Source organism: Brachycentrus maculatus, unplaced genomic scaffold (assembly GCF_059751285.1).
Source record: "Brachycentrus maculatus isolate JH-2025_06_01 unplaced genomic scaffold, ASM5975128v1 h1tg001333l, whole genome shotgun sequence".
Taxonomy (NCBI): domain Eukaryota; kingdom Metazoa; phylum Arthropoda; class Insecta; order Trichoptera; family Brachycentridae; genus Brachycentrus; species Brachycentrus maculatus.
In genome coordinates, this window is record NW_028281994.1 from 1,705 (window position 1) to 73,793 (window position 72,089).

General features: G+C 40.0%; 3 protein-coding genes across 3 annotated transcripts; all 3 read right to left on the reverse strand.

Annotated features, from left to right (window-relative positions):
• Positions 1–21,376: 21,376 nt before the first annotated feature.
• On the reverse strand, positions 21,377–22,241 carry LOC148299110 (protein adenylyltransferase SelO, mitochondrial-like). The gene is given in 1 exon segment (XM_088276369.1): positions 21,377–22,241. A coding segment is annotated over 1 exon segment (627 nt). The 5' UTR covers positions 22,004–22,241.
• A 14,346-nt stretch (positions 22,242–36,587) lies between these two features.
• LOC148299111 (dual specificity tyrosine-phosphorylation-regulated kinase 2-like) lies at positions 36,588–40,731 on the reverse strand. Its single transcript, XM_088276370.1, has 3 exons — positions 40,696–40,731; positions 38,428–39,149; positions 36,588–36,630 (listed from the first exon to the last, which is right to left on the reverse strand). The coding sequence occupies exons 1-3, from the start codon at positions 40,729–40,731 to the stop codon at positions 36,588–36,590; spliced, it is 801 nt and encodes a 266-aa protein (XP_088132496.1).
• A 12,121-nt stretch (positions 40,732–52,852) lies between these two features.
• Positions 52,853–54,462, reverse strand: LOC148299112 (uncharacterized). The gene is given in 1 exon segment (XM_088276371.1): positions 52,853–54,462. A coding segment is annotated over 1 exon segment (1,602 nt). The 3' UTR covers positions 52,853–52,860.
• Between the last annotated feature and the right edge of the window lie 17,627 nt (positions 54,463–72,089).

The following is a 72,089-nucleotide window of genomic DNA, read 5'->3' on the forward strand; positions in this document are numbered from 1 at the left end:
AACTGCAAGACTATGGCCGAAGAGAGGGCCTAGTACCAGAAAGAAATGGCTGTTATCCGAGAATCCTTCACCGTACCCCTTCATTAATGCAGAAAAATTAGGATAATTTGAGGCCCCGAAATGTCACCAAATTGCTCTTTATCAACATGTCAGGCCAGGAAACCAATTTCGGCCAAATGGAGTGCCTCAAATTAATTACAGGCAGCACTCTCATTTAGAAGAGGATAGGCTATCTGGGCCTGACCCAATTATTCCATGAAAAGTCTGAGCTGCTCATGATGGCCACCAACAGAATACGGGTCGATCTCAACCATACAAACAACAACCTAGTCGGCCTTGCCCTTTGCGTCTTAAGTGAGATCTGCACGCCGGAGCTGGCAACATAGCTCAATAAATAACTGCTCAAAGTAAATACCTTATCTAAGTTAGTGCCTCAGCAGCGGCAGCAAGTACGTAAAAAAGAAAGCGATCCTCACGTCGATAAAATTGCTGAAAAAAGCTCCATAATTTACGACTGAGTTCCTGCCAAAAGTCATTGAAGCATTGGATGATAAAAACCATGGAGTTTTGCTTGCTTCATTTGCTTTCTTAGAGAATTCCATAATAATTGATGAGACCGTGATCCCAACACTCGTCGGGCTCTCCGCCAAGTACTTGCAAATCTACAAGAATGTTGTGAACGAGTACAACTCGGAATATGAAACAAATGGAGTGCAGGACCCTTTCCTACAAGTGGCGATACTCCGATATTTGAGATGTCTGCGGAGATGCACAGAGGATGCCAGTTTTATGAAGGTTTTCGGAGAAATATTGGTAACTGCCCATGATAGCATCTGCTCGAGAATCGGCAACAACCCCAAGAATGGTCCGAATGCTGTCTTATTCTAGTGCTTTCAATGCATGATGACCATCCCCGCAAACATCAACCTCGCCCATTATACTGAAAATGTGTTGGCGAAGTTCGTTTCAGTCAAAGATGCGAACTCCAAATATTTATCCCTGTTCAATTTGGGTTTGATGGCCAACCATGACATCGCTTTCGCCAAAAAGTACAAATCCACCATCATTGAATGCTTATAATAAAACGATATCCTTATCAGAATTATGTCTCTGGACCTCCTCTACATGATCGCGGATAAGGAGAATTATAGCTTCATCATCAAGGAACTACTGAATGTGCTGCTATCTGCCAACGATGAGGAGTTCATTTCTGAGCTCTCCTTGAAGATATCCCTCATAGTGGAGAAGTATTCGGAGACAAGAAGATGGCACTTTGATACAATCCTCAAGGTACTGATTTTAGCTGATCGCTTCGTGAAGTAGGACTCTGCAAAATCTCTCGTGCATCTTATTACCAGCACACCTGAACTGCAGCAGTATTGCCTCGCTAAACTGTTTTTCTCTGCCTGCTAGAACCCTCAAAACGATTCCCTCTGCCAAGTCACAATGTACTTGCTTGGAGAGTTCGGGACACTGCTGTTCAACAATGCAAAGTTCGGAATTACAAAAGCAAACATTCTCGATTTGATAGAAATTGTGATCTTTAAAAATGGCATTGCCGATGAAACTTTAGAGTACGGCCTCAGTGCCTTATTCAAGCTGTACGACAAGTTTCGGGATTCCGGAGAACGGATCGGTAAAATGATCAAGAGCTTTGAAAGCAACTCCAACTTGGAGGTTCAAAAAAGGGCATGTGAGTACACAAGGCTGTTGGATAGTTCTTGGAACGGAGATAGGGAAAGGGAAGTTTCGATTCCGATTCCTGTGATGAGACTCTCCGCGGAGGCCTTTGCTGATATCCCCGTGGGTGACACCACAGTCGATATTGACCCTGCTACTATAAAATTCCCATAAAAGCTCAATATCAACTATGATGAGCATATCGCGAAGTAGAGCGAATTGGTCGAACAAAAGGAAATCAAAATCTCATATGGTCATGATCACACAAAGGATATCTATCAACAGCCTGAGAAGCCACAACAGTCTATAGTTCAGCCAATTCAGCCAGATCCAGTACAATTTAAAAAGAAGCCTACTGCATCTCTGCTCGACGATGATGAGGAAGAAGTCACCAAACCCCCCATTAGGCAGGAACCCAAGCCAGTTGTCACTGGCTCAAATGATATATTCGATATCTTGGGGTCAGACACTGGAAGCATCGGCAATAATATGGGAAACATAAGCAATAATATGGGAAACATGGGCAATATGGGCAATATGGGCAATATGGGAAACATGGGTAATATGGGTAATATGGGTAACATGGGTAATATGGGTAATATGGGTAACATGAGTAACATGGGTAACATGGGTAGCATGGGTTCAAATGGAGGTGACCTTCTCGGCGGATTCACTTTCGACCAGCCTCTTCAGAATCCAATCCAAACCCAAAACCAATATGGTGGTTCAATGGGAAACAATTTTATGAATAATGTTCAAGCACCCTTGAAAATGGAACCAAAGAAAGGTGGATTCGATTTGCTTGGAGATGCCGAGTAGGTCCAACCGAATCCAGTCCAGAGCCAGCCCCAGATTATCCAGGAGGCCTTCAAGCCAATGAGTCATAAATTTAAGGCTTTCGAAACTGAGCAGATGTAGATTTGGATGGATTGCCGCAAATAATCTCATGAAAACACTAAGGTAATCGCAAGCTTCATGAACAAAACCTCGAATTACATCGACGGAATCAGCATCCAAACTGCAGGGCTGAAATATCTCAAGATCGCCATCCAACAACTGAACAACACGGCAATGCCTGCAAATTCGAAAGGCGCAGTCCAACAAGTAATTTATCTCTGAACTTAGGTTATGACAGTCACCAACTCCCAAGTCGGCCAAAAGCAAATTGTGATGAAACTTAAATTGTCATACACAATGAATGGGCAAAAATTCAACCATTAAGGCAAAATCGAAGGTTTCCCTCTTGGGTATTGATAGTCGCATCTAATTAGTATTATCATAGTATAAGAAAGCATTGCTAATACTTAATATTTATACTACAATCTCTGCAATATACATCCTATCATTGTCTGATTATTACGATTTGACTCGCCTGGATAGCGCTGCTTGAAACAGCTCCCTTCGCGATTATGATGTCTCCTTATTTAGTTTGAATATTCTTATTATTGACCAGTAATTTTATGCAATCTGTCAGGCTCACTTTGTAGACGATGCCATAAGCCACATCAATGAGCTACAATTCGTTATCATTTGAACTGAGGACGTAGCCTGAAATCGACAACATATTTCGAGATGGACAAATATTTTTAGATTGGGCTCGCAAATTTCCAGAATTTATTATTATCTCTTATTCATATAAAGTTCGTATTTATCCAGCAAATACTGGATTGATTGGGCCGAAATTGTTCCGAACGAATTAATTCCAACTCGAAATTTAGTGGCTTCCAGATTATTTATTATTTTGTTTGCTCACAGCAGACGAGCCAATAATAACACTTCGAGTGAAAATATAAGTATTTGTTTGTGCAGGTGAGCTTTTTTGCTCATTCAAATTTGATAGGCTCGAGGAGACAGTTCGAGAGGGAAGGATAACCTATGAGTCATTCTGGCTGTTTATAAACTTTGACGCAATATTAGACACATTCGAGTTTTGTAGACCCGAAGAGACAGTACGAGCAGGAATGACAGCTTCCTGAACGACTTGACCATTTTGAAACCCTGAGGCGCTATTCTGCACATTCAAATTCGAAAGACCCGAAGAGACAGTGCGAGCAGGAATGACAGCTTCCTGAACGACTTGACCATTTTGAAACCCTGAGGCGCTATTCTGCACATTCAAATTCGAAAGACCTGAAGAGACAGTGCGAGCAGGAATGACAGCTTCCTGAACGACTTGACCATTTTGAAACCCTGAGGCGCTATTCTGCACATTCAAATTCGAAAGACCCGAAGAGACAGTTCGAGCATTATTTTGAATTTGTCCTGAGTTTATGAGTTGGTTTGATTGTATGCTTGTGCTTGATTGGTTAGCCTGAGAGGAAAATGGAAGCACATCAGCTTTTTGTTTTAACAAATTTTATATAATGAGGTCAGTCTCAATTTTTTCAGTCCTGGCTTTTTCAAGATTGATGGTCGCTTATTTGATAATTTTTGCTTAGTTGTTGAAACGGTTAACAGTGGCATCTAGGTTTTGCTTAGCAATTTTAAGAGTTTAGATCTGAGAGTTGCCTTAAAGATAGGCTTCTCTTAAGTTCTTTTCCGCAATGAAAGCTTAATTCCTCAAGTATCGAATGTCATCTGACAATTTTTTCAGTTACTGATTACCTGAGTCAGACAGAGTAGGAATTTCTCCAAGAGACTTGTCCAAAACAACAAGCTGGCTTTTCATTTCCTCCACATAGTCTTTAATCTCTCTCTATTGTTTTTCTAATGATGAAAGCACTGAGTTATTTTATTGACTGAACTTTCCGAAGAGATTTTCGAATTGTCTTTGACAATTATTCACTTTTACTGATAAGCTTTGTGTTTTCACGTTCAGATCGGCTGATTACTTTTCGAATCTGAAAATTTTGTTGTTTGCCTCAGTAGCTGCGTTTTTAGAGTTAACTAAAGAAGCTTCAGCGTCGGCTAATTTCTGTTTTAGTTAATAAACTAAGGAAGAGTCAGCTTTTACTCTTTCTTAGGCTGTAACTAACTATATTTGATGTTGAGTTTTTTCGGAAGGTCTTTCCTTTATTTTATTTTGAGTTATTATAAATTCCTGCCTCAATGTATCGCATTAAAGGCTTCTGTCGTCAATTGCAGCTTTTTCCGAGCGTACTCTAGTTTTTTCCATTTGGATACTGCTTTGGATTTTAGAGAGGGCATTGTTGGAGTTGAGAATTCCATTGTTAATGCTGGTTTTTTGGAGCTGTTTTTTTATCAGATCAGTTTTTAAGGCTGTAATATTCTATTCAAGATCTTTCCTAGACTTCTCAATTGCTTTGATGCCGTTGTTGATCCTGTTGAAATATTTATCCGCTTACTAAACTGCCAATTGGGATTGCTTTTGTTGAGTAAAGGCTGTACTATAAATTGAAGTCCTTTATTAGATTTGAGCCGAATACTCATTTCTGTTTGCTGTTGCTTGTTTGATAATTGACAATAAATTAGCGATAGCTTTAGCAGCATTAAACTGTCTTTAAAAGACTGCTTTTGTGAGCACATCTTCAGATGTAATTACATTTCTATTCGCTTGGGAAGGTGTGGCTTGGCTTGACATAATTTGTCTTGGGATTATATTGATGGGTTCTGGGTTGGGTGCTGATGGGTTTTGTGCTGTTGAAAAGGCATTGGAGGAAACACTAGTGCCTTAATTGTTTGTTTGTGCTGTGGAATAGGTGTCGGAGTACTAACTAGATACATAGTTGTTCGGAATTTGAAGACTGTTCAATAAATCTGTGACTCGGGAATCAACCTTCACATTGGCAGTGGAGGACGATTGAGAGCTTGAAGTGGCTGTCTGAGTGCTCGATATACTGAGTTGTGAATTTTAGGATGTTGCATAATTTGATGATGAGAACTGAGAATTTGATAAGACTTAAGAATTTGGAAAATTAATATTTTCGATGGAAGGATTTTTGATAATCACAACCACGATCTTTTCATCAAACTGGCCCAATGAGTCGGTAGCCCTGATTCTAACTGGATAATAGCCTTTCATCATTGCAGAGGAGTTGTCAAGGGAAAGAGAGTTCCCTGCGAGTTTCACACCATGAGGCAAATTCATGGCTTGGTAATTGACCTTTCCCGAAGATCCAGTATAGCCCAACTGGATACTCTTGCCCTGCTACAAATTCAGCTTAGAATTGACTTGTAGCTGGAGAGCTCCATATACAATCCCTATGAGGAGGCTCAAAATGACGATGGTTTTTCCTTCCATTAAATAATTTTAGTGATTCTAAATTTATTTAGCCTTCAAACTAATTAAAAATCGGCTGCGGGCACTCATTGCTGGCATTCTTTGAATAATGCAGCCGACCTTCTGATTTTTTACAAATAAAAAATATACGTATTTAGCTTATTCACATGAATACCATTATCATACTTAAAAGAAAAATTATAAATAAATAGTATCAGTATTGTACCATTGCCATTGAGAATTCGTAGTGATTAAATGTTTACTTTATTTAGTTTAAATAAAATTAATTAACAAAAAATACGAAATGAGTGAAGGCAATATATAAATCCATATGCATAAATATATAGTAAGCAATAATCATAAACAGTCAACAATAATCACAAATGGATGGATCAATCAGATTCAGCATCATCATCTTGGACATTTTTACGTGAAATTTTTGCTTGAGGCTCTTCAGTTCTCTAATATCTATCGTCCTAGACTGTAAACTGCATCATTTCCATGGTGGGGTTTTATTAATATTTCTTGCGGTGCATAGATTTTGCAATTTAGCTTGTCTTGTTTTCAAATTATTCGCTCATTTGTTTGTTACTGTCTGCCGTTATTTTGCGGGGTCTTCCCTCCCTCTCGTACCTTTTATTGTACTTCCTGAAGAACATTTTAATGAGGCACATGCCGAGAATGTACAAGCCAATAGGGCCGATGATCCAACCCAAGACTATCCCGACCAATGCTCCCTCCACGATGTATGGCCTTGACGAATCATAAGCGATGGTTTTAACTTCAAATCCATTGTCATTTATAAACATTTTCAAATTAAACTTTACAATGCAGTTACCCTGAAGGCAATCATAATTCTATTGTTATCATTATCTTTTCTAATTGCACAGATAGTTTGGGATATTCTGGCTTTTCAGTTTCTGGAGAGTGGCTTTAGTCTTATGGTTATGGCCTCTGGTTGAGTGAATTTCCCGATCGTTCCTCTGAGGAGGAGTGACCTGACAGCGAGGTGTTTCAATGTTTTTTTCTTTCGCAATCAGTTTCTTGAGGCTATTGACTGTTTCCTGTAGGGCTCTATTATTCTTTTCATATTCAAGCAGCTTCCTATCGCTTTTGATTTTAACCTCGGAGAGTTTCTTCATGTGTTCAGTCATGAATTTTGTCTACTTCTGGGCTGCCTCATACGATTTTAACAGCCTCAGGTTCTTATTCTCGAACTCTAAGCTGATGCTGTGGAGTCTATTGTACTTATACTCTGTGCAGATGAGGTTATCGATGAAGGTGCTCATCAAAGTCATGAGTTCTCCTTCGCTCTTTTCAAACTTGTTGAATATCTAGAGGGGTAAGCCATTTGCAGCCAGATTATTTGGGGGCGAGAGGGAGATGATGGCAAACTTGAGCTCCTTCATGTTGTCCTAAAAATTTCGAATGAGCAACTTGAACTGGGCTTGCAGGCCTTCAGATGGGATATATTAGTATAAGTTCTAATTGTGACCCAAACGTACTTTGATGGTGTCTGTGCTATCGTCGTGGTTCATATCTGGCCATTTCTACTTAACATGGGGAAGTATTTCCTCAACATTCTCGACATCAAAAGGACTCTCTAACGAAATCGACATATTATGGTTGGAAATAAGTTTGCAGTGACAACTACAATGCTTCTCCCTCTCAAACTATTGATGCAGTTCTCGCTCGTGTTCAAGTTACTTGCACTTTTCAATGAGCTCATTCTCTATGCAGGCATACATTTAGGAGTTCTTTTTTTACTTCTACCTAAACTGCTCCTACAATTGCTCAATTTCTTATTTGTAAAGATTTTAAACCTGTCTATCAGCATACCAAACTATGTACATCACCTGCATAAACGACTTATGAGTTTTTTATTTTAATTTAATCATCTACTCACATGAGCATTTACATATGCTCTGGTCTGTTTGGGTCTGCTCTTCGATTTTTTGCCGACTTTCTACGATAGAAACCGGCAAGAGTGGACTGTTGCTGATCTGAGCATGGCGATCGCATTAGGGGTCATCGTTGCTCCTGAGCTTATCGAGCATTATAAAATTATATATAATGAAAACTTAATTAAGTATTCAGCCTCGATTTGTTCTCTATTTCTGTTCACTGGCCGAGTTTATTCATGTGAATAGTACGATTACTTCGGGGAAATATCAGTGAAACGACAATAGTTTAAAAAATAGTCGAAAAATATTATAGGCAAATTATTGTGATTATCTTATATGTTCGAACAATGAAAAATCCGGCAATAAACAGTTGCTCACAGTTGCTGAAATGTGAGGATTGCAGAGTTTCATTTTAAAAAAGAAAAGTAAGGAAAGTATCAAATTTATTATATTTAACGGCCATATTGTGCTGAATTTTTATATCCTCCATAGACATAGACCAATGGAGTAATCCTATGAGATTGAAATTCGTTTTAATTATGGTAATTTACTTATGATTGATTAATACGATGCTTTTATTTAATGTGGATACTCAGGAGGTGGCAGCCTCTCCACGTACAGACTGAGCTGCCATCTTATTTCAATTTCTGCAATACTAACTAAACTGAGTGACCAAAATTGAAACTCAAACGCATAATGCCGAATCAAAGAGAGTCAAATAAATGAGATATTGCAGCTCAAAAAGGAGGGAGGTGCTGCAATGAGTGCAATGATGCTATGCGAAACTATTGATATAATATATCGATAGGCATATTTAAAATTCGCAAATGGCCGTTTCCGAGCAATTCGTAAAACTAGGATTAAGAGTATAATTCAGCACAGTCTTGGAACCTTATAAATAAGTGGGAGGCCTGTACATTTCGAACTATTTGGCTGCGATGTCTTCAGACGTCTTAAAAAGTACGCACGAGACTAATTAGAACATAAAATACAGGCCATCATTACAATAGGCAGGGGCTATTGTCTGCCCTACACCAAATAGCAAATCCCCAATTACTTCTATATCCCCATCGAGGACAAGACACACGAAAATATTTCATAGTATTTCGAGAAATGCTCGGAGTTCATCGACAAGGCCCGCAAAAAAACCAATGTGCTCGTCCATTGCAAAGCTGGCATCAGTCGTAGTGCTGCCATCGTAATAGCCTACCTCATAAAAAAGTATCGCTACAATCTCAAGTAATCCTACTCGTTTGTAAAAAGGGCGCATCCGAGGGTACACAATGATGTCATTTAGACCAAACCGAATCCGGGATTCATCGAGCAGCTCCGAGAGTACAATAGGACAATAAATGGTTACGATGAGCCCTTTATCACACGCCCTGAAAGTGTCAATAATTCTCCTCACAACCGCATCTGGTAATAGTAAAATTAGTAAGATCAGCCGCAGCGCGATAACCGGCGGGGCAGCAGCTTATACAAAATGATAAGCAACCTTAATTAAACCACTGCAATCATCGAATAGCGGTTAAAAAAGATCAAAGGGTTGATGGATGAAAATATGACTCGAACTCGGAGCAAGTCTGAATACCTCGTGCAGCGAATGGAGTCGGCACGTGCAAATTAGATTATAAAGCTGAAACAATCAGGGATTACTTCAAGCGAATCAACTCAAAGGCCGTTAAAGCAAAACAATTTCCTCCAAAGCTCCAACGCCTCTTTTACCAGCAACGATGCGCACTCCCAGAAGAAAAGCCTCTAATAAGCATTACTAAAGAGGCTACAGAAAAGCTGAATGTTGTACGCATCATGATCATATTAAATTCAATTATCGCTGCAATGGTGGAAGTTGGATATTGTATATAATATAAAAGCCACAGCAATTATGCCATCCATTCGAAGAGCAAGAATGTAAGATCTCCATGAAATCCAAAACTGCAATCTATGGTGTCTTCCTGAAAACTATATGTTTCAGTATTACCTTTACCACTATTTATCATGGCCTTCCATGATCTATGTCGCCGAGGAAAATGGATAGGTCTGTGGCTATGTATTGGCCAAAATGGATGACGAAGGGGATTCCACCTAGAAAGATGGAGAGTCTCATGGTCATATTACTTCCGTTTCGGTTCTACGTACTCACCGAAGGCTTGGGCTTGCAAAACAGCTTATGCTTAACTCCCATGAGTCGATGCATAAAGTCCAAGGCTGTAGATTTGTGTCACTGCATGTAAGAGTTGGCAATAGGGCGGCTTTAGGTCTCTATCGAGATCGACTGAATTACAAGATACACGATCGCTCTGTGGGATACTATGCGGATGGCGAGGACGCCTATTAAATGAGAAAAGATCTACAAATCGCCTCATGATTTAAATTGCAAACCTCACCAATTATAACTATCAATGGCAATGCTATTGACTTATGTGAAACTTTAAACAATTAATTTAAATGCAGTCTTTTTCCCATGATTGTATGGTCATTTTGCTGATGTTAACAAAATGTTACAATTTTGCAGCAAATAGAAGAGTATAATTGAGCCACATGCGTTTATAAAATCTGCATGAACGATCAATCGGAGTAGCAAACTGTCCAAAATTTGCCATTGAATATGAGCAGATTCCGCTTATCCTCTAAGCAATCATTCTCTTATTCTCCATCGACATTCTGTAGAGCATAAATCTTGCCATTATATACGACTGACTGCGGGTTCCAGAACCCTTCGGCGAGTGGCAGGTTCTTGGTGTTGATGTGTTTGATATAGAACTACTTTTCGTCCTTTTTGTCTACATTAAAGGGGGCTTACATTAGAAAATGAAACTCATTTTGGAGTTTTAGTTTCCAGCTTCTTCATTGTAACCTCCGAATATGAATATTTGCTCGTCGTTGAGGGGTGCCCATCCGCTACAGCTCAGCAGTCCAAACTCACCTCGAATGCTTTCTATGGTGGGGTCAATCTCCCCCCAGAAGTCGGCCTGAATATTATATATTTCGATATAGTCGCTGTTTCGGCCTTCGAAGTCCACTCCTCCGAGCTTGATTAGGTTTTCGGAATTCAGCAAGCACAAAGTGGAGTTGGTAGTGGGATATTTGCAAGAAGCAATGAGCTTAGTTTGTGAAGTCTGGCAGCTAAACACTTCACATTTTTTGGGGATTTCTTAGTTTTATGCCATTCCTCCTACAATGTATATCAACTTCCTATGACACAGCATTGAATGGCTGGATCTGCCGATGCTCAATGATGCCACTTCCTTCAATGTCTGGTTCAAGGCATCGTATTGATAGATGATCCTAGATTTGCGCTAAGTCTCTGTGATTGTGCCTCCCACCAGATAGATCGCCCCAGCTTCAGAGGCTACAGTTCGGTGAAAGGAAGGAATAGCGAAATCGATGTTAAGCTGAATAGTTTGCCACTTTATCTGCTCGGACTATTTGATCGATTTCAATTTCAGGAGATGCAGGTTCAGTTTCGACACCTAGAAGAAGTGCAGAAAAGGGTCAGATTCAAAGTAATTGCGAGTGTCGATTCTGAAGCCTGCTTGAGTCATCAGTCTGTCTGCACTCAAAGAAGGAGGATTTACTATGTATTATACTTTATCACTATAGTTCTGATCCTCGAGTCTGTACTCCCCCATCAGCTTTCTGCTCAGATTATGTTTGTTCTGAGTGAAATTGGGTTCGGGTTCATGGGAAAAAGGTATTTTGTTCCTTGCATTCTGGCTGCCCCTAATACCTATGAAATTGTTTAGAATTTTCCTGAAATCCTCCTTTTTCTTATCATCGACCTCAATCTTGACATCATAATACTTGATCTCGTCTTCAATGGCCCGAATCTTCTATTTGAAGTGCTTGGTGAGAAGCGGGTAGTCGATTTTATTTGATTTCTGCATCGCATTGACGGATGACTGGCTGACCAGCAAGTTTCTATCCAAGGTCTTCAACTCCTAAATCACTTTATTCAGCTCGTCTTGTGTTTCTTTAATTTTGAATGAAATCTGAGTGAACTTAGCGGCCTCTTCTTGGACTTATTTGGTCTTTTGGGCGAAGTAGTTGTTGATCTCTGTAATAATGTTCTGCCGATACTCTTCCAATTGGTGCAGCACTGTTCATTCTATTGAGCACACATAAATACATTTGTTTTAGTACTACTTCGGAGATTTCATTGCCAGGATCTGATGCATTTTCTTTTAGGATTCCAAATGCTCGATGGCAGTTTGCAATTTGTTTGAAGTCTTGCGAATCGAAGTTTTTATGGATTCTATCTGAGTGTATTAGAGAGAACTTACCGGGTGATTCGCATGAGTTTTGGAATGCGATTCCACACACTCTGGGCACATAAATTTGAGGCATATCCTTTCGGTGCAAAAATTTGTGATAGGCTCATGTGGGTGCAAGGAGCAGGGCAGGTAGTTTCTGAAATATGTTTCCATATTCTCGATTGTGAATGTTTTCTGCATGGAGGCCCGTTGAAAAACCAAAGCCTAATATATTTTATTAAGGCCTTATGGCTTTGGAATTTAAACATCCGAACAAACTAAATAGAGACTGCAATCAATAAGCCACATATGCAAATTTTTTACTTATTATAAGCGAGAATCCATGTTTGCGTTCATAACTTGCAGGCATTTTCACACCAATTTATATTTATTTATATTTCGTGTAACAAATAATACGGCACAACGAATTAGACTATAATTGCAAATTTCATTCAATAGGCATTCAAGCTTCGATGAAACTTTATTGAATTGAATGAAATTTCGTATTGGATTAACAATTTAAGGAGAAAGAAACAAACGCACTAGGGTATACTAAGCAAAGGTTAATTATATTAATAATGCAGAAGCTTAATAAATCGCACTCGAACCCCTCAAAGTTTTCAAAGCTGCAATTATACACTCTCCACAAAAGTGTCATTCAATCAAATACGAAATCAACGCATGAAATTTTGAATAGAGTCTTATCAGGAACAAAAGGATTTGGCATTCGCCATGTGAATGTTAGCCCTATTTCAAACTCCGGTAGAATGAAGACAAAACAAGAAACGAGCTCAACCAAGTTCACAGTGAACACAATAAATTTAAACCAGCTTATGAGTGACCACAAATTTAACGGGTCGCCCCCAAAAACATTGTCGACTCGCAATAAAGTTATCAATGTTAACTATTTCCGCTCGAATAACATGAGCAAGATACTGCTAAAAATGAATAAAGACAAAGCGAAGAGCAATCACATTTCCAACTTCAATCAGACCGCTCACTGTTTCAAGTTCCACCCGATTAAAAAATTAGCCAACGGCCAGTACGGACCGATATACTTAGCGATTTCAGAATAAACCAAATTTCTCGTTGTTTTGAAATGCTTCAACAAAAAAAAAGTGGTACCCTAGTTTCTCATTGACTAAATTAAAATCCAAATGTACTCAAGGCATCCCAATGTATTGCCTTCTTATGGCTTCTTTTTCGGGGAATCTTAGATCTACCTTATCATGGAGGCTGGCACGCATAATCTGTACGCGGAGATCAAGAGAGCAGGGTTCTTTACGGAAAAGAGAACAGCGACGTGCATCTACCAAATCATGAAAGGAATTAGTTATTTGCATTTAAATGGTATCATACATCGAGATCTAAAGCCATAAAACGTCATTGTGGTGGGAGGAGTTATGAAGATTTCTGATTTCGGCTGGTCTGTGATCACATCGACTGAAAGAAAGACCTTTTGTGGGACCATGTAATATGTATCTCCTGAGGTCGCCATGGGAAAAAATTATGACTCCAAAATTGATAGTTGGAGCGTTGGTGTGCTCGTTTACGAAATGCTTACGGGATATCCGCCGTTTTCCGCTGTCTTAAGCAAGCCCGAGAAAAGCGGACTTCCAAAACTGGATTACCGCAAAAAATTATAGTTTCCTCCCACAACCTCGCTCGAAGGCAAAAGATTTGTCTAAAAGATGCTATCTATTGACTCTAAGCGGAGGCCGTCAGTCACAGAGGCTCTCCGCGATGAGTGGCTCCAACTCTACAGCCACTAACTATCTAGCAAACTATCGAATTACGACGCATCATTATTCAATAAAATTAATGAATAAAACGAACAGATACGAACATGTGCTGAATCAGTCATTCCGTTTTAAAAATCTTTCAAGAAGTGATATTAATTTGATGTACATTATTTTAAACCCATGAGCAAACTGATTGCGCTGATGAAGGTCTCAAATCTGAAATGATTTGCTTTGAGATAAATATGTGATTTAAATCACTTTTCTGATATCATTTAAAATATATATAAATTAAAATATATATAAATATATAGGCATGAATGAAAGCTAACAAAGGTCTTCATTTTATTCCCAAAAGAGTGATGATCGCCCAAAAATATCCAGAATCTAATAAAATGTCATTATGGAAGAACAGTAGGAAAGCCATCAAAAGATTAAAATCGAATAGAAAGATTTATTGAACATGTCCATATAAGGATCAAACCCCATTGGTTCATCAGAGAAGCAATCATCAATTAATGTCAAATAAAGGAATTCAGCTATCATTTAAGATCAAAATCAAAACCCAGATAGCTAATTCGAACTACCGAAATTGTCGCATTCTCTCTCTTAATTTGCAAGTGCTTGGTAGTGCTAAAGCAAAATCCCTACACTAAAAACAGAGAAACTGGTTCAGATCATTACGAGTTACTTTAAGCTAATACCCGAGCTCAAGAAACGAAATTAGTAAATACAGATTTTGATCAGCTATAACACTCAACTGATCGAAATTCTCAACAAGTTTGAAGACAAAGAAAGGAAATTAATCCACAAACTAAAAACGATTGAGGAGCTGAGTAATAAATGCATGGTCTAAATTTGTGCGATGAAGAACAAGCCCTTCAAGCCTTCGCTGGTTAAATAAGAGCCGTCAATATTTCAGAATTTTTCTCTGGTTAACCTGAAACACTAAATCAAATAGGAACCCTATATGGCGTAGGACTACAATTATCAGATGAAACTTGAAAATATTTTACGGCACTTTTTAACTAAATAGAAATTCTCCGTTCAATTCCTTCAGAATGCAGACAAGAAGATAAGATAGTATGAGAAATCAAACCTGCCGAATAACCAGTAAAAAATGGAGCATTTAAAAGGCTTGCTCAAGAAAGCTGGAGACTTTAATAGAAGTGTGAAAGAATCGAGCTTCGATCAATTGTTCGATTTGTATTTCATTCGAGAATCGATTCGAGAGGAACTAAAGTTATAGCTCTAGTAAGACCATGAATAGACGCAAAAGAGGGTCGCCACCTAAGCCAGCTTCGTTTAGAGTGTGATTTCTCTTCATGCTCATATTGCGAAGTTAGAGGAAAAGTAAATTATCAACCTTCTGAAACACCAGAAATAAATCTAAGCGAGCAATCGAAAGCTGAGGATCAAGGAACAGCATAAGTTTATCTCGATTTGCGAAAAAACTGAGAATTAAAATAACTATTTGAAACAGGAAATCCTCTAATTCAAAATCAAAGGAGAAAAACTGAAGGAGCAATTGAGTAAGGCCCAAGCCGAGTTAGATTTCAAGTCGATGAAAATGCGCGTCAATAAGAACTCTTCGATGATGGTAGACCAATCGATTCTCGGGGACGAAGCGGATGGTCGGATGAGCAAAAGGCTAATGAAAGATAATATTAAAAATCTGTAAAAATAAGTCGTTGAATTAAGAAAGAGTAAAGCAGAATATGAAGCTGAAAAGTAGTAGCGTAAAAAAATACTGAAAAAGGCTGTTTAAAAACTGATGGAGCACAAAGTAATCATCACGTTAAATTTTGACAATGAATCATAAATTTTGACCAAGATCAGTGATAAGATAATCGAGGCTAAGAAATAATTCCTCGAAGTCCACAAATAAGAATCTTTGATTTCTCCTCAACTTGAAGGAGTTTATGGTTTTGGTACTGGGCAGAATCTCTTCTTAAAAACGATATCAGAGGAGAAGCATGATTAAATTGAAAGAATGGAGGCCAATTATCAAAAATAAATCGAAGAGCTACAAAATAAAGTGAAAGCCCTTGAGAAGAGGATAAAGTAGCTCGAAAAGAAAATCAAAACACAAGATCAGGAGCTCTCTGACAAATAAAACTTAATTAAGTCTCAAGTCGAGGAGTCCCTTGCACAGAAAGATAAAATAACCACTATGAATCAGCTCGTTGCTGAGTATGAAGCATTTCGCAAGTAAATTGCTCATTTGACGCTTGAGAAGAGCATTCTCGCCAAAAGGTAGTACTTGGCGCAAGTCCTTGGAAACAATGTTATATAAATTACCCAGCGATATGAAAACATTTGGGGTTCTGACTCAAATTATAAGGAGAATATGAAAAAACTATTGGAAGATTTGTTTTATCAGACTAAACGATATGAAACAGAGCGAAAGCCTCAAATAATTGAGTAGCAGATACTTTTAGGAGTGGAAGAGAATACAAGCTCCAAGAGACCTGATCCGAGTGATCATTCTGAAAGTTTTGCCAGCTACAAGAGCAAACGGGAAGATCTAATTCGAAACTCCGATCCTAAAAATTAATTTAAGAAAAAACAAATTGTAGACTATGCAGCTCATTCGGAAGAAAAAATTAATGAAAGAATGAAAGTACAAAAAAGACAAAAGTCAGTGAATGACAACGAGGAAAAAAGCAATAATTTTTAAATAGTAAAAAGCAACTCGCAAAATAAGCACCAAGCAGGAAACGATCAAAAGTTTGTTGAAACAAACTCCTAGAAGAAGAAATAGAAATTAAAAGCGAGCACATAGATAGGAATTTTAGAGAAGACTCCGCTGAGTAAGAGAATCGACGAAAAAATAAATGAAAAAAAGCAGGAAGAGAAGAGATAGAGGGTAGATGAATAAAAATTCAATATTTTGAACATAGTGAACGAAATCAGAAAGTAGATATAGCCTGTCCCCGAAAAAATAATAAAGACCAAGGTGATAATTTCTAAAAAGGATAGTGATATTCTCGGCATTCCTGAACTTATCAACCATTCATAAAATTAATAATTGGAAACGATTCAGATTCAAATTAGTTGCCTTAGTTTCATTTATTAAACTCTATGGAAAGAGACCTCATAACTGGAGATCATCCGCTGAAACAATAGGAAACCAGCAAAGCAGATTTGAAAGTGGAAAAATTTAATTAAAAGATAGCCTTGAAGAAAGCTCGACACTCCAAGGATAGCAAATAAAAAATGGAGAAGCCTGATTCAAGTTCAAGGCCGAGCATCAGAGTTCTCGGCCCGAAGGAGGAAATTGAGCCAAATAAAATGAAAAATAAGTAAGAGCATACATAGGGAAAGAAAAGAATAGAACCCGAATAGAATTAATTCTCCAGAAAATCGAATGAAAAAAGCAATAAAGCTCAAAACCACTTATTACATGGTTCTTAAAACAATTAAAACTCAGTGATGAGCTTTTCCTTATCAAACGACGGAAGCGTGAGCCGCTATGTCCGAAAGTCGAGAAACTTTAATGAGATGAATGCCGACAATGAAGCCAATTTATCAGATGATATTGTAAGTAAAACATTCATGGCACATAATTAGCTCGGCCTCGACGCTGAGCTACTGGAAAGAGTCAAGAATAAAATTCATACGAGTAATAATGACCCAGACACACTCGACTTTTATGAACTTTACCAGAGATATAAGCAAGCCCTGAAATGCCTCGATAGGTCATAAAAATTAAATAAGATACACCAATACAAATACCAAACATTTATCAAAAAACTCTATGAAGAAGAAGAGATGAATCCACAATAGTTCAAATTCGAATAGCAAATATTCCATTTGACTCGATTGGTGAACGATCAACGCGAGCAATTGCACGAACAGCGCTAGTAATTTGAATAAAACCTCGGGAAGCAAATCGTGTAATCAAAAAACATAATCGAATAGCATATCAAGATTCTGAGATCTCAAGAAATGTACAAGATAAAGAAGCCTGTATACTGACCAATATTCTCGACTCGTTGATGATGGTATAAGGAACAATGCGGAATGTTTAAATCTTGATGATTTATTCTGCCCATTTTTGACATATTCTTATTTAAAGCCATGCTGACATTGCATGAATTAAATTCTATAGCAATATTGTAGGGTTTTTATAATTTGAAATCGAGCATAATGATCAAGAATTATGAACAAAGAAGTTAGATTCATTTCTTTTCGAATAGAGGATGGGCCATTGCTGTTTTGATGTCCATCCGCTCCTCGGCGTTTGCTTTGAGGCAGGACTTTATAAACTACTTGCTTTCGGGCGAGAATGTGCAACGTGCGGTATTTGGGAAGTTCACGGTGTTGGCCTTGAGCATGATGCCTTCATTCAGTATTCTCATTTGGCTCATCTGATTTCCAAAGGGCTTTTACCCGTAGAGCATTTCGAAGTAAATGACGCCGATTGACCATATGTCGACTTTGGTGCTGATTTGGGGCTTATCCGAAACAAAGCATTCTGGGGGAAGATACCAGTAAGTGCCGACTCCTTGGGACGTCAGCTCAATTATTTACTCATTGGTCTTTTTGCAAAGACCGAAGTCAGTAATTTTAATGCGACCCTTATGAAACATGATGTTCTGTGGCTTGAGATCATAGTGTATCACCTTCTCTGGGAGATCATGCAAGTACTTAATTGCGTTGATGATCTGCTTGATGATCATTTTGGCCTACTTCTCCGGCAGCTTCTTGTGTTTTTTCAAGTAGTAAGATAAATCAGGGCCTTCACAGAATTCAAGGATTGTGCAGAATGCACTTTGATCAATTTCAACTGTCCCATACAACTTTACGATGTTTGGGTGGTTTAGCATTTTATGGACTTATTCTTCTCGGAGCGCGTGCTTCACGAAATTCTACCGAACTTATTTGCTCCACTGGGTATTCAGTTGATGAAGCTTGCATGCCACTTCTCTGAGTTATTCCGTGTCATAAGCTTTATAAACCTAACTAAAGCCACCTTTTCCGAGCAGACTTAAAAGCTGATACTGCCCTATTTTCGGCCAATTGCAGGTCCCAGTTTGCGGATCAACTTTTCCATACTTTGAATACTACTCGTCATAGAGCAGTTTTAATTATTTAACGTGCAATGTTTTTTATTCTTCTAACCTTTTGGAATGGTCGTGAAGGTGAGCTTCCTCCCTTGACAGAAAATGCATTTGAGAGACAATTGCGTTTTTCCATTCTTCAGGGTCTTCAGCATACTCCTTGTTGGTCCTTTTGGACTGGCAGCGCTTATACTTTTAGAGTTATTCTTTTTCCTTGACGATGGCTTATATTTTTTATTTAATGTCTCTAATTTCAGTACCATCAATCCAGAAATCCCCGCCTTTCTTTTGCACGTGATAATCCCCAAGCCTCACCTTGTTATTGCTCACTCTGAGCCGCATTTCGCTCCTCATCATCTTATGGTTCTTGACGACAACCTCGAGCATTTATTTCTTGATGACAGATTTGAAGTTGTTAAAGTTTTCCTCCTTCAGCTTGATCTTTTCCTTGAGTGATTTTATCTATTCGAGATAGGACTCCTCTTTGGGTGCGAACTATTTTGGCTCATCAGTGAAGACCGTGAGTTGCGCATATTTGTCCATTGGGTCTTCTTTGATTATATTCACTTCTATATTTTATTTTTTGGCGCTATTCTGAGGGCGTGTTCGACTCTGAAAGTAGTCTGTGATTTTTCGGTTGTTTTTGACCTCAGCCTCTATCTTAAAGTGTTCGGCACTTTCCTCTTCGCCACTCGCATCGCCCTTAATGCTCTGTAACCCAGAAGCCTTATTCATTTTGACAGGAAACATCTTCTTGGAGTCTGTGCTTTTGATGCTACGCAGAGATTCGTCAAGGGGGATAGATTTGCCCGGTTTGCGCATTCTGTTCTATAGCATTTTGATCCTCTCATACTCGTCAATATCTTGGTTGATAGATTTGTTCTATGCCTGCATTATATAATTAATATCAACATGCACAATCTAATTGCAGATTCAGTATACATTGCGAGTATAAGCTGTATATTTAGTATAAATTGCAGCTTATCAACACTCCACCTCAATCATATTTAATTGACGATTCCTCCATAGGGATCACTACAATTTAATTGTGAATATAACATATTATGTATGTTAAACTCGCAAGTGTTGCCAAACTGATTTCTTACTATCGCAAAGACATCATGAAGGTGCACCCGGAAGTAGTCTACAACATAATCTCACGCACAGATAAATATCATGATTTCATACCTTGGTGCGAATCTTCGAGAATTGTCTAGAGGATATCGGAAAAATAAAATCAAACATCGCTTGTGATTAGTTTCAACAAAAACATACACCAAATCGAGTACATTTCTCATGTTAAGCTGGTTCCATTTACTTGCAGTGAGGGGATCGGTGAGATAAGTTCTGTCTGCAAAGAGGAGCCACTCAGATTTCTGAATTCACATTGGAAAATCCATAAGACTGCTGGGCAAAATGGAAATTTACTGTCTCTGGTTTAGTATAAGCTGGATTTTGAGTTCAGCTCTTTTGTTTATCAGATGGCGAGCTCTGCAATGACTGAAATACTCGGCGCAAAGTTATGGAGCATCTTTGAAACTGAAGCCAACAAAGAAGCAAGCAAAAGAAGATCAACTAAAGCGCAATAAGCAACCAACTGTTAGTAATCTAGCATCCCTCATGGGCTTCCCAAATAGGCGATAAAATCATTGGCTTAATTCTTAAATAAGCATGCCTAATTCAGATAAATTTATTCCAAAGACCTTCGATTCAAAATCAAAGCGGATACTGCCCATGAAAAGCTCAAAGGGAGCCTCAACTACGAAGAAAAGATGCGATTCTAACTGAACAACTTCATTATTTATGGTTGATCTCCATTCGCACCATTATTATAGTCATGAATTTTAAAACAAATATTTACTAAATACAGGCAAATGCAATCAATACAATCAGCAGATGTATCTGATTGTCTCTACACTCATGATGAGCATGTAAGCCTGACAGGGATAGGCCTATGACTCCAGTACTTTTACTCGAACCACTAATTCGGAGTGTATGGGTTGTGAAAGACTTATATCAATTTACTTAATAAAGATTTCTGTTCGTTTGAGGACAACTGGTTGATTTATTATGTGATTTTTTTGGCTATTTCATTGAGCAAAACATATCGGACTGTATTTGTATTCCTGATCTACAAGTTGATGTCAGCTTTGAGATACTTTTAGAGCCATTTGGACCAAAGGTTTCGCTAAACTTGAGTTCTTTCCTCGCAAGTTTATTTCTGTAGTCTTTCTTTGAGTTAGAGTCTTTTACTTTGCTCAATAATGAAATCGATATTAAATCCTGGATCCGAAATCCTCATTTCTTCAATGTGAGCTTGTGGAACTTGTTTTAATTGTGAGAAAGCCCTCAGATTCTTAAGGTAGTATTCAGTCGGAAGGGATTAATTTAGTAGCAGCCGAACCAACTACTCAACGCTCAATTAATTCGATCGATTCAAAATTCGAAATATATTCGTAAAGTTTGATCCACACACGTGCATTATTTAGAACAATTCCTCGATTAAAGTATGACTCTATGGATTGTTGGGCAGTCCCAGCTTCCGTGAAATTAGCTAGTTGCATTTCCTCTGGTAGATTGTATCAAAGTTCTCGTGAAGGTACTTCTTGAGAATGGATTTCGGAGCAAGGTAATCAAAAGAGTCGGCTAACTTCTAGAGATTGAATTTTAAGGCTTTGGCCTGCTGCCGAAAGCTATACCTTTCGTATTAATCTGTTGCATTGCTGACATAATCGTTCGAAAAGTAGTCCATAAAACCAAAAGGACCATAGTCAATTGTTACTCCAATCATGCTGATATTATCCGTATTTAAAACCCCATGGATAAACCCGTTGGCTCTCCAATGTCCTACAAGTTCAGCATTTCTATTCACTACTTCTTTATAGATTTCTTAGTAAACTTCTGATTCCTCTGGGTCGATACTGGAATAGAAAACTTGGTGGAGGTATTGGGCTAAAGGCTAGAGTATCTTTCTGTTCTTCATTTGGTCTCCTGTATCCATTTGTGCGCCGGGATTGCAAACTTGAAAGCTGCCTATTCTTAAGAAACTTGAAGCAACTCGAAGGACTATCGCGGATTTCTATTCTTTAATCTGCCCATTATAGAATGGGTCTCTTTTTACCTTCTCATCTGCGATAATGAGGCTGGCAGCTCTAGTCGTCGGAACTTTCAGACCATACATCAATTAGGATGCTAAGTATTCTCTCAGGGCTGAACTGACAACACTATTTCCATCGGCAGTTCTCGAAAAAGGGTTCACCCCGCTTCCTTTGAGCTGAAGCTCATAGACTTAGTTCAAATGCTTGACAGTTCCGAGTGTGTGTGCCCTTCCATCCCCCAATTGCCCAGCCCAGACTCCAAATTGGTAGCCACAATAATTGTGGCATATAGGGATTGAACCAGGCATTTTTAGCGATCCTGAGAGATATAAAGGAGTATTTTAATCTTCAAGGACAGCATCATAGTCGTACCCTAGCATTTCTATAACATTCCTGGTGAGACCCACCAAATTGGGGCTTTTTCTGATTTTAGTTAGACTCTGGCAGTAGTGATACTCAGTAACTTTGCGAGGAGCGTCATATATCTTCTCCTCAACGACGATTCCTGGAAACTTCGCAATAATGTTATCGATTCCATTGCTGGTAAATGATTTCCCTAATGCCTTCATTTGCAATATGAATAAACCAATAATGTGATTTATAATCCGATGCCGTCATTATATGAGTATGACATAAATTGTATCGTGACTATTAGCAAACACAGTTCGAAATAAAAATGCCATGAAAGCAGCTGAGCAACTCTTTGACAATAAAAATATAAATGTATACATTTTAGCATTATCGCCTTTCAAGAATATGGAAAATTTAATTAGTCGAAGCTGAGCTTTGACTGACCTTTATGCACACAGCGGACACAGCGGACATCATGAGATAGACTGATTGATTGATTTTTAATGCAAATCTTGATAGCTGGTTCATCTTCTTCAGATTCGAACATCAAGAATTCGATATTTATTAAATAAGGCTCGTATATCACAAAATATCATCCGATATATAATACATAATATATATTATTAAATATATATCATTTATTATCTAACTTAATGCATTTAAAGATTTTAAATTCTTATGATTGCGATTATGAAGAAATCAAGCATCTAAAATAGCGTATGAGCCGAGGCAAGTAGATTAATTAATGAACTATACTTTTTCTAATAAATTCCTGATGTTATTTTGCCAGAGTGCTTTGAGGAAATCTTAGAATTTAACATATAAAAAATCTGACCAATATGTGTGGCTTCCTTATGACAACATCATGTAAATATCACAGAACACCTTTAGATGAAGATTTTTAGGAAAAGAATAGGCTCGCTAAGCTTTGAATTTTAAACTTCATTATAAATGCTCCAATATTTGGAATTATGTAGAAATTGATTTAAATGTTTGGGAAAAAAATTACAGCAATATGCTTACTAGGGTTCGGATTAGCATCAGCAAGCATTATGGGAAATGTTGACAGATAAAAGGATTACCAAGATGTGGCAAATCTCTTAAAAAGGCAACCAGGGAATTTATAAAATCCTGAAGACGAAAAAGGATAGGCATATCATAATGAGTCAGTTTAAGATAGGACGAATGATGAAATCTTCGGTGAGAATGAATTGGCTTAAATCAAAAGGAGCCCGATGTCCCCAGAAAAGATGCTGATAATGACGTAATTGGCAGTAGAAACTATGTTAAAGCCAGTCATAGAATAAATGAAAATACAAAGCCAAAATCGTGCCACTGAAAAATCTTCTTTAGAAACGAAAAAACAGATGCCTCCACCTGCTGCCTAGACTACAACTGAATCAGCTGAAAAGTCAACTCCTGAACTTAGAAGTGAGCCTACACCTTATATTTTTGGAAAGCCAATGCCGAAATAAATTATGGAGTCAATGCCTGAACTCATTGTGGAGCCAACATCTGAAAACATTGTTGAGTCTACGCCTGAACTCTTTGAGGAGCAAACACCTGAACTTATTGTCGAGCCAACGCCTGAACTAATTGTTGAGCCAACGCCTGAACTTATTGTCGAGTCTACGCCTGAACTCTTTGAGGAGCAAACACCTGAACTTATTGTCGAGCCAACGCCTGAACTAATTGTTGAGCCAACGCCTGAACTTATTGTCGAGTCTACGCCTGAACTCTTTGAGGAGCAAACACCTGAACTTATTGTCGAGCCAACGCCTGAACTAATTGTTGAGCCAACGCCTGAACTTATTGTCGAGTCTACGCCTGAACTCTTTGAGGAGCAAACACCTGAACTTATTGTCGAGCCAACGCCTGAACTAATTGTTGAGCCAACGCCTGAACTCGTAGAGGAGCCAACGCCTGAACTTATTGTTGAACCAACGCCTGAACTCGTAGAGGAGCCAACGCCTGAACTTATTGTTGAACCAACGCCTGAACTTATTGTTGAACCAACGCCTGAACTCGTAGAGGAGCCAACGCCTGAACTTATTGTTGAACCAACGCCTGAACTTATTGTTGAACCAACGCCTGAACTGATTGTTGAACCAGCGCCTGAACTCGTAGAGGAGCCAACGCCTGAACTTATTGTTGAACCAACGCCTGAACTCGTAGAGGAGCCAACGCCTGAACTTATTGTTGAACCAACGCCTGAACTTATTGTTGAACCAACGCCTGAACTTATTGTTGAACCAACGCCTGAACTTATTGTTGAACCAACGCCTGAACTTATTGTTGAACCAACGCCTGAACTTATTGTTGAACCAACGCCTGAACTTATTGTTGAACCAACGCCTGAACTTATTGTTGAACCAACGCCTGAACTTATTGTTGAACCAACGCCTGAACTTATTGTTGAACCAACGCCTGAACTTATTGTTGAACCAACGCCTGAACTTATTGTTGAACCAACGCCTGAACTTATTGTTGAACCAACGCCTGAACTCGTAGAGGAGCCAACGCCTGAACTTATTGTTGAACCAACGCCTGAACTTATTGTTGAACCAACGCCTGAACTTATTGTTGAACCAACGCCTGAACTTATTGTTGAACCAACGCCTGAACTTATTGTTGAACCAACGCCTGAACTTATTGTTGAACCAACGCCTGAACTTATTGTTGAACCAACGCCTGAACTTATTGTTGAACCAACGCCTGAACTTATTGTTGAACCAACGCCTGAACTTATTGTTGAACCAGCGCCTGAACTCGTAGAGGAGCCAACGCCTGAACTTATTGTTGAACCAACGCCTGAACTTATTGTTGAACCAACGCCTGAACTTATTGTTGAACCAACCCCTTAACCTACTGTTGAAATCAACCAACAATCTCCTTTTGAGTCGACATTCTCACCATTAGAAGGGTATGTTCCTTAAGAATGGAATTTTGAATAATCTTCTGACCATCCTAACAATGAGGAAATTCTCAATGACTTAAACCGTTTCCGTTGAGCTCGTCGTCACCTTGATAATCATATGGGATATCGTAGTTATTTATAGATGATTATGAATCCTCAGCCTGGCAATATATTTTTATATTGAGCTAAATAGATATAATCAATTATTTTCTGCTCATTTTATTTTTACTTTTTTAGCTGTTCCTCTTAGAAAAATTTCTTAACTCGAGCTTCGATCTGACATATTGACTGTTAACATAACAATTTTATCTTTCTGATTTCCCTCTCTATTATTTTAGAGTATTTTAGGCATATAAATTCTTACAAGAAGTAATGATTCGATATTTTCTCACGCAGACCTTAGTCGCCATTAAAGTTATTGAGGCCTATAAGTTTGTTTATTGGAGATTCATCGATGTTAATTTCTCTCTGGAAGCATAGTTTTTTTTATTTGGTGAGTTCCTCTCTATTCGCAAGTTTTAACTTTAACAGTTTATCGACCGTGTTACCTATTAGAGAGCCAATTATTATCCCAGGAGTCGTTTTATTCGCAAAGAACATCCCACCCCAACCCCAACCCCAACCCCAACCCCAACCCCAACCCCAACCCCACCCTTTGCAGATCATTAGATTGTTCTATCATTCACATTTATATTTCTCTAATACATAAAGACATTAATATCATAACATACAGTTATCCACCACATTTAATAATAATTCATCTGTGGCCTCCACTCTTTGTACAAGATGTCCTCAACTTCAAACACATACTCTTAAACATACTTTAATACTCTTGAGCATCTTTCCCAAAAATACAATAAGCTACGGAATCTATGGCAGCTTAAGCACCTTCGTGATAAAATTAAATGCTACCATACACTCCAGGAGATACTACAAGTGCAGGCTAGTAACAAAAAATAACGATGCGAATATCCCAGCAACAGGACAGATTCTTATTTCGATTGCTATCTCCTAGTCGAAAACAAACAAATTAACTCCACCCAAGAACTTATAGATAACAACAACATCATCGAAGTATGCATTGCTGTTTATGTAGGAAGAGTATAGAACTTGCCAGACTGACTGCAGGGATAACTATCAAGCTTAAAAAGCAGGGAAGGCCTTATGCGAGGAGAAATGTGGCAAGAAATTTAGCAATTCTGTTTCGTTTTTGTATGACAACTTCTACAGGATTTCATTGGAGAAGGAGCCCGAGTATGTGGCATGTACCAAAAATTGATGTCTTTATTTATATGAAAAATGTGCCAATTAATGAGAGTGAATAATTAATCACATATTATTCAATGGAAATAAAGTGTGCAATTTTCATTTTTTCACGAGAGCATTTTGTAAGCATATTCTTGCTCTGCTTTTGTTGCTCAAAGGACTTTGGCGCAATTCGCCTAAGGTAAAAAATGTATTCTTCATTCCTTCGCCAATAATATTCAAATTGGATTTCCAGTATCGTGAGGCCGAGTCTAACACATATATATATACCCAGGGATATAAACTTTAATGTAGGAAATATATTAAAATGCTATGGGCAAAATCCAGTAATTTGCATTAAGATTATATCTTCTCGATTATTATCTCCAAGTACACTGTTGTTCCTCTTATTTCTCCTGATTGCGCACGTTCTTACAAATCTATCACATTTATCGAGTGTCCCAGAGTTATTCCTGTCTAATTCTCATTAGACTTGCAGGATGTAGGTCTACAGCCGACTGAATAGTGGCTATTGTCAGCCGAAATCCCTGAATATATTTTTGTGTTTGGATTTGTAAGGCGTCTACAAATGACAGCCAGGTAACGTGAATTCATAATTTTTAAAAGCTTCCGTGCTAGAATTGGCACGCAACTTCGCCTGTTAGACGAAGAAATCCTGAATTGGGTGATCAGTCGTAGTCTTGTATAGATTTCTTATATTTTTTGAAGCAGCGCTAGATTGTGGTATTTCTCTTGCATTTTGTCGATTCCGGGCCGAATTGCTCAAGGGCATCAATAGAGAAGCTGGGATCTATCCTATTTTGGCGGGGGGAGACTCTAGTTTTCGATATGGCAGTACTGGATTTTACACATTTAATATATTTAAAGGACTTATAAAAAGCAATAACTAGCATAAATCGACTAAGAATAAAATTAAGGTATTGATAAAAAGTTAGGGTATTTTACCCTTAATCTAAATTACAGTGGAGCCTGCATTCAAGCGAACCTGATGAGAATACAGAAGGGCGCTGACAATTAATAGAATCATATTAATTCGTTGATCAATATACTTAGATCATCAATTGATTTAATCATGAAAAGCTCATTCTTTGTTGGATTTCTCGCCACCCTCGGAGCCACCTCAACTGTAGACTCCTATTACTCATCTTCCTCCTCTACAGGCGCTTCTGGTTTCTCAACACCCGGCCACGTCTCAACCAGCACAGTCAGCTCTTCCAGTGCAGTCACTTCAACAACTGGTTCGATCAAGTACCCCTCGGTCAACGTGAACACTCTATTCCCGTTCAGTGGAACATCATTCCAGAGCTATGATACTGCTTCAAGTGCAGCCATCAGCCGCGCCACTTCTCAGACTCCCATCACTGATCGATCAATTGACAGTTTGTTCTTGAGGTTGCCTTCCATCAAGGAATTGGACAGACTTATTTTGAATGCAGACTCCGTCGCCATCTTGAAAACCATCCAGGTTGTTGCCACCAATGATTCTCTGACATGTGACCAAAGAATCGCCTACCTTTTGGAGATCTTGGGCCGAATCAGAACCGCCGCTCAAGCCAAGCAATTCGCTGTTGATCAACTTAACACCATTATTGCCGGAGCGAAGGATTAAATTGCTAGACTTCAAGGATAAATTGAAAGACTCAATAAATCTATTGCCAACCTTTGGCTACCTGAACTCTATAAGAAACTTGCCGATTCAGTTTCTGCCCTTGAAACCCTTTACAAACAGTTCAACGCTCTCGAGTTTGAGATTGCCCCCAAAGAAGCAACTCTCAAAGGCCTGAACAATGAAGTTAGAATCATTAATGATGCCTCGGATGCTGAAAGGAACAGAATCAACAATGACAAACTCAAACTCACTGAAGCTCAAGCCCAAATCAGAGACTTAGAAAACAGACTAGCTGTAGCTCGGGACCAAAGAGCTGCCCTCCAAGACAGCATCAAGAGAAGCCAAGGTGTTATTGATAGCAATGACAAGAGGATCAATGACGCCAGAGATAAAATCGACGTCCTCGAAGCCGAAATTAGAAAGATCACAGGCCAGGTTGATTCCCTTAGGGGAAAATATAGTGACCTTGAAGTTTAAGTCGAGAGACTTAGAACCGAAAGTGCAATTGCCAAGGCCAAAGCCGATCAATATGCTGCCCAAATCTCCGTCCTCCAAGACAGAATCGTGGCCGAGCAGAAGAGACTCTTCCCTGAGGAATTCAACAACTTGAACGAAATGATCAACACCTTAAAGAGAATGATCCCCTCAGTTCAAGGAGAAATCGACAGGCATTATTACTACTGCTATGGTGCAGGAAGTGTGAAGCCATCTGAAGTTTCAGGAGTTGTCGTGTACGTTGTCCAAGGAGAAAGATTCAAGGACTACTTGGTCGAACAATATGGCACCAACATCAGAGCCCCAGCCCCTGGATCTGACGTGAGACTTCAACAAGTCAGCATTTTTGATGATCAATGGGTGAAGGAAGTCGGATATCCCTTCGACAGTGCTTCATTGGGAGGCAACGATGGATTTGACATTGCTGGCAGCTTCAACTGCTTGAACCCATCTCGATCAGTCAAGAATGGAGGAACCATCAATGAAATCGGAGCTGATTTCATTGGAATCAAAGGATACGATGGCAGCAGCCAGAGACTATCGTTGGCTTCATGCTCGAGAATCGAGTCAACAAGCAGTCTCCCCACGATCGGCCAAAACATCGCCTACGTTGCAGTGCCCTCAGCCGCTCAGGGATTCAATCTCTATCAGGCCACATGCTGGTGATTGGATTGATCATTTATTTGACAACAATTTAAAATATATACATGATGCATGACGATGATGATGGATCAATACATATTTGCATCATCAAATTGATGAGGAGTTGATGAATATAAGTGACAGATTTTGTAGCAGAATCAGCTTTGATATCAAAATTACGTCACATATTTAGAGAGAGTGCAAACATATATAAGCTTATATAAGATATATGATCTATTGATAGATGTTTGCTAATCTAATTAGTCGATGATGTGCAATTTGGAGTTATTATTCGATACAGATTAATATTTGCGCCAGTTAATCCTCATGAAATTCAACTCTAGTTCCACTCCTGAGTAGGCACTGCGACTCATTAACCATCATCGCCAATCCCTATAGCAACGCATTCTATGGCCTGACTACGAGCTGCTCCAATATTTCGAAGACCACTCTCATCAGAACAGCCTGGAACGCATCTACTCCTCCTGCAACATGACTAAACTCTTTATTATTACTCTCAAAAACACTCAATCTTCATGCTGTCTATCGGGGTCCGATTATGAGCAGATCATCGATGGTCGGTACACTCATGCCATATCCACGAAGATAAAGAACAAATCTCGTATCAGACTTACCCGAGCGCAAAAGTAGGCAAACCTACTGGAACAGCAGAGATAAATATACGACTATGATGGCCATCAAATCCATGTTGAGCAATAGCTCGACCAAGAGTCAAGGGAGTAGTAGGAAACGAGGAAGCTGATCAACTAAATTAGTATCACTCGGTCCGATAGCCCATCCGATAGTTAATGCACTATGCTTATTTATTTGACAGAGAGGCCCATCATCATCGATTAAATCAGGTAATTTGCGGATAGCTACCTAATGCGCCTATATTCCCTGACTAGCATCAGAAACAGTCTGTATGTATGGGGCCTTTCGCTGGCACCCTACAGAAGCATGGAAAGGCAGTAAGCATCAATAATCAGCGCCACGGAAATAGTCAAGCAAAAAAATTTGCATCTGATTGAAATCCCCAAAAATATGAATCATGTTCCAAAAATGGTCGCAGTGCTGGCTTCGAAATGGAGGCCCTGCTATAAATAGTCGTTCTCAAATTTCGCACGTAGGAGACACTCTAATGCTACGCGTGATAGCAGATAAGTGCCAGAAGGGATCTTCAAGATATTCTAAATGAAATTTAGGGTCTTTAACAGCCATCTCAACCAGACGTTGGAGTTAAATCGTTTCATTGGCGCACCTCGAGATTGTTCTAGTGCCGAGAGGGAATGGGAGAAGTAAGAGAAGTAAGAGAAGTAAGAGAAGTAAGAGAAGTAAGAGAAGTAAGAGAAGTAAGAGAAGTAAGAGAAGTAAGAGAAGTAAGAGAAGTAAGAGAAGTAAGAGAAAAAAAAGAAATGGGAGAAATATGGTGGCAGACTGAGCCATAAATTCCTACGGTTGAACACTGAATGTTTCCAAACCATTCAGTTTATGAAGAATCCAAATGTTGATATGAATCAACATAGTTTTGAACAAGACAACACTGAAAAGCAGAACATCACAAAACACAACACTCAATAACCTAGACAAAGTAATAATAAAAAGGTGGCAACTAAATCCAAAGTAGCTTCAAGGCAAAAATAATAGTAAAAGCAATAAATCAACCAGAACCCATCATTGTATTCGCTGATGGTTTCATCCCATAAATGCCAATATGAGCACAGCATAAGTGATGAGTACAACTATTTGTCTCTGTATCATTCGTCAATATACTCAGAGTTGCGGGTAGAGTTAGAAGCATAGTTGCAAGCAGAGATATCCCAATAGTCAGTATAGCAGTCACCACAGTTATAATTATCACAATAACCCTCAAATTAACGCTATCTTAACAAAATAGCTCATTAAATTAAAGTGTACTTGCCAATTTATGGAGCCAGCAAAAATCAGTAGTTTGTTGTTTTTTAACGCAAAGCTATGCGGATATGGACACACTCTTTAGACAATTAAAATGATGGCAGTGATGACAGTAAAGAGGATCAGGTACTGATTATCAATCGGAATGTGTTCAATCGCAAACTAACCATCAGTGCCTTGTTGATTGTCCGTCACCTGATTGAAACATTCTCGAAAGCAAGCCACCCAACAACTGCAGACATCGAGCAGCATATCAACGAGCATTATAAATACAGCCAAGGCGCACATTCTCGATAGATAGAACAATGCTAATTATGCTTGGATATTGTGTACATCATGGACGAGTTGCAAGTATGTGCCAAAATGAGGGCAATCAGAAATATCATTATGCTCGAATCTGTGCGCATTATGGTTGCTTTACCTTCGTCGAGATCGACTGCGGACAACTGTCATACAATTAAACACTTAATAGAGCAGGCCAACACTGTCAGGCTCTGGTACTAATGCTTTTACAACCTCACCTACGCATGCCACAAAGAAAGCGGGTGTATTGAGAAGAGTAGAGCAATTCTGGATAAGTATTTTATTGAGAATTCCTACGCTGTGCTGGCATGTGATTTGTCGTTTACCTTCCTGCCTTCCTTTTATGCCCGTGGTTGCGATGGCAGTGGATGGCTTGAAGAGGCTCTACTGCACGCCCTAAAATATCTGAACAATAGCCTTCATGAGGATGCTGGCCCGCAGATGCAATTAATCATGAAGTACTATCTTGAAGCCTCGTAACAGACCATGCAGAGTAGCCTTAACAAGAATTACCATGAATTACCAATTGAAAGAGTTTCAGGTGATGATGTGCACGCACATTCTATGAGCGTATCCGGCGTAAGACCATTCCGGTTTACATAAATGAGGGACCTCTCGAGTCATCATGTCCGTCCTACAATTCCATCTCAAAGCAGGAGTCATCCGAGTCACAATTTGATAACAGCCTTCAAAAGAAATGTCACCCATGACCAACTCAATGTAATACACGATACAACAAACAGCATATGTCAAAGCAAATACAAATATGAGTATACTTTTAGCATCCCTCGCGAAATGCTCATCGCTACACAATGCTGCAAAGGGATGAAAATGCCTGCTTTTCAATATAGGTGCTACAGCATTGAGCCTACTCTGATTATCTGCAATGCAAAATCCTTTATGGATGCCCTCTCTACTATTCCAGCAATTGACTTTTAAATGGACAGCTACAGTGTGGCTCTGCATCTGCTGATATCTACTGGCCACTGCTCAAGTGAAGACAATAAACAAAGTGCTCGATGGTCCACTGACAAGCCGTATGCCCTTCTCGAAGAGTTATAGAGCAATAGCAGTCGCATATTCTTCAACTGTTTTTCACTCACAGCATTGGCTAAATTCAACAATTAGGGGTGTGTCATGAAGTACATGGATCAAACTGACCTTATTCTGCCTACAGACTTAGCCACCAGCAATGCTTACCATTCAATTATGAGCACACCAGCAGCGCAACCACAATCGCAATCTTCAGAGTTGAATCCTAGTGTTTTGAAGATACAGCTACAATTAATAATTACTCCAGACGATGTGCATGCTGCTGAATTGCATTCCATTGCAGAGTTGATGAGCACTCGCATCAAGTATGTCAGCATTACAAAGAACAATTAACATGCCAGACGCCATCAGAATGAGGAAGTGAGCCTCATATCAGACACGTATGAGATTGAGGGAGCGAGGGCCACATTAAATAACATCAAAGATTAGAACTATATTGATGAGGAATACGTGTATAGTCCAGAATGTTTTAAACATTCAGTATGCGAGCATTGTAGATTGAATGAACGTGCAAAATCTCAGCACATGCCCGCAATAGACTTATATTAACTGCCATAATGCGTATTGATTCCAATACTGAAACGGGATTAGCTCTAAGTGCCTCATGAGTAGGCATTATTTTTATACTTGGTGGGCTACTATGAGCGCAGAATCCAATAGCAATAGCATAGGATTCATCAGCAGCAATCACCATAGTAATTGATTGATGCAACGCTCAGAAGAACCCCGGTTGTTCATGGATAGCTCTTCCGATATTTGCGATATGGCGAGATACACATAGAGAAACTGACCAGCATATTTGTTAATAAGCAACAGACTCTGGGAAAGCTCGAGATCTTCAAGTGTGTGTTAAAGGACCTGCTTATTGCTCAACTAGGAGTAGCTTCTCATGAACACATCAAGCTCAATTATTCGCCAAGAGCAGTTCGTCGCAGCAGAGTAAAAGCGAGGTATTCCGGCACTCATTATAGCAGCAGATCTGAGCCAGTTAGATGCGCTTAGCAATAACTACAAGTGGCGAGTGAGTTCGTGGAATCAGAGCTGGGCTTAAAGTTGTTCAGCAACGACAATAATTATCGAGGGAAACAAACTCCTTCTATGGTTCACAACGAATGAATGTGTGTTTATATGAATGATTGAATTAGGGTGATGAATTCATCTGATTGTTTATGGATAACCGAATATATGTGATAATTTCTCAACTTCAGAAGCACACCTCCATGAATGGCAATAACCCACACCTCCATGAATGGCAATAACCCATGACAGAGAAAGGTCAGAGGAGTCAGGATGACAGGTAGTAAATTGGAATCGATCAACCTGCCGAGCATCCACTAAGAAGCCCAAGCAGATATATAAGACACTCTATAATTAAATCAAGCATCTCAAGTTAGCTCACTCCACACAATTCCAGTTTGATCGAGTGCAACCCTGCAAAGTAGCACAATATTCTGAATCAGGTACACACATATAATCCCAAATATTTAATACATGCACATATACACATATACACACATTATAATGCATCACGCCAGAGAACATTTCTTCAACTTTTATTTTAATTAACTTATTTATTAAGCGAGTCTCTCAAGCAATAGTTCCAATAATGGCAATAAAATTAAATTGTGAATTTTATTGTAAATTAGATTTTCCCTTCTGAGGCTTAGATTTAACGCTGATTTAAAGTATTTTGGGTTTGCTACTTTGAGGGATTTTTTAATGGGTACATTCTTGGTTTGACTGACTTTATTCAGGCGACGATTTTGGCTGGAAGTGGCTTGAAAAGGAGCAGATTGGTCCCAAATTGGTCAATTGGAGTGCACTGGAAAACGGAAACAAGCTCAGCTGATTTTGATTAGAATAAATAGAGAAATCACGTATAGGCGGGTGGACCGCTGATATTAATTGTCAAGATTCAAATTTCATAATAAAATCGTAAATGTGTATCAACAAGGATTGGTCGAATAAGAAGATCCTCCTAATCTTCCTAATCGCAGCTTTGTTACTGCTTGTCCCCTTCATGATTGTAAGCTTCACTCTTGCCTTTGAAAAGTCAGATGATCATTGCCTTAGTTACGCGGGCATGAAGGATTCGGGGATCCACATCACCCTCCGAGATTGGCTCAAGGTGCACGCATTTGTCGCCTTGCTCTTTGTTATCCTTGCGCTCCTCATCTTCATAGCCTCCAAGTTCCTCAAGGACCACTACACCCTGACCACTATATTGGGTGCTTTGCTTCTAATTTATTTGTTATTTTTATTAGGATGGATAATCTTTGGTGCTGTATTATTTTGGGGAAATGTCCAAAGGACTCCAATCTTTGAAAAAATACCTACTCTCCGCAATATTCGTGACTTCGCTGACTACAACTCTACTAACTATAAATTGCCCAACTTCAACTCATCTAACTTCAACTCGCCTAATTTTAGGATTAACCAAATTGCCCTGACCCCTGGTGCTATCTTCTTTCCCAATGGAACCGTCAACCCTGCTTTTTTCAGTGACGGCACTCGCAACTTTGTCTATTACACCAATGGAACCCTAAACCCCGCATACTTCGCCAATGGGACTCGCAACACCGCATATGATGAAAATGGGAATTTAATCTCAGGCGTGCAGCCCATCTACGTCTTCACCAACGGAACTCGCAACCCTGCTTTTTTCAGTGACGGCACTCGCAACTTTGTCTATTACACCAATGGAACCCTAAACCCCGCATACTTCGCCAATGGGACTCGCAACACCGCATACGATGAAAATGGGAATTTAATCTCAGGCGTGCAGCCCATCTACGTCTTCCCCAACGGAACTCGCAACCCTGCTTTTTTCAGTGACGGCACTCGCAACTTTGTCTATTACACCAATGGAACCCTAAACCCCGCATACTTCGCCAATGGGACTCGCAACACCGCATACGATGAAAATGGGAATTTAATCTCAGGCGTGCAGCCCATCTACGTCTTCCCCAACGGAACTCGCAACCCTGCTTTTTTCAGTGACGGCACTCGCAACTTTGTCTATTACACCAATGGAACCCTAAACCCCGCATACTTCGCCAATGGGACTCGCAACACCGCATACTATTAAAATGGAACTTTGATAAATTTCGTCCCAATTGACAATCGTAGCACAATAATCCCAGCTGTCCCAATCAACCCAGTGACTCCGATTGTGGTCCCCAATACTCCAGTTGTGGTCCCCAATACTCCAGTTGTGGTCCCCAATACTCCAGTTGTGGTTCCTAATGCTACAGTCGTTTAGCCAGCTTTTGTGTCAGGCTGCCCGCAAATTGAAAAAGTAGCAGCTCGGAATACGTAGCAGTATAGCGAATACCACCGTTATGACAAAGTCGGATGGTTCCATCAAGAGCTGCTACCAGATTGGAGTGGAAATACAAACACAAACCAGAGTTCATGGGATTTATATAGTGAAAAATATGCTCCAAATAAAGAACCAATTCGAGGGTTCAGATATGGTTGCAAACCGAGAGTCAGCGCCTACATGTGGATTCTGCTTCTCCTCAGTCTATTGCTTATTCCCTGTTGTTGTGCATTGTTCACGCTCAGATCCAAAAAGACCACTTTTGCTCCTGATGTAGGAGTGAGAGGTGCTCAAAATGTGGCGGTGAGGGGTGCTCAGGATGTCCATCATACCACCCATACCAGCACCTATCATCCCCATGTTCCTGTAGACTACAGGACTAATGCGCAATAGGTTGTTGCATATGGTCCTTCAAGCTCTCAAAACCTCGTTAGGGAGCACAGCACACTCAACAAAATCAACACTGTCAACACAGGTGCATACAATGCAGATAGCACATCAATAAATGTTGTCAACTCACATGGAATTGTAGGATCACAGGGAGTGACCCATACCAACGCCTATCATCCTCATGTTCCTGCAGACTACAGGTCCAATACACAATAAATTGTTACATATGCTCCTTCAAGCTCTTAAAACCTCATTAGAGAACACAACACACTCAACAAAGTCAACACAATCAACAATGGTAACACAGGCAATTCAGGCGCATACAACCCATATAGCACATCAACAAATGTTGTCAACTCACATGGAATTGTCGGATCGCATGGAGTAAGCTCACACGGAGTCAGCTCACATGGAGTAAGCTCGCATGGCCCTCAAGTCGTGACCACAACTGAAACCACAAACATATTAAACAGGAGTGGGCACCAAAAAGGACAAGGGATCCACACTTTGCATGGTCCAGGGAATGTCAACTTCACTCACGAGCCAGTAAGCTCTTCAACTTTGAGAATTGATGGGCCCAGCTATAACACAATTCCAAGCAACACCAGGCTTAAATGATCAGATAATCCATTTATTTTCTAATTTATAATTTATAATCATAAACTCCCAACTTATTGCCGCCGGCTACTGCCAGAAACAACCCGATTGGAGCATAAATAAATAAATAAATCGAGGTATCAGCAATATTCAGATAGGCTCTGTAGATTTGATGTGCTTAGCAAGGGCATAATTTATGACTCTTTTATTGATTATAATCTTATTATGCGCTCTGCGATTGTGGATATTAAAATCCTATTTTATTTTCAAGTATGAATTCAGTACTTGCCCAAAACCCAAGCGTCGAGGTACAGACATTTGTATTTTTAGCTTATCGGGACTATTTCATTTCCCTCCTGCTTCAAATGGACGCGAATCATTGTTTGTGAGACCCTGGTCTCGCTGATCTTCACATATGGAGTTATGTGTAGCTACTTTATAAATGGTACGCAAATTGTGAATCCCGGCCATAGCGCCTTCATCTCCCTCACCCTCTACTTATGCTTCGTACTCACTGGGCAGCTCACAGGGGGCCATACCAATCCCATTATTACATTATCGGTTTTCATCTCAAAAGGAAGAAAGATGAGTGTAATTGACGCTGTGATGTATATCTGCTCTCAGTTTGCGGGAAGCTTCGCAGGCGCAGCCATTGGTAAACATTCATTTATTTTAAGCATATGGAGTCGTTCAGGATTTTGGGGTGGCTGAGCCTGCAGCCAGTTTCACTAGTGCCTAAGCCTTTGGAGGAGAACTCGTTGGATCTTTTCTCTGGTGCTTTTGGATGCTGGTTGTTATAAACGACTACACATCGGAAATAAAGTCCAACTATTGGAATTATTTGCTCCTCCCCGCGATTTTTTATATCACCCGATAGTAAGATTTCAGTTTATCAGTAGAGTCACTAGTTAGATCAATGGCTTGAATCCCGCATCAGTCTTAGCCAACCAGGTCTTCTACGGCATCAAATACGGACTATGGGGCCCTTTACAGAATTATTGGGCGTACATTGTGGGTCCCGTGATCGGAGCAGTCCTTGCAGGTTTATTCTATAATTACTTTTATCTGCCAATGCTCGTCAGGTGGAGAGCGAAAAAAAATATAGCATGATTCATGATTCTTAATTCCTAATTCATGATTCACAATTCTTTATGCACAATTTCTAATACACAATTCATCTTAATTCACAATTCATACACCATTTATTCACAATTAATGATTAATTACTTCGCTATCAGAATCAGCACGAGTGATACACGACTACATCGATACAAATGATCATTAATAGACCCATGGATGGTCCAAGGCCTGCTCGGCGGATAGTCTAAAATTAGGGTCGATGCTGAGCAACCCTCCGAGGAAGCTGATGAACTTTTCGTCTTCTGTCCTTATTCTTGCCTTCAGGCTGGTGGTTTTGGGGATGAGAATATGGAACTGTGAGTTTTACTCATAGAAAATGAGATTTTCCTTGCTGAAGTAATTCTCAACCAGATGCCCCTCATCCAGCATCCACTCAGGCCATGGGCCCACGATGCTCTGAATCCTGGCGAGCATGCCCTGAATGTGATTGTTATAAAACAATACATTTTTAGTCCACAATTCGGCCAGAATGCATCCGAAACTCCAGATATCAATCTTCTAGTCATACGGCACTCCTAAGACTACCTCGGGAGCACGATAACTGCGCGACTGCACATACTCACCTAAATGATCATGGAAAAAACAGGAGTTTCCCAAATCCACGACCTTGATCTTTATTGGATTATACAACTTGATGAGAATGTTTTCAGGCTTGAGGTCTGCATGCATGATGTGCAGCCCATGCAGGGCAGTCAATGCGATCAAGATCTGCTTGGCTATTTCCCTCAGCACGGGGATCGAGAAGAAGGCAGGGTTTTTCTGGTAGGCAGTGTACAGGTTATCTTTGAGCAAATCGGTTTCGATGAATAGATGTTCACGGTGGTAAAATGTGCCTTTGTACTTGAGGAGATTGTATTTGTCGGGGTCTATATTCGCGTTAATGTAACGCAACAACTTGATTTCGTCGAGTGCTTGATCGAAGAAGTCTTTGCCACTGTCCTTGCTGTCCTTTTTGTCCTTATTTTTTTTCCCGTCTTTGCTCTTTTTGGTCTCTTTGGGACTTTCGGAATTGTTTTCGATCATTTTGAGGCAAGTCAGCTCGTTTTTGATGAGATCAGTGGCTTTGATGACTTTCGCAAACACTCCACTACCCAGCACGCCTTCTATTCTATACCTGCCTGCCAGGATGTCGCCCTCGACTAACTGCAGCTCCTCGCATTCCTCGAAACCAGTTTTTTCCCGATTGGCCACAACTTTCAGTTTCAGCACATCATATATAACATTATTGAACTAAATCGGGTAGAGTGCATCGTTGGAAGCCGGGAATTAAACCCCTTCTGGGAATTTGTTGGATTTAGCTCCCGACTTCGGCTTTATTTTCTTGGTGCTGATTTTATTCTTGGAGTTCTTCTTGACTGCTCTTTCAGGATAACCGTACTTGAGTGTCAACTTCGAGCATCCCTGAATGAGTTCTTGCTCATGGAATGAATACTAAGAGTATCCTAAATCATTGTCATCAATGTATCCCTCGAAGTTGTGTTCTTGCCTAGAGAGCTACTCTAGTACGAAACTCGGCTGGCTGACAATGCTAAACTCGGAGTTATCGAGGTCTATTTTGCTAATCACGGCGTTTTATCTTACAAAACGCTGGCTATCCTCTTGGCCCTTTTTAGGGATACCTTCAATTTGGATTGGATCGCATATTAGCTCTAATTAATCGTGATAGAAATGGAATTCATTGTTCATCCCTTTTTCACCGGCCCATTCGTGAGTGGGTCCTTCCCTGATACAATTTGCATGGTTGGAGACTTTACTCTATGCAGAAATGGGAACTGCGTCACCTGCGTTTTGCAACAAGTTTTTCAACATCTTGCTTTCATAGAGTGGCTTTATTGTAGTTTAATCCTATGAGAACTCCATCAGGTGGGTCGAATACGCAATTTTGCTTAACAGAGCTTCGAATATCCTCTCCTCTTTTTTCTTGTCTTTACCGAGTCCTGTTGATTTCTACAAACTACGAGCACCTAACTCCATCGACTTGCTCAAAACCCTTTTGTGTGATTATTCTGTGGCAATGGACTATAATTGATGGGAAGCCTGTTGCGGATATTTACCAAGCAGTTACTGACGTAACGATGACAGCGTCTCCTCCATCTTATTAGCCCGGAGATACTCTTCTAACGCTCTAATATGCTCGATCATTCCCCCTGCAATTTTCAAATTCAAATTTATATATAAATGCCTCTCAATAATAATAATGTGTCGATTTAGTATCAAAGTAAAAATATTCCTCTTACTTTGCTTATTAAAAATTTCAATCATAAATTACTGCTGAGTGCCCTTATACGAAATTTACCAGTATGTCTGCCATGATCGCTATTGCTCTGCCAATACCTACTCAGTAACTCAACATATTTTGTTTGGCGAACCAAAGTATAGTGCATACGGCACAAAAGTAGACAACACAGACTCTACAGACAATACAGACTCTACAGACAATACAGACAATACAGACAATACAGACAGTATAGACAGTATAGATATAATAAAATTATTATTGAATTGAAAGCATATGCAAAAAGTCAACAAATACTTATCCTTTGAGAAGATGAAACTAGAGCTCGATGAAGCTCACCCTAAAGATGTTTCACGCGCGATGTTCTGCATTAAAAATGAACAAAGTACTTATTGTTTCGAGTTAGATGGCTAAACATATAAAACCGTCAAATACGGGGAAGTTTAACCACAATCCATCGAGTGGGCATCGGATCAAATATAAATCCTGTATAACAATCAATAGATGCTCAAATTTGGAACTATTTGTGAGCATGAATACGGCTATGAGATTGCTGAACTTGAAGCCCTTTACCATGGCGAGATATACATAAAAACTTAAAACTTTTTCAGAGACATGCGTGCTCATGTATTCAATGAAGATGGAGAGAAGTGCGGAATTTTAAAATATATCATTAAGGTCATCGAACGCGAAATCACACCTACTTCAAGAAAGAATGTCGAAATGAAAGCATAGGAACCTATTCGGGTTAATTTGGAAGGCAAACTGATCTTCTATGCGGCCTCAGGTAATAAGCATGTCATAAAGCATAGTCACCATCAACAGCGTTGCCTTTAAAAAGGAGAAGTATTCAAATGACTTGTCCCTTAACATCAAAATCTGTGGGAAATAGATCAATGGTATCTACAGTAAGAATTACGAGTGGAGCTTCCCTGCGATCAAAATAGAACAAACAGAAACAAGCCCTGAATAAATCAAAGTTTCTTTGAAGCAAGGCTAAATCTAAATATTGAGAAGCGAAACAACGATGGCCCATATCAAATCAAATAAGAGGTTTGTGACCCAAACTTTCCCACTCTTCGATCAGAATGACCACAAGGTGGGCTTCATCACAATAGATTTGAGATATGTGACGAAGCAGTAGCTACTTGATTTGATGTACTCCCCGACCAAGTTGGCTAAAACCGAGGAAAAGATTGCCAAATTAGACCGAATTAATGTCCTCAGTACTCGCCAGCTGTCGGATGCCAAAAAGATAGTAAAAAATCCAAGGGCAAACTCTTCACTTTCGCTGGTTGGGAGTCCTAAAAAGAGTCACTAACTGAAATCTTTGCTGGCCAAAAATGAAGGAAATGTGTAGCACTATGAATCGAGACATGCTGATCGCTAGTACATTTTGGCATATTTGTAGTAAAAAGGTGTATGCCATAAACGACCACAACGAAATGATTTTTTCGAAGGCCAAGAGGTTCCCTGATAAGATCCCTGCGAATCCAAACGTGAGCTATAGCGACCCATCAAGGTTTTCAGATTTCTCACCCTCGAGCTATCAGGTGAATTCGAAAGGGGCTAACATTTCCTCGAGCCATAAGACAGATTTTACAAGGCCTTATAAGAACAACCCAGGCGTGGGTGCATACAAGTTGCCAAGCATATGGGATAAATATTGATGATTCTCCTGTATAATGCTTCTGATTATAATGTATTTACTCAAATTATGTACGAGTCGATGGAGATAGAGGAAACTGCATCCAAATGCGAGTCAATGAGGGAGCCATCTTTGCTCAGCAACCCCAAAACCTATTCCGATCAGTTTTAAATTCGTTCGATGGATAAAAAATAATAGATGATAGAGGAGGAGGATGACGTTAAGTCCTTCTGCCCGAATAAGGGAAGACGTAACAAACCCGGAACCCATAAGAACCCCCCCAACTCCGAACATGTAGAGAAAGCCACAGCTCGAAGCATATAGAAGTGATCAATCTCAAGTATAATTGAACATTTTTTCAGTCATCTCTACAGTAAAAAGATACTGTGAGTTTAAAGCTTTTCTTTATCGATATTTTCTCCTCTGGTATGCTCAAATGCTTCAGAGGGATCACTCTTTGCTTAATCAATCAATCATTTTATACTTTACCTCACTGATTAATTAAAAAGTCAATACTGGTCAGAGCCTGAGCACAGCAATCTTGGGGAAAGGATTAGTGGCTGCCGATAAAGTTATCCGTTACTTTTTTATATTTTCAATGCCTTGCTCCAAGCTTAAGTCAGGATCTCGTTCTGCAATATGTTCTTTCAAAATAGCATATTGGCTTTTAGAATTTATTCGATAAGAAAAATATTTAGAAGAAGATTCATTAAAATAAATATCAGAGTCGTCAGTTTTATACAGCTGCTCTGCAACACGGACATGTGTTTGCAGACGTAAACCAAGGCTTTATGCATTACTCATGGAAGCAATGATTGCATGATAACTTCACTCCTTTTTCACCCGACTCCTGGCAAATCGGGCACTCTTCCACGAAAGCCTGCTTTTCAAGTTTCGTAAATGCCTCTGCACTCACACTTTCAACTTTCTCGGCTTCACTCAAGACTGGTACCAATCTTCGGATGATTGTCAGCTGCGAGGGATTGTCCAATGACCTTATCATGATAGTTTGAAGATCGAAAGAAAAACGAGCTTCAGGCGTAGTTTGATGCGAAGTATTTGAATGGTCTTCAGCTTGGCTCTAAGTTGTAGTGAGAGATGGAGTGAGTGATGGAGTGAGAGATAGAGCGGGGGAGGAAGCGAGTCCAATGACAAATGGCCTGAAATCAGAGGGAGATGGCCCATCGGAATTGAGCCTTTCGATGGCTGATGATCTGCATAAATGGCAGACTCTTGCGAACTCGGTCGAAGGAGTAGTTGCTTAACATTGGTAGCACCAGTACATTTTCTATTTATTTTTTATTGTTATTGTGGAGTCAGTTATAACGATTTAAGTGCTCTAAATTCTGGATTGTTCGAGACATGAATAAGATTATTGATTATTCTAGATTATTCTAGAACTATATTATAGAGATGCGGTAAAAATGCCATAAAGATGTATTGTATTAGTAATGCAAATTAATTTCCAAACCGAAGCTTTAGGCGACCTAATGTTGGCTGCTACTTTGGTATTTCATTTTTCCTCAATTAATTGTTATCATTTCTTCTGAAGTAATGCCCTAAACTTCCTAGTTAATATCCCAATAAAAACTGACCCTGGAGATAAGAAGCCAATGATTTCCCCCACAGACTCATAGGCCCATCCTATTGTATAATCTATTTTTCATTGACCAATTAAAATAAGTGTGATGCATTTGAAACTCTACTTTTCGTTGTTCTATCTGGATAAAATGTTATACTTTCTATCGTAATTTCGATTCGATGCGATCAATCTCAATAGCTCAAATAAAGACATTACTTACGTTTTACCATGATCATAGCCTGTGATTTTACGATAGTCTCCACTATAATACATAGGCACATCTAATAGAATTAGTATTTAAGTTACCTGAAGGAAATTAAATTCGAGGTTGTAGGTTTAGGGTTTGAAACTATCGAGATGAAGTGCAAGAGACTCATCCGTTATTATAATGATTTGCTAGGGTCGAACTGGCTTAGTTAATAATTTATAGGTGAATGTCGAGGGCAACCAAAATAAAACAGAACTATGCAGTGATTTCATCGAAGGATCAAACGACAAGTGTCCCAACCGTTGGCTCCGTTACGGAATCCAATACTTCGAGCAGGCGTAAAAAGCATGGCTTCTCCCTGTGCAAGTAACTCGCAGCCAATTTTGATCGCATCTACACGCAACGAGATCTGACTGTTGACGCAGACCACCCTCTCGAGAAAGGCGAGATGCTCCCCGCAGATTAGTATTCCTAAATAGGCCTTCATCAAGAAGCAAATTTTTAACCTTCCCTGAATTTAGTCAGATCCTAAAAGGCCCTTCTCGCGAGCCATGACTCAAGCAGTTAGTCTAGAATAAGAATAGGCCGTTCGAAAAGCAGAAAGGCAGGGAAGAACAGCTTGAACTACTCAATAAACAATCTTTCGAGTCGAGCCAATAGCGCCACCTCCCGTACAGAGAAAGGAGCCAGCCAAGTCGAAACAGCAACGGCTTGATGCATATAAACAAGAATTATCAACAAGCGAAATAAAACTAATACTACCAAAATGACGAGCATAACATCCAAAAAAATACGCGCCCGTCTGCGAATATGGAATAATACGCAGGAGATGATTTATTTACAAGCATCCATGTTTCCGTATCATCGGCTCACAAACACCAGGATGTTGGCTGGATGTTTAGTTCCAATCTCCATCTTTATCTTTGTACTGGAAATACATTCGGTTGCAATTTATATTGTATAGCTATTAATTTATATTAACTTATATTAACTTATATTAACTTTGTTCACTTAGATGAGTGCATAATAATTGTATTGCATTGGCTTGTATTAATCCGTATACATTTATTTGTACCCATTTTATACTAATCGACATCATATAAAGTTTATTGACGTGCAGCAGTATATGCATCGTAATTTTATTGTAGCATTTTATTTGCACTCAAGAATGTCTCACTCGGCCTTTTTTGAATCCAATGAAGCTGCCGATTTATTGATAAGCAGCATCTTTCATAATTGAACACGAAGCTTAGAGAAAAAGAAGTGGGCAGAAAGCTCGCGCCAATTTTAGTCAAAAATTCAACTGCCCATGCCTTAGAGTCATTCGCAAACTTTCACACCACACACATCCAGCTCTCAGGTAGCATCACCGATATCAAAAATAGTCACTCCATCGAAAGGGACACTTTATCAGTGAATAAAATCCTCACAAAGATGTTGCATGTGAATAAGAGCAAATTGAAAACCGAAGCATTTGCAAACTAATCAAAAAGGCCTTCGATAAAATCGACCATCAATCCAAGAATTAAGGACAACCTTAGAAATAATAGCAGAATTGAAGAGTAAATCAACAGCTCGATATCGGGAGAAAAGGGTAAAATGCTATTCCAGAATCAATCAGTAACTCTGCAGAATAAGTCGACGATATCAGTTTCATAAATAAAGACAATCGAAAAACTGCCTGAGTAATCCCCTCGAAAGGATGCTGCAACTCCTGAATAAATCGCCTTCGAGGCTATTAAGGCCAAGAAGTTTTTTATTGAGAATTAAAGCGTGTTAGCGAGGTAAAGAGAAGCCAGAAAGCTCCAAGAAGTCGAGCATAAGTTCAACAGCAAGCTATAAAAGCTCTAAAAATATAAGGAGAGGTTTAGTTTTGACTATAACTGCGATACTTTCCAGACAAACGACCCTTTTTCAAACAAGCCGATGTCTGTCAACGAAATATCATGCGCCATTCATACCAAACCAAATAAATAGTCTAGGGCCAAACAATCCAACTCAACCTTATCCTCAGCCCTATTCTTATATAAGCAGATACCAGTCAAAACTATAGATGATTAGAGCTTACATCTTGTCGAGGAAGATTTACGTGATAGCCTCAATGGGACATCAATGAGTAAGACTTTTTAATAAAGGAGTCGATCCAATCGCGTAAATCACCGACCATAATCTATCCGAAGGAGTGAAACTCGAAAGCATGACGAACAATATCTGCAAGCAGAAGTTTAGAAGACGCGTCTAAGCCCGCGTCAAAACCCTGCAAGAGTATAAACAGCATTTGTAGTAAAACTCCGGCTTTAAGTAGTATACATTGCAAAGTCTCAAAAATAAAATTAACCTCTCCAATAAGCAAAGAGCGAGGACCATTGCACATGAGGTTGAGAGCTCCTCAGCGAAAGTCACCATCGAGCTCAGTAGCTTCGAAAACACAGAGCAGGTGGAGCTGAGGATTAAAAATTCTGAGAGACTGAGACCAAAATAGCATAAAAGAATTCATCTTACTCTTCACAAAGGCCAAGAGTAGCCGGCTGAACGGAAAAGGAGACTAAAGAGTGAAACCGATTCCATTGACTTCAGCAACATGATGACGAGCAACCGGAAAAGTCTACTGACAAACTCATGGAAGCTCAAATCTGGCTCCCATAATGGCACCATCAAGGTCGGTAATACTTATTTATTTGAGAGTATTTGCCAAAACTCAGCTGATCACGCTTAATGATCGATTTCTATACATCATTATGAGTGAATCATGCTGATTGAGGATACTTAGGCATTAATGAGCTAAAACATATATCCTTACGATTTAAATATTCAGGATAATTGTTAGCCATATTCATTCATCAATCATAAATTTCTTTCTGTTCTGTATCTCCTTTCCTGTATTTTTTTGAGACTGTTCGAGTGGTTTCGGGTTTCGCTAAATTTCTGTTCGGCCATTCGTAATTAATTTTCCTTCATGAAGAGCTTCTCCTGCAAATCTTGATTTTCATCTAACAAAAAATCCCTCTTCCCGCATAAGTCATTCATTTCTAAATTATGTTTTTTTCTTTGCATTCTTCAAAGCTGTTTCAGTGACATGCTTTCGAGTTAGCAAATCCCTCATGCGCTTCGAATGTTGACCGCTATTGCTTAAGTTATTTCCAGGAGCTTGGTTAAGTTTTTCTTTCTCTTTTCCAGGATATTATTTGATTGAAGAGCCCAGTCTTTTGCTGGAGTTCGTTTTTTTTAGTTTTTCATTTTTTTTAGCTTATTTTTTTTTCTTAAGCTCTGCTTCCTTGAAGGCCTAAAATGTGATAAAATAGATTCCTTCCTTCTGGCATTTCTCTCTGTATTTTTCTTCGATGTTTTTGATGATCTACTTCTTTTTTTGCACTTCAGCCACCTTATTCATGAGCAAAACTTGTATTTTGACGAGCCCTTCCCTCTGTGATCTGATTTAATTGCCAAACTTTACTAAATTTGGCTATTACGGTTTCTCCTTGCCGTCAAAGTATGATGTCACTTTGAGCATTTTAATATCCTCCTCGATTTCTTTGATTGTAAAATCTTTTCGGCGGATCGACTCCTATAGAATGCGTAGTCTTTACAAATGGACTGTTAACTTGTTGTCATTTGATTCCCTGTTGGCACTTATGCTGACACTGCTGAAATTAGGATTCTGGTAGCTGTTGCTCATATTGTGATTACTGGCATTTATGGTACTTATGCTATTGTTGAGTAATACATTCAAATTTTCATCGAATTTTCTGATAATTTCTTCAGTGGTCGAAATTTCCTTTAATATGTCTTTTTCGATTTATTCGATCGTCGGCTTCGGTTGGGGAGTCCCCGAGATGTAAGGATTTGTATTAAAAATCCTTTAATTCTTCTGCTTCTGCTTGCTAGATTGCTCTCCTTTCGGGGTGGCTGTGTATTTATCAAAGACCCGCTCTCCATATATTGAATCGTAATTCATTCTGCTGCTGCGTTTCAGCTTAAAATAGAATTAGTAATCGATCGCTTATAATGACACGAAATTATAAAAAAACTGAAGCGGAAATTCTTAATGAAATTTATTTATATGCTTCTTTTGAATATAATTTATATGTCCTTCAGAGCTTTTAAACTATTGCTCAAAAGAATATAAGCAAGCTTAGTGTATTATAATTGTCTGCCTGTCTCAACTTTGATCAAAAATCTCTCCAGAAATCTTGCATGTTGATTAGGATCGGAGTTCTCACGAAGGCATCTTAGGTTCTTATGGACGTCCCAGATTGATAATTTTTGCTATATGAGAGAAACACTTTTTGGGCCTCTAAGTCAAATACTGCAAGCTGAGTATTCCCGGTTTTGTGACTAAAACCCAAAACTCTCCAAAACGATTCAGCATCCCATTTGCCATAATATGTGCTCTACGATATTGTGCTAATTACCTTAATAAGTACATTGCCAACACAGTCATCCCCACTGGGCTGGACATGCTTATCGAAATATGCGACCCCACTTGCTTTGGGATGAGCATATGTGTAATGCGTGTAGTTTGAATCGTTGTAGTTGGTGACATTCTTGTAGGAGTATTCAAACATTCGGAAAGTGCGGTCGTCGAGTGATGCAACTCCGAGATGAATGGCACAGGTGCGATGAGCGTTAGTGAGTATTTTGATGGCCTAGCTCATGTTGTTGGCAGTTGCTATCACATCCCTCAAAACGTAAGTCCAGGGGTTGCCAAACCTCGTCATTTTGATGGAATGTTTCGGGGGCAGCCATACTTTTTCCCCGATTGTGAGCTTTTCGGACATGCCAGTCAAGACTCCAACAAACCCAACCCACGCAAAGTTGGCATGCTTCTTTACTGCTTTGTCAAGCGGGTGATAGATAGCAATCAGAGGATACTTGTTGATTGGGTTGGCAGAATCCCAATCTAAAGCCCTCATGTGAATGGTTGACGCGTTCAGAGTAGCTTTCCCCCAAAGCCCTAGCAACAGTGCAGGCAGCCTTTACGAATTCAGGGAAAATGTTCAATCCTTACACATCTGATCTTTTGACGTTTGCTCCATCGCTGATGCCTCTCAACTCTTCGTAATATGCTGGAGTTGTGTATTTCTTAGTAATGGCCACGTTCAGTTTCAGTACACTTTTTAAATAGCCAGGAGCGCCATTTATGAAATACTTTTTAAGGAAGTCGGGGATCTTTTTATTGATGTTGATTTCAGCGTCGAGGTAGTTAATGTAATAGTTAAAGAAGTTGGCTATTTGCTATTTTAGCTATTGTTCAAAGAGCTCCCCATAAGCCTTTCCCATTTGGTATGCTGTTCCTTTCAAATTGGCAACATATACGAAATTGCCTTCAGGGTCATCTAAGTCTCCGATGACATATTTTTGCCCATTCTACGTTTATTTCAGAAGCCTTGCGGGTGAATCTAAGAGTTGCCTAGAGTTCGAGCCAATTTGGCACGACTGCTGACCCAGGACTATCAACTGAAGCACACAAACCACAACAGCAATCAGTCTTCCATTCTGGCCCAAGTTGTAAATCATATTTGAGCTATAAATCATAATGAGCAATATACATAATACAATCAGAGCATGTCACATTAATTTGATATAACTAACAAAATTGAACAAACTAACTAACAAATGTCAACACTTAGATTATAAATAATGTTTTGGTTTGGATTGCTCAAAATTGCATCAGAACTCAATTAATTAGAATTTAGCGGGAACAGCAATAGCGAACAATGAGCGAACAAAAAGGCCCGTACATCATCATGTACACACTCGATCAAAATAACCAGAACTCTTCCGGCTTTTATCGTGTCAATACTCTCACTGAACTCTACGAACGTATATTTGCATCTATGATAGTAATCTCCTATTTCGGCCAAAAGCTCATCGCAAACTCTTTGAATACGGACACTAATACCGATACAAATGGCAAAACTACTGTAAGTTTATCTGAAATATTGAAAACTATACGTTCTCTCCCTTACTTCAAAATATTCCAGCATGAAAAAACCAGGAAATCCACAGAGCTGAAATCGGTGCCGATGCAAGTCTTAAAAGGATACAAACTCTACGTGAAGGGGCGAGCTTTGTAGGCTCTGCAGGCAAGTGAACAAATGGCTGAGCATGCCCAAGACTAATCGAACATCAGGGCGGAACTCGAAAAAATTATGACGAACTCTGCTGTCAGCAAGAATAAGAGTCAAGAGAGAGTCGAAAATGCGGGGGATGAAATCGAGGAGGAAATTTGATTGCATCGGCTTGTCATTTTGAATGAGCCATGAAAGCCATGAGCGTGAATAGTCATTTTAAATAAATATAAGGATGGTGGAATTATAAATCTCAATTAACTATATCTGAAGCAGTTCGCCGATTCTGTTGTATGTTTCTAACGATACGCAGCTTGCCCAGAATGGCATTCTTTTGGAAAAAGACCCCGAAAGTGGCGCTCGTCGACGAGATGGAACAAGCAGTAAGTGCTTCCAATAACCTCTCATACATGATCCAGTAAATCAAATCCCGCAACGCCACCAAACCCAAGATACTTCCTCCCCAATAGCCCAAGTACAAAGACAAACTGACAGTTGTTTTAGAACTAGATGAGGTCATCTCCTATACCTTTACTCCCGACGAGGAAGGCTATTTGCTCTCCCCGTTGCGCAAGCACGACTACTATGCAGACTACGAGGAGTACGAAGCCTGTCTGAGTATTTACAAGAGGAAAAACCTCGACAATTTCATTAACTACCTAGCAGAAGAATGCGAGCCAATACTGTGGTCAACGGGAGTCCCGAGCTACGTTGAGCTGGTCATGAACTATTTAGACCCAAACAAGAAAATCCCATACCGAATCACCCAAGAGCATTGCGACCTCGTCCAAAATTAGCAAGAGCAGCTGGACATTTTTGTGAAGGATTTGAACCTGCTGGGTAGGGACCTATCGAGAGTGGTCTACGTCGATGCAAAACCCCTGAGTTACTGGATGTATCCAGAGAACTGCTACCCTCTCGAATAATTCAAAGCCGATATGACCATGGAGAGGGAAGACCTCAATTTGCTCCTTCTCGAGCTTGAGTCTCTCAAACAGAGCAAAGACGTTCGAGAAACATTAAAATAAAGATTTTAACTTCGGAGTCTCCTAATAGAAGCCCGTTTGCTTTGATTTCGGATAATTACGCCACTCATCAATCAACAATAATTTGTATTAGAGTTATTTATTAACAGTCCTGATATCAGGAATATGCATTTGATTGAATTATGAGTGTAAAACGGCATAGCGTCCCTCTCATAACTCAAGAAAATGTTCACATCCTACAGCACAATAAATATAAAATCTATTTCTTGAAAGTTGATGATGATTGAGGACTAGGAAGTTCAGCCATTTATTATGTGCATTTGATCTACAATCGTGCATATATGATTTCAAATGTAACTTATCTTATCGATTTGAAAATAAATTTGAAATATGAATCGGCCAGGCACCTCCATTTCAAAGGCTAAGGTCACCAAAACATCAGGATAAGACATGCACTATAACAAAGTGGCCCTCTAAAAAATACCCACGCTTTAGGACTACCGAGCTTCGAGAGATTGGGTTGGAGCTGTGGCTCTGCTTGAAAACGAAAGAAATGTAAACATCGAAACTGAAAATAGTCTCTGGCTTGCCTACTGCTATTTTCATATGGGGGAGTACCGCAAGGCCATTCAGATTTATGAGGAGTTGCTAAGGAAAAGCCCCGAATAGAAGGATTACCATGTCTTCAAGGCTTGTTGTTACTATGCGCTTTGCCAATACGATGATGCGAGAAGGGAAGCACAGAAGGGCGAGTAAACTCCATTGCAAATTCGCCTGCTTTTCCATCTTGCCCACAAGAAAAATGATGAAAAGACTCTGATGCAGTACCATCAGAAGCTGTAAGAGAACCCCGAAGATCAGCTATCCCTCGCAGCCATTCACTACTTAAGGAGCCACTACGAAGAAGCAACTGAAATCTATAAAAAACTGTTGCTGGAGACAAGAAAATTTGAAGCCATCAATCTCTACATTGCCTTGTGCTACTATAAAATGGAGTACTATGATGTCTCATTGGAGATCCTGACTGGCTACGAAACTTTCGACCCGGAAAGCATCTTCGCAGCCAACTTGAAGGCCTGCAATACTTATCAGCTCTATAATGGCAAGAACGCTGAGTAAAGCTTGAAGTCAGTCCGTCAGAAATTCAAAGGAGGTGATTTGATAAAAGAGAGTGATCTCCTGAGACATAACTTGGTTGTCTTTCGGAATGGGGAGAATGCTATGCAGATATTGCCTCCTCTTCTGGATTTGTTTCCTGAAACTCGTCTCAACATGGTCATCTACTGCTTGAAGAATTAGGAGGTTGACGAAGCCTTTAAGCTCGTCAAAGATCTCGACCCTACAAACCCGCGAGAGTATATTATAAAAGCTGTGGCCTACTTAATGTATGGGCAAAAGAAAGATTCAAGAGAACACTTAAAGACATCCCAGCAGCTGTTCCAGTTGGTCGGTGCTTCGGCCACTGAGTGTGATACAATCCCAGGTCGTCAATGTATGGCAAGCTGCTTCTTCCTGTTGAAACAATTCGACGATGTGCTGGTTTATCTGAACAGCATTCGTAACTATTTCGAAACCGATGATGACTTCCACTGGAATTTCGCGATAACATGTGCGGCAACAGGAGACTACAAATAAGCTGAAAAGAGCTTCCTTTTGATTCGCAACTAAAGATACAAATCTGATGAATGCTACCTGAAGTGGCTGATTAGAACTTACATCATGAACGGTAAAGCCAAAAATGCTTGGGATATGTATCTCTCGACTGAGACCTCAACTGACTCGTTCATCATTCTCCAGATCATCGGCAACGACTGCTATAAAATGGGGCACTTCTACTATTCTATCAAAGCATTCGAAGCCCTCTAGAAGATAGACCCCGATAATGACTATGAAGACGCTTTAAGAGGTAGCGTAATCGGAGTTTTCCAGCAAATAATTGCAGGTAAAGAAGGCATCGAACATTTGGTTGAGGGAGCTGCGATTCTTAAATCTCTTGAGCCCAGTCCGAGCGTACATATTTATTGAATATAGAACGACCACATCATCAAAATGATAAAGAAGTGGGGGAAAGAAAACAGTTTGGATTTTGAAGAGATTGGGCTCTGATGAGCATGTAGTTGATCAAATTAGGCATTACGAAATATTGGTTAATTATTCAATAATGAGAGGTATTTATAAGTTATATGGCTCCTTTATGTTTATCTGCAAAATCATGAGGGAGGTGGCATCTTCCAGTTTTCAGGGATAGGTCCATAATCTCGGATAATCTCTCGATGAGTGGTATAGACAGTTAAGATGGCTTCTTTAGTTCCTATTCCTGCGCCCCTGGGGTCTCCGCAAGGCCCAAACCAGTGGTTTTGAGGAGCCCCTGTTGTTCGTCCTCTGATTCCACAATACGTGACTCCATTAATTGTTTGTCCAAGCACTTTATCAAGGAAACGAACATCATTGGATACAACACCCGCAGTGAGATGGTGCTTCATTTTATTTAAAGATTTCAGAACTGTGTCGATTTCTGAGTCCTTATAGGGGACGATCATTTGAAAGGGGCCGAATACCTCTGTTGTGCAAAGGTCGAAATTGTTGACGAATTCCTCCAAAGATACTTACATAGCAGTCGGCTCATAGGATCCATAAACTTCGGGTATCTTGTGGTTCTTCAGGGGATTCCCTCCGAAGGCGATTTTAGCTCCTGGAATCGCACCAATCTTTTCAATGTGCGACTTAATTTGCTTATTGTTCCATGTAATGACCGGCCCAATGGTGAGATCTTCTAATTTTCTTTTCGAGGCAATTTCTTTGATTTTGTTCACAAACCCGGCCTTGTACCAGTTTTAATGAACGAACACAATGGATTGCGCAGAGCACTTCTGACCCGAGGCTGCGTAACTGTCCTGATCGGACTGCCAGCAAACATAATCAAAGTCAGTCACATCTGGGCCCAGAATCTTCCAATCGAATCCCGCATCTTCAATCCTGACTTTGCCATTGTTCAATCTTGAAATATGCTCAGCGACTTGGCTGCTTCCCGTGAACTGAATTACCTTGAAATCTGCATTTTTGATAATGTGCTCCATGCTTTCATTGCTGCAATTTATGAAATTGATATCTTCAAGAGGTAAACCGCAATGCTGACTGAAGAGAATAAACTGTTCCATCACAACCGCCATTTTATTGTCGCATTTCAGCAAGGGTCTGTTGCCTGTTAAGAGAGCTCCATAGACTTGCAGGCAGGGGATTTCTATTGGGAAGTTAAAGGGGCAAATAACTGCAACATTACCATAAGGCCATCTATAACCGGATGATGTCTGACCATTATGGTCTCCAGAAACGGAGAAAGATTGCTGGAAAAAGCGAGGGTTGTCTCCTGTGAAGTTTTCAAAGAACTTTCTCGTGACCACCACCTCTCCAATGACTTGTGGAGTGCTTTTAGGCATCACTCTTTGCGTGAGCTTCACAAAGAAGTCCTGAACTTCTGGCTTCTTCATTTAGCTGGCGATGTTCAAGAATATTTATCCGTACATGTTGTACCGATGCACATTTTTGATCGGGTTATGGAGTCCTGAGCGTGACACACTCTTTTGAGACTCAATAAAGGCATCAAGTTCCTTCCCGACAGGAGTACTGACGTTCATGAATTTCTCTCCATTCAGGGGATCAACAACTGGGACCGTCGTCTGGTAGGAGATGCACTTCCCATCAAGAATATTCGTAACTGTATGGGGCTTGGAGCCACTGAGAGTGTAAGGGTCAACAGTTGCCCATTTAGGCAGCACTGCGAACCCATATTTCACTTTAAAAAGAGCCCTCATCTTGTTTATATAATAATCTCTAATATTAAATGATCATATCTTTGAAATTGTCCCAACATAATGACGAGTCTTTCATGCAAACTAATTAATAATGAAGCAGAAGTTATGCCCTCTATGGCATCATGTAGTTTGTTGACGTGCGGAGGATATCTAAATTAATGAGATAAGTTGCAATGATGCGCACTATTTAATAATTGAATCGGAATTGATTTTTGAGTATGTTGTAGTCGTCGCGGAGGTAGCATCTCACTGAATAACAACCTTCTCCAGGGGTGGACTTGCAAGAGTCGAGTGTGGCTCATGCTTTTAAGGAGTATCGGTATCGCTGGGTGATCGTGGGTCTCGCCGGCTTCATGTTTGTGATCAATGGGCTCGCTAATAACACAATCATCCCGATTGCGAAGAAGCTGCAATAAGTTTACGGGGTGTCGGAGTTTGTCGGAAACTTGCCAATCACCATATCTTTCTTGGTGTACTCCTTGATGAACTTCCCAGCCAATCACATCATCGATAAAAAGGGACTCAGACATAGTTTCTTGATTGGAGGAGCCCTCTATACATTAGGCATGTTCCTGTACGCCTTGATAAACAGGAGCTACGCATTCACTGTTTTCGGCTCGATCATGGTTGCAGCAGGCCAGCCCTTCATCATCAACTGCCCAGCCAAAATCGCCACCTACTGGTTCACTGGGCCTAATGTAGCATTCCTCTTATTCTCAGCGACCCCTAGCAACCGCCATTATGACAGGCTTCTTGCTGATCGGGACGGGTATTGGCTACGTGATTCCGACACTTTTAGTCAAATAAAACGAGACAACAGATGATGCGAAGGATCAGGCATTCTACCTGTATGCTGGCTAGTTCCTGATCGCGGCAATTGGGCTGTTTTTGGTCTACATGTTTATGAAGAAAGAGCCCCCCACGCTGCCCTCGATCGGGGCCGAGCAAGAGAAAACAGGCCTGCGCTAGTCCCTCAAGATAATCCGGAGCACCAAACGAATTTGGGTATTCTTCGCTGCCTACATTCTGCTCTACGGATCATTGCTGGCCTTTTCGTCAATAGTGAATTCCCTCATGAAAGTCTACTACTTCACGAACCTGCAGATCTCCATGTTCGCAGTGCTATTAATTGTGTTTGGAGTGTTTGGCTCCATCTGCTGGTCGCTATACATCCGCAAGACTTCCAACTACCGATTCACAATTAGAGTCATCACCAGCAGTTCCATGCTCATCATGGTGATCATATGCATCTTCTTGAACACCTACCCCCAGACTGCCATCATCTTCATCCTCGGCGCCATTATCGGCTTCTCAATAGTCCCTCTGATGCCTATCAGCTATGATTTAGGCTGCGAACTATGCTTCCCCGTCGGGTAGGCGCAAGTCACGGGGCTCTTAAATGGTGGGGCTATGATACTTACATTCTTCCTATCCCTAATTATCACATCCACAATCGCGTTCGAGACCCAGGCCCAGTCATTGGCTGCATTGATCATTTTTATTGTGATTATGGGGGTGGGAACAGTCCTCTAATTCTTCGTGAGAGTGGACCTCAAGAGAAAGAGTGCGGAACTCTCTGGGCACACGATCCAACTATCAAAAATAGGGGAGTAAGTCATCTTTGAGTAATCCACTATCGAAGCGCCGCGATCTCCCAACCCCAACCCCAACCCCAACCCCAACCCCAACCCCAACCCCAACCCCAACCCCAACCCCGAAATGCAGAACAACTTCGCAAACCTCATCGAATAGGATAAATAAGTGTATATCTGATATTTATTTAGCTATTGCATTGCCCCTCCTATCCACATTCATCATCAAGTCATATCATATAATATTCTACTCTCTTTTCTATTCTATTCTAGTCTAATCTACTCTAATGGCCAGTCCCGCATGCATTTAAGTTTAGGACATGCATTTTAGTATTGTTATTCTTCCATTGTATAATAGCATCGCAATATAGAACCCATAATATTTTGAACCAGCACATTTAAAATGGATGCTCCCAGAATTCACAATGGCCCTATTCCATCCAGAACAACCTAATAAAAGCCGAACCTCTGCCTTGACCCCGACAGGCCTGCAATACTGTTCGTCAATAACGATGCAATCAATCGGACTGGCACGAAGAAGCTGAATGCTCCCAACATCTATCGCAAATTGTTCGAATAGTTTGACAATAGGTTTTAATCACCACCCAGCACTCATCTCCCGACAGTTCCATCTGGATCTCCCAGTATTACGGTCAAATTCATATAAAGACGAGAGTAGCAGAAGTAACAGCAGTAGCCACAATAAATGCAAGGGAATATTTGGAGCAAAGTGAAATATAACAGAGAGGAGGATGCCAGTCAACCAACCAAATTCAAAGCTCGTCAATAGTTAGAACCGGTTGATTCGATTAGAGAAGTATAATCACGGCTGACTACAAACCTCGAAGTGATTGAACTGACGAACCGCAGCCGATTAGAGAGATCGAAATCACGGCGCCGCAAAAATATCTTGCACAGTCCCAGTAGCTAAAAATCGGAGGAAAGGTGGAAGGGATCGGGGGAAAAGGAGGGGAAATCCCAGAAGAAATAACTTTTAGCAAAAATAAGTTTGAAGCTAAATTCTGCACTCAGTGAGTCAAAAAAGGGATTTACTGTCAACAATACCCGCAATGCTTCCCACGCCAAGAATTTTGGCCATGTGGAGAGTAGTCGGGACTCTCAAATTAAACCAGCAAGCAAACCGAGTATCTTCGAGTAATAGAGCAGCATCATCAAGAAGAATAAAGTCCGCCTTAACAACCGGGATGCGAACTATTATCCCAAGCATGCCTCGCGCTCGCATTCCAAGCGAGCACATATCCAGGAGAATAAGCATGCAGTGGAGACTAACTGCAACTCGGTGCTGCTCACAGAGCTGTCGAAATGCGAAAGGATCCTTATGTCGATCAAAAGGGCTGAGAAGGAAGCTGCTTTAATGTTCGATAACATCGAAAACAGCAGGATCAATGAGGAAAATGGCAGCTTTAGCAACTTATTAAGGAGCAATAGCTTAGGGAAAGTAAAATAAACCCTATACGATTATCAGTGCTGCTGTCCAAGTATTACAATGCCTATCACACATATCTCGAAAGTGCAGTACGGTCAGTACAAATAGTATATCTACCCGAAATACCTCAAACCCGTCCAAGAGGGCTATCATCAGTATCAATATATAAGGCTCGATTGTATCAACGACTATAGCAGCTATCTGAACCACCACACCACTCTGCACATCTGACTGCCATGATATGAATTAATAACCCCTTATTTATTGTTCTTTTATTAACTGCCAGTCTGCACTGGCTACACTCTTAGAAGTAAATGCATGATATGTAGTATATGCATGATATGGAGGATATGCATGATATGTAGTATATGTAGGATATGTATGTAGTATATGTCGTTGCTGTAATGACATTATGATGTATGACTATGAAAATATGTGTGGTGTCAATCATATAAGTTGCGAATTCCAAAATGTAGGGTCCCTTCTTGAGTTCCTGGGCCAGATTTTATATGCGTCAGTCCAATTATTAGGCCAGTGACGGAAAGCGCAATGACAAAGAATATGACGCCCATTTTCGGATGGAAGAACAGCCAGGATACGGAGAAAGTGAGAAGCCACAATGGAATCGATATCAGAATAGCAGCGAGGAATATAGCCAAAGAAAAGGCCATCTTCAGGACTCCCCCGACCAAGGGAATATACCCCAGTAACGACGAAATCGGGGAAAAGAACAGCATTATCCCGATCACCATTAAGACAAACGTGCCGATTCGGAAGGCCCAGGTCCAGCACTTCTTCAACTATATCGACCGCTTGATCATTTCCTGGTAGGACAGGCCTTACTGGATAATTTCGTCGATCTCTTTGATTGGAGAGAACAGCTTCTGGAAGCAAGATGAGATGAAGCAGGCGCCGCAGTTCAGCCGACTGCCTCCCTCTTCGTCTGATACTCCATTATTTTCATAAATGTCTATTCGGAATGGTTCGAATGTGTTCTGGGTAGATTTGGCGATAATGGAGGTGGGGCCGAGCGGGCATGACTTGAAACTGACCCTCATCGCCCCGTGTTCCTCGATCCCCCCATTTTAGGCAGGGAAGTAAATGTACTAGTTGACAATTTGAGACGGAATGTGACTGTATCGGCCTGTGTTTCGCATAATCGCCTGAGCATGAGCCATGTTTGGCTGGAAGGATGAGTGGGCTTCGAGCCGGTCAATTTGCGATTAGTTCAATAGGTAATGACCCATCCTGACTTGGCTCGCTGTTGAAGTTTGGCTTTTGACCACCCAGCGACTCGGGTCATTTTGGCGGCCTCCAACATCGCTCACATTTTCAGTAACCCAAAGCAAGTCATACTCTGTTACTTCGGAGTTATTGCTCTGACTTGTGCGCGCTCTGAATTCCTTCATTTCGACGATCCTCTCTATTTTAACAACATTGTTGAGAGTCACCTCAGCAATCCGATCGCTCACAGGCTCATTGGTTTAGGTATTTGCGGTGATGTGAACAAGGGATCCATCGTTGGCTTTGATTTGTTCGATAACAAATGGGTTCACAGTCTTCACAAGAGTGCTGGCCAAGTTAAGCCTCCTAAAGTCGATGGAGGATTTCCTTTCGTTGTTCCAGATGATGATGAAAGAGCTGATGAATAGAAGCGGACCCAGAATGAAACCGAAAACACCGATCCCCCCGCTTGAATTGCTCGTCCGCCCAATCCTTTCATGCTATTCTTCCCTTCGGAGATTATGTTTTGCTGGTAATTCATGTTTGGAATCGGATTGCAAGCTTAAGGCACTCTGCAGGAGTAACATGAACAGGATCGGCAAAATCACGCTTGATTTCAGGAGCCTGGCCATTTCCGTTGGATATCTTATAATACTTATTTAGATGCATATTTATTGCTCATATAATGCATGCTTACTAATAAATTACATGAGGGTGCATCCTCAAACAAACATATCATGCTTTCTTGGCCTCGTCGGTATCAGATCATAGAGCATTAGCATTCAATAAAGTGTATTGCCTCACATCATATATTATTCGGGCATGAAACTGTCGAAATTCGATCCAGTTTTCGGTTGGAATGTCTTTATAGGCTTTGTTACTCTGCCCGTTGAGCATGCTGGCCGAGGGGGATCTAAGCTAAGGGAGCAGCCGATAAGGGAGGCTGATCTCGTACAAACCTAACAATGTCGCAACTTTGCAAAGTCTTACCAATCTACTTATGCTGGAATGAAAACTCGACTGTGAAAAGGCCAATCAGTATGATGCAGTAGCCTAAAATCATGAAGTAGTAAGCTTCCGCTGTTGATTATGCATCGATGTCAGCTCCCACTGATAAGTATTGCAAGACAAAAATAGCGAGCACCATGCAATTGCTAACAGCGTGCACAACTGTGTGTCTGAGGAGGCTGTACCTGAGAACGAGCAACAAGTAAAGCGTGTATGCTGTTTGGCATCCTATTATGACTCTTAGGCCGATCACGGGATCCGAAAACAACAAAATGAAAGACAATATTATAATGCTGTGGTTTGTCATCGAAATGAAGATTTTCATTCTAACATAAATTTTTGTTTCGTTACACAGGAACTGCGTGATCGGCGAGGATTGTGGATGGGGAGGTGGATTCTAGTGTGAGTTATAGTCTGAGTGAGCGTGAGAATGAGAATGAGAGTGAGTTACAGAGATGAACAATATGCCAAAATATATGACTACAGCTTTGATGAGCGCAAGTATCGATAGTGCAATTGAAAAGGAACTGAAGCTGTTAGAATAGTAGAGGGTCCGCAATTCGACAACTGAACTAAATAGTAGCATGTTATAGCAAAAACCTAATATTTGCATTGGGAACAACAGCCTTAGTCTCCATAATAGGCTATTCATCCTCCGGTGGGGAATCAGCCTTCTGCAGATCAAAGCGACCCAGAACACGAACATGATGCACATCACAGCGATGAATTGAGATCCGAATGTATGTGAGAAACTGTTGCCAGATTCAATCCCCAAGTTAGACCCTTGCAGGATGATTGTCGGGTCTCCACTGTTATGATGCATACTGAAATTAGGCCAGTATGTGATCGTAACAACTTGGAACCCTTCGTATAGCTGTGTATACATTGAGAGCCCTAGGAGCAGCATCATCACATGCATCACAACTAAAACAGACACCAGCGCAATCAGCATGATATTACTCTCATCGAAGCGCACGCAGCTGAATAAGTATAGGGAGTAAACTTATGAATCTGTTGAGCATTCTGTGCATGAATATGGATGGTCAGGCACAAGGCAGTTTTGGCAGCCGGTTGAGCAATTCTATGTTTGTTGTTGAGCCGATTGATAGATTAATAAGTAGATAGTGACTATTGTGAACACATGCAAATTATTGATGGGTTTGTAAGGCATTTTCAGGGAGGGCTTGCAGAGTATGATTCATTAATTATAAATAGACTCGAATATCATACATACAATTGGTATGCGACATCTAAGTGCAAGTTAAATGTATATCGTAGCTGCGAATATGGCAGGATATGTATGGACATATGTGAGTATGGGATAGACGAATATGGATGTATGTGAATATAGGCATATGTGAATAGATATGAATGCATAGATGTGAGTAGTAACATGTGTACCTTTGAATAAACAAGTTTCAATCCAATGACTCGAATACGTGCATGAGAACTTCCTCGGCAGCCGATCTGTATTTGCTGATGGACTCCTCAGAAAGTATCTTATGCAACCCAATGGACTTAATCTCCGTAAAAAAATGGCAGATATCATCCTTCAATCCTTCAGCCTCTATTCTTTTCTTGATCCGGCCGATGGAGTTGCTGCGGATGGCCTGCAAGTAAAACCCAATCAGCTCATCGGTGAATATCTTCTTGAGAGTCTCCTGGTCGAAGTACTCGTGCAAGATTTAGAAGAGGATCTTGATGTTGTAAATAACTTCTTCCGTGCCTTTCGTCGGTATTTGCCTGTCGATTTCAGTGAAGCTGATCTTCGTTTGGAGGTTGCTCACCTTCTGAATCAGGATCTGGTACAATTTCACAATTATTGTTTATTTGTGTTCCTCTAGCATGCTCACCAGGGCCCGGTAATCCTCACTCGACTCTTCGCATGTGACAAGGCTTCTGATTGGCGGACACTCAGTTAGTACTTGCATGAAGCTAATGCATAAGGCGCTGAGGGCGAGATGTCTTGCAGTTATATTTTTTGATTTTATTTTTCCCAGGACAATGGCCCCTTTGTGGACAATGAGCTGTGTGCTGGATGAGTTATAGGACCGTATGAACTCTATTAGTTTATTGCCAACCTCTCGCTTGACTTCAGGGAAGGTCTTCGCTAAGAGAACATAGTCCTAGATTATTTCGACCATCAGCAAAATGGTCTGCGTCACTTTGTACATTTTGTTTTTGATTATAATTTCGTTGCGGATGATCCTGAAATCAGCAATAACTTTGGGGTTCGCTTTGTTTGTTTTCCTCTGATCCATCATGTAGCTGTCGTTGAACGCATCACCCAACACGCTCGTGTCGAATTCTGCCATGTTCATTGACTGACCGTGCTTGTAATGGTTCCTGTTCTCTAGGAATATGAAAGTGCGTACTTCTTAAATTGAGGGATTCTCCAGTCATCAAGAAGTGCAATGAGTCATAATAGAAGGTCGGGATATCGGTGGGGACCCACACTTCCTGTTCCAGACTGTCCTTAAGCTCGTCCTGGATCGAGGTTTTATGGAGTCGGCCCAAGTACTTCTGGACTTTTTCCAGCTTCTGCGCTTGAAGCGACGATAAGCATATCTTTGCTCTTAGCTCGCCGATAACTTAGTGCAAAAAGGAGGCTTCAGGGATCTCCTTCGGCCTCATTGGCTCATTCACGAGTACCATCAGCTTGTCATTAACGAACTACTCGAAGGTTTCAAGCACTCCGATGATACTCTTGAATTGCAGGATGTCAATGCCCTGATGTATTTTCTTGAGCTCTATCACATCGCACAGCTTGGAACTGGCAATTCGCAGCAAGTATGAGCAAATGTCGATGATGCCTTCAGCCAAAATGCTGAGCTTATAACGGTGCTCGATGGTTAGCTCGTGCTATTTGAGGCTTTTCTTGATTGCGAAAGAGAGCATTTTTTTGCAGAGACTGAAAGAACGGAGCAGCACATTCTTATGAATGTCCAGAAAATAGGTGTACACCTTTATGCAAAACTCGATGGAAAACAGCTTGAGCAAATTAGACAAGGATGGGTTATCCAGGACCCTGCTGTTCTCTCTGCAAAGTGCATCACAGCAGTCTCGGAAGTCAGTCAAGAACTGATTGTGCACATCCTTAAAGAAGTTCGCAAACAACACTTTCAGCCCCGCAACATCAAACTGCCCCTCAGTCCAGCAGCTGCCCAAGTAGGCAATGACAGCCTCCTCCACATTTGCATCGACTGTCAACTTGATCGCGTATGTGGTCGGAAAATCGATGTCACCGCTTTCATCAAGGACCACACTGCTGCTCATATTATTATCGTTGTTGGCATTGGCTTCCTCCCAGATATTTCTGCACTTGCTGAACTTGCCCCAGAATTTATGACAGTACTGGTCATTTTCCAGATGCCGGCTGTTTGGCTCGCACTTCACGTAGTACTTGCAACTGTATTCATATATCTTTGTGTTGAGCTCAGCACTGAAATGCTGCCTGATGTCCTACTCATACGATTATAACCTGCTTTCGATGTTCTTGGCGCATGCCAGGTTCGCCAACTGCTACCGATTGGCTTGCAGATGTTGAAATAGTTACTATCGCGAGTATGTCTGATCTTATTCGCCTGATGATGAGGAGGACTGTTTCAGGGAGCGGGAGAGTGAATTCGCGGAGGAACTTGTTTATTTAATATCGGAGCTGCTATAGAAGTTGCTCTAAGGGGACAAAAATTGGATAAACTGCTTGTATTTCCTGAGTTCGATTGAAATTGTACTTGAGGCGCTTTGCTACTTCGAGAGTCTTTTGGATGTTTTGGACTTTTAGGCTGAGCTTAGCGCCATGCTGCTGTTTGTTGGTGATTTCCTGCAGTTTGTGTAGAAACGTAGTCCTGATTTGGCGCAGCTTATTTTGGTTTTCAGTGACGAGGCACTCCAGAGACCTGATGGTGAGTAGGACCGACATGATTTAATCGAAACGGGAAGATATTTGGTTGAATAGGCAGACTTCGACTTCATCCAATTGCTCATGCAGCGAAGTCTGTCTCTACAGGCAGATGCATCGATTCCTTTGGAAAAAATCCGCCTCTATTTAGTACTACGGGCTCAAATAGCGAGAGTCAAGAATCTAATAACACTTATTAAGAAGTTCAGGCTTCAGCGAATCATTAGATGATTTACTTTTCTTTTTCTTTAAGTTTTTGTCACGGAGAGAGGCTGCTTGTGGCAACGAGGTCAAGTATTCATCGAATTCGACAGTTGTTTCGGCTCTACCATTCGCTTCACGGCGAAAGGATGCAGTGAAAAAGTTTTGAGTTTTTTAAAAAATAGATGATTATTCGTCAGTGTTTTCACGTGTGGATCTCCATAATCCTCGCAGCTTTTGCATTTAAACTCGATTATAACAACAGGGATTAAATCAGATAGCCTTGCTCATTATAAGGCTTCTTATTATAAGTCTAACATCGCATTAATCATTGACATAAAAACTTGAGAGTATGATCGTCTTGCCTTTTCGACTAAAGCCATCTCCTCCCGAACAAAGCCTCTAAAGCAACAGTAAAACTAAAACGAGTACTCTTAAACTCTCGAATCACCCCAGGGATCGCAGCAGCAGCTACTCGTAAATTATTGATTGTAAATACCTAAACTCCCTACCGAAACTGAGCTGCAAAAATGTATACAACTCACCATTAAAATCAAGCTTATCGAATTATCAATCGGCCCAGCAGCTACAAAAGAAGTGCTCCACATTTTCATCGAGGAGCATATTTTCATAATAAAACAAAATAAAGTGCACAAACTCTCTGTTCTTAAAATCAGGCAATTAGCAAAGACGTCTCATGATTGATGAGCAGATGATAGCTAAACTGAAGAGTGAGTTCAAGATCAAAACAACTCAGAAGATTCTCCATGAAAGTAATGAAATTGTCTCGCTACAAAAACTGCACAAAGAAGCCCTAAAGAAGAAGTATACAAACAACCAGGAAAGTCTCTAATTGAGGAATCCTCAAAGATGTAAGAATGTGGATTTTATATTTGATCGATGGTAGATTGAGTACGAAGGCTTGGACTCGCTGGCAATCGTGGGCGAGTGATTTAATATAGTTATCATCTAACAAACTGATGTAATTAGTTTATTTGTCTTATCATGAGCTTTACATTCTCAGGAAACCTGGAGGCAAAAATTCTTCTTCTTAGCTCGAGGATGGATCGAAACCATACTCATCTTAGTCAAGGTTCTCAAGTTTCTTCACTAAGCTATTAATCAATGCGTTACCTTCCTTTTTTACTGGAACTTTCAAAGTTGTCAAAACGATGTAGTGACTGAAAGGATGCTCAGCATTCGGGATATACCCCTCATGTCTCAAGGTCTTCTTTGAGGCACTGTCGGCATTTTTGTCTTTGCGCCTCGTGACAGCATTTCGGTCTAACTCGGTAATCTTGAGGACATTCTCGAAAAATTTTGCGTTGTCTCTATCGTGATAGCATCTTTTGTCATAGAAAATGAAGCTATCACATTCTATTTTTTGTGCAGTTTTATCCTGTTGCGTCTGCAGATATGTTCGTTTTTTGCACGAAGTTATGAATTAAGAGTTTTCGCCCTTTTTGCAAAAGGGAGGAAATCTAGGATAGTTCTCCGTGAATTACGATGATAGACTGACAATCTATTTTTTCCTCTTTTCCTCCTCCTCTTTTTTTCCTTTAAGTTTTGAAGCTTCCTCCTCTTTTCCTCCTTTAGAATTTGATGCTTTGGTATCTTTGGTCAAACTCTCAAAATCATTTAAGCCATGGATGATGCCGCCTACCACGAGGTACTTTTTGGGAAACTTCTCACGCAAAATTTGAATGTCATGAGCCACCTTTGCTCGATACTCATGCATGCTAGAATATTTTTTATCCTTGTCGCTCTCATGAAGACTGACAAAAATGAAGTTGTCGATTGACAATATCGATTTGCGTTCGCCCCAATCCATGAATTCCTCTCGCTATTTTTTGGTCAATGAGCTATCACTGAGAATTTGCGAGAAAATGATGTTACCCTTTTCAGGCACTCTGGCTTTTTTGAAATTAGTTTCTTTGATAATAATCGCTGTGGCTGACTCCTCATAGATCCCGTCGTCATTGCGCTTCTTCTGGCGGACTATTCGGTATTCTTTGTTAAGTGATTCGATTAATTTGTAGAAGTCCGGCGTGCCATCCTGCAAGAATAAAACATCGACCTCCCATGATATCAAGAATTTTAAAAGCAGTTAGGTCTTTCTTTATTAGATGAGAAACTCTTGCCCGAAAAAATCTGCCATAAAATTCAAATATGGGTTCACTCCTTTGTTAGCAATAATTTTATCCATGCTCGCGCCATAAACATATTCTAATAGGGTTCTGTAAACTGCGAAATCGAACTCCATCAGATTTAACTACCCATCTTCTAAACTTTTATCGTGATTGTTGTTGCTCTACTCAATCTTTTTTTTCTCTTTCTTGTCTTTTTTTTCACTCCTGCTATTGTTTTTTTCGTCGTTCTTGCCATCGTTCTTTTCATTGTTCTTGCCATTCTTCTTCTCCTGGATATTTTTTGCTTGCTTTTACGCCACATCGTTCCTTTTCTTTTCAGGAATTTTTTACTTCCAAATCTTTTTCCACTTTTCTTGAAACTGTACCTTGTCTAGAAAAAGACCATTTTAAACTCCACAGTTATGATGGTAAAGTGGACTATAACGCTACTTTTTAAGCTATTTATCAAAGATAGAAATATTGTTTAAGCGCTCAACGCCTTTTTTAAAGGGCCATTATGGCTCCCCATTGTTTTCGCTGAGCTCAAATGCTTTATGAAACATCGAGTTTATTTCTTCCTGTTTTTTCTTAAAGCTAGATGAGAAGAATTCAAAAGGAGATAGTGTGATGCCTGAATAATTTAAGGAAGCCACTCTGATTCGTTTGACTTTTTTGTCGCTTATTTTTTTTAACAAAGAGGACTGGCTGGAGCCCATTATGCAACTTCTAATGAATAATTAGGAGAATTTAAATGCATCGCTAATTAACTATGTATCAAATATTGTGGAGGGCATTAAGAGTTATTTTTATCAGCAATTAGTGGAATCAGTATCTCCCAAATAATAAATTGGATTCCAAATTCAAAATCCGGATCCCATAAATGAAATAGTGATATCAAGAAAGTGAAATAAAATGGAATTAGCACAGAGAATTGCGTGAAATTGAATTGAATTATATGTTAAAATTGTACTATGCTTTAATCGATGCATATGATGAATTATATACGTTCAACCAGCCATTATTAAAACAGGTAAATGTTTAGAATCATCGTGAACACATTTTCATGTCCACATTTCTCGAAATTCATCACGAAGGGAGAATTATCGAATCACATATCCCAAAAGACTAACAATCCAATTGCGACGAATACTCATAAAAACGATCAAGGAGAGTAGATGATGCGATTATCGAAATGGATAAGTTCTCAATCAATATGCTCGCGAAGATAAGCCGAGTAAATAATCAAGTTAGGTCTAGTTCGGGTCAATGGCAAGCGAATATTCGAAAATCAGCTAATTCCCTATGAGGCGGAGTTCAAGGCCTACACTCCTGTGGGTCTGCAGACTGCGAAACCACTCACGAAACTTTGGATGATGAATAAGCCCAGATAGGTCATTTGCTCTCACAAGGACCCACAAAAAAGGAAGACTGTCTACAGTCTACTCCCACAATGGTTCAGCCAGCATGGTAACATCATTTCAGTGGGCAGACTGGACTACAACTCATAGGGATTGCTGCTGCTCACGAATGACTCAGCCTTAAAAATGCTGTTAGAACATCCTGATGCCAACTTAGATCGGTTCTACCGAGTCAAAGTGCACGGAAGAGTGACTCCGGAGAAATTGGATAAAATGCAGAAGCCAATCTTGATAAACGGACAAAAATACGGGCCTCTGCATGTGAATGTAGATCGGGAACTGTCCACTAATGTGTGGCTGGATGTCACAATGAGGACCGGCAAAAATCGATAGATCAGAAGAATCATGCAGAAATGCGATCTGCAAGTCAGCAAGCTCGTCCGTCTCGCGTATGGGCCATACAAGCTCAATAAAGTCCAAATTTGTATAACTTTAGTTGCCTGTCACTTAATTGTGTGAACTGCCTATTTCCCAAAATCTGTAGAGAAAGTTAAAAATAGTTAAATCCCAAAAACTCTCAAATCAAACCAATACTCTCATTTAAATTGATATCAGAGACCAAGCAAGAGAGTATGCCCGACTCTAAGCAATCAAAAGCGCAGCATTAATGCAAAAAGAGCAGAACTAAATAGCACACCATAACTCTGCAGATAAGGCAAAAGCTTAGGAAAACGACTCTGAGTCAGAAGAAGATTGATTGCCGACTTTCACAATAGCTTCGTAATGATATTGCATGCTGTGATTGAGCTACAAATTCAAGCAAACCCCTATTTTATATTTATATGGTATCCTACTTTCAGGGTTTAATTTCAATTCCTCTGCAAGCACTTACTCATATGAATTGATTATCTGCAGTTTTAATTGATAGACTATTCGCGATAATCCCAGAGTTATTGATCAATATTACATTTATCTCTGCTTCATTTATTTTCACTATGCATGAGAATAGCCTTACTTTCTATTCGCCTGCATCTATCAGCATATCGACATTGTGAAAACAGTCGCTATTTATAGTAGTGTAGTGTAAGAGTATGATTAAATTACAAATTAATAAAATATAACAAGTCGCCATTAATAGATTTTTTATATAATAGTGTTGAATTCGAAAATGAGTGTTGGTGACAATACTTCTTGCTACTTAGCCCCTTATCGAGTTCAATGCAATAATTTAATTTAATTTCAACAATAGATGAGAGACATCAACAAATTTTATATTATTATTTGCTAGCCTTCGAATTTATTCATAGGCTGCTGCGATTGTTGTCCAAGCTATCATAAAATATTGGGAAATCTCTTTTGAATTGCTGGCCTCCCGGAAAGATAATTTATTTTACTGGATCATCGGACTCAATGTGAATTTTATGTAGATTTTCCCGTAAAAGATGAGGCAAAGGAAAGGCTGGGGTGTCTATCATTATAATAAAATTAGGCCATGTTGAGTTAAATCAAACAATTTGTTGATAAAAAAGACTAACAAATAAAAGATCTTCAAATGCTCTGCTTTCTGTAAAATTTGGGAAAGGACTCCCGACAAGAAAGAAGGAAGCCAGACAAGAATTTCAACTTCACAACCAATGGAATGCTAGCATGGAATATAAATTAAATGATAATCTACTTACAATTCATAAAGATATCACGTAGATACTCAAAAAATGAGCTTTTACCAACAAATTGTCAACAAGGATTTATTAATACAGAAACATAATCCCTTTCGTCCCAAATTCATGCTCAATGGGAGTGGGTGTCGCAGCAAGGCCATTTATATGCCAATAGCAGCATATAGAATTTCGATCTATGTTGCACTTCTGTGCAAAATGAGGCTCGAATCGTATGGTACTTCTTTGTTTAAGCTAGTTATTATGATTACGGCCTCTCATAACCCAAGGGATGAAAATGGCATTAAGTTAGGGACCGCCGAATAATCAATTATCTCAGATGATATTCTTGAAAGCATAGAAAAAGGCCTAAACAGCGATTCTTAGTTCGAGCATTTCTTGTCTGAGAATGTTAACGAAAACATGGCTGCAAAATCGAGCAGCAAATATGTTTATATCGGAATGGATTGCCGAACATCATCTCCCGAATTATATGAGTTGATTCGCGAATCTCTCGAGATGCTAAACGTCTCGTATCTCAACCTCGGCAGATGTTCCACGCCTGAACTTTTCTCTCTCAGCAAAGAAATAAGAGAAAGCGCATAAAATACCAATATGATGAAAGAATTGGACCTTGGAGAGTTCTATAAGAACTTTGTTGATACAGTACTCAACCATTTCGCATGCGGAATGAAGATAATCCGCTAAAATCTCGAAAATCGCGAGAAACCTAAGATTTATATGGACTTTGCCAATGGCTCGGGAGCAGTATCATTTTCATCTTACAAATCAAGACTAGAGGACTACTTTCATATCACAACCGAATACGACAATGACTTCACAAACCCAAACCATAAATGCGGAGCCGAATTTGTGTATGCCGAGTGGTAGACTCAAGGGCTTAATCCAAAGTACAATCATTATGATTTTTGCTTCTTCTTTGATGGGGATTCTGATCGAATAATCGCGAAGAAAGCCAATTTCAATGAGCCAATCGACGGGAATTGCTTTCTCTTAATATATTGCTAAGCAATCGTGAGAATGTTATAAAAATTACCATAGATAATCTTGGCAGAGTTGGAGCAAAGACTCTAAGCCCCGCTGAAACTCAAACTCTTCGGAAATATAAATACCAACCTTGGAGTGAACAAGAAATTAAAGAAAATGAACTGTAAAATCTACATCACAAATATCGGAATCCAAAACTTGTATAATGAAGCCAGATCGAGATCAATATTTTCGGTCTTCTTCGAGCCCAACGGCCATGGGGGAATTTACTTTCATTAGAAATTCAGGAATGCTCTGAGCTTTATCCATTCGAAGTATCCAGAATCGATGGAATTAAAACTGCTCGATTGCTTCGACAAGATATTGAAGAATAATGCAAGAGGGTATGCTCTGCATAATTTTATGATATTCTTCATGTGCCACTAATACCTGACTTTAGCGAATCTCGAACCCAACAAGGAAAAGTATACTGTAGAGAAACTCTACAAGAAATACAAATAGGCGAAAAAGGATTTCTACATTGCCTACTAGCACAAGGAGAAGTTTGCCAACTCTGCTGAAGGCAAAGGCACTTTGATGTACCCCGAGGACCTCATGACACGAATTCAGCAGGTATACGAGCGAATCAAATGTTCAGCCGAAGCCGGCAACGAAATGTAATAAGTATAGATTGAGGTGCAGCTCAGGAAATCTGCCACTGAAGATAATTTGGTGAGAATGCACATACAGTCCTCATCAATCGACAGTTGCATTGCATTCACCAAGGAAATTTAATTATTGATGGACTAGTACTTGGTGAGCCCAATGAGCAAAGAAAGGCTGGAGCAGAGGGCGACCGAGTGCAGAGTGAGCACCAAAGAAGATGAAAACGAAAGATCGCCAGTTTTATGATCACTCTACCTCATCTAATTAGTGGCGTATCACTCTGCACGACTATTCAACTATATATGGTATTATGAATCGTAAATAGGAAGTGATTAACTTTTACTCTCTATCCAATATAATAATTGTTTAGTCGCCAACCATGCAGGAGCATAAACATCCAGATGCTTATGGGCTTGCTTACACCGAACTGAGCTGTCTTGGCAAAGGAAATTTCGGTAAAACCTCACATATAATTAGGCCGAGTCTATAAAACTCAGTCTGTGAAGACCAAACAGATCTTTGCTGCAAAGCGGATCGTCACGGAGGGCATGTCAGCCTCTGAGCTGCTCAAAACCCAAAAGTAAATATAAATACAGCGAAAACTCAAGCATATCAACATCCTCGAACTCTACGATTACTATGTCAGCGACAAAGAAATAATTCTCATCCTTGAGTATTGCGAATGTAAAACATGCTATATTTGGAGATGGCGATTTAGGATACTACATTCACCAACGAAAGCAAGAAACAGAGGGCAACGACAACCTGTTTGAAGAATAGTTCATTCTGAATCTGTTTATTCAGATTCTGCACGGCCTCAACTATCTCCACCAAAATAAGATAGTCCATCGCGACATCAAGCCCTCCAACATCTTCATAGACTCGGAAGGCCGTATCAAACTGGCAGATTTTGGGATCGCCGACATTATGGAATCCACACACTCATTTTCCACTTCTAATTATCATAACATCATCGGCACTCCCCGATATCTCAGCCCTGAGATCTGCCTCAATAAATAAGCCACATCTAAATCCGATATTTGGGCATTAGGCTGCGTGCTCTTTGAGATGTGTGCGCTCAAGCCTGCCTTCGATGCTGCAAACATTCTCGGACTCGCCCAGCTGATTGCAGATGCCCAGGTTGCAAACATAAGCAACACATTTTCATAGAATCTCAATGCTCTAATCCACTGGATGCTTTAGAAATAAGCAAAACTGCGCCCCTTGGCCCATGAAATACTGCAGCTGACATTCATCAAGCAATCCTCAAAGAAGTTCCTCACAATGGACTCTCAGTCTGAAACATAGAACACTTCGAGTTTGCTGCGTGTCAGTGATACCAATCATAGCACTTTTCCGATAATCGAGCACGAGTAGCAGATTAGGGAGAATCCTGGCGAGATGAATGAGGAGCTCGAAGAATAGTACCGACAGGAAGAAGAAAGAGTCAAAGCTACTC

What these genes read in the sequence shown, in the direction of transcription:
- LOC148299111 (XM_088276370.1), bottom strand. Translation starts at nt 40,731, where the DNA reads ATGGTAAAGGGCTTCAAGTTCAGCAATCTCATAGCC. An exon ending in AGTTCAGCAATCTCATAGCC is followed by an intron (nt 39,150 to 40,695) that starts GTATTCATGCTC and finishes TACCCGATTTAG; the next exon opens with TTCAATAATGTTATATATGA. An exon ending in GAGGTAGTCTTAGGAGTGCC is followed by an intron (nt 36,631 to 38,427) that starts GTATGACTAGAA and finishes TTGTGGTTTCAG; the next exon opens with TTGTGGTCACGACTTGAGGG.